The following is a 72,089-nucleotide window of genomic DNA, read 5'->3' as shown; positions in this document are numbered from 1 at the left end:
CACACGAGTCGTCATGGTGCCCTGTTGCCCCCGGTTATCTCTCTGGATGTTGGAGTTGGAGGGCCTCCTCACTCGAGGTCGGTGTGCCCACGGAGCGAACCCTGCAACTTCAGGGCATGGTTGGTGATTAGGATCACCACGTGGGGTCCTTTTCCCTTAGGAGGGAGGTGGCCTTTTGGGCTGCTGATTTCCAGGTTTTTAGATACCGCCAGTATCTTGGCCAGATGTGGCAGTGGGCCAAGCCCCTTGGTGACTGTAGTTTATCCTACCTGGATGGCATTCTTGCGTTGTTCCATTTCAAGTGGTCCCAGTTTTTGCACTAATTCTCCAATGGCGATTCACCTTTCACCGGGAATGGAAAGGTCAAAGGGTTTAGCTCAATTAGGCAGTTCCAGGGCAAGGGTCTGAATTGACTGCTCTTTCCATTCTTGAAAGGCCACTTCTGGATTCTGTTCAAAAGGATCATCATCTTTTCCTTTCAGTGTTTCATATAGAGGCCCAGCTAGTAGACTGTAGTTAGGGATCCAGAAGCAGCAAACCCTGGCCTCCCCAGGAACCCCTAAGCTGTCTTCTAGTTTTAGAAAGGGGTAAGGCTGCAAATGGTTTCTTCCCTTTCCTGGGATGGGCTTCTCTGACCTTGTGTGAGAATGAAGCCCAGGCAGGTCACCGCAGTCTGTGATATTTGAGCTTTTTCTTGGACAACTTCTATCCTTTATTGGCTTGGTAGTTCAGAGGCCTCCTTAGTAGGGCTGGCGATCAGAATGTCATCTGCATATTGAAGGAGGGTTTCCTTTTCCAGAGGTAGAACTTTTCGGTCTTTAGCTAAGCTTTCCCCAAAGATGGTGTGGGAATTTTTGAACCCTTGGGGCAAGACGGCCCGGAAGTATTGTTTTAGTTGTATGTTGAGTCCTGCCACTCACAAGCCAAAATTTCTTGTGACTCTGGGACTAATGGAATACAAAAGAAGGCATCATTGAAGACTAATACAGAATACCATGTCCTGGTGGTTGGTAGAATGACCAGCAGGGTGTAGGAATCAGGAGCAACTGCAGGTATGTCCTCGGTGGCTTCACTGACTGTCCTGACATCCTTTACCAGGTCCCCAGCAGCCCATGGGGCTCTCGTGGTCAGGCCAATCCCAGGATATGGAGCTCTCCTGGGCAGGTACCCCACCCCCAACCCAGCCCTCAGGGCTCTCATGGTCAGGCCCCTCCCAAGATACAGAGCTACCCTTGCAGGTACCATGGCAGGGCTGGGCACACAGGAACCATGTACATAGCCCTCATTGAAGAGCACCCCCAGCTCACCTGTTGCTCAGAGCTGACACAGAGCACCTCAGAGCAGGACTTGAACTAACAAACAGCAGCTCTGACAGGTCTGTGACCCTGGGCATCACTCTGTGTGGCCTCCCTCCACCTGGTCTTCCAGAGACTTCCACTGCACCCAGGGCACCAGGCCTCTGTCTCCAACCACCACCCACCCCTCCTCTCCCTGACTCCTGGGTTCCTCTCATTAGGAGAGGGTTTTCTTGAAGTTGTCTCCCACTCATGGGCCAGATAAAATGATTAGAAAACAAGCCAAAGCTGCAGCCCCTTGTCTATCCTGACTCTCAGGAGCCCACACCTGTTCCTTGGACCTGGCCAGTTCAGCAAGTTCCATTTTCTGCAACTGTGAGCCCCTGAGGGGTGATGATTGGCTGACCTGGGCAGCCTTACCGTGCCGGCCAGCCCTCCCCAGGTGTGCCTGGGTTGAGATCAATATAAATACCACTCCAGGCAGCAAAAGCCCCTGCAGCTGTGCCTGACGCCATTTTCTCTGCCCTGTCAGCAGTCTCGGGGCTGGGCTGGTGGGAGGGAGTGAGAGGCCACGGCTTTGTGGGTGGCCCAGTGTGAGTGGGGCTCTGCTGGACTTTCTGCAGCAGTTGCCAGGCTGCCACCTGCTAAAGAAGAGGATGTGTCACCCATACCTGCTGCTGGAATTTCTCCCTGGGCAGAGGTGAGGAAGGAAAAAAGCAGTGGGGGCAGGGACAGGACGGGTATCTCAGGCAGGGAAATGGAAATCTTCCAGAAGAGCACCCAGGGCCAGGACCATCCTGGCTGGCCTGCAGGCACCAAGTCAGCTGGCATGCTGTCACTCGTGTGGCTCCATGGCCCTTCCTCTAGGCTTTCAAGTCCTTGTATATATTCAGGTGTTTTACCTGGGAAGGGTGGGAACAGTTCAGCAGCAACTGGCCTGGGGCTCAGCTCACGTTTACTCACAGATGCCTCGGCACGGTGCCCCAGCTTTGCAATGAGGACGCTTGTTGTGTGGGGGCTGCTGGCTGAATGGGAGACGATTCCCCACCACTGACCAACTTCAGAATTGTTTACAACTGGAGCAAGTGCCCTGATACGGTTTTCCTCTGAGTAACTGGTGGGTTCTGTTTTTTTTTTTCTCTTTTTCGTTTTTGGTTCAAGGTAGATTTTATTCCTCTTTTTTGTATTTACAGATACAAGCATGGAAATAATTTATTCATATAAATACATGTATGTGAAGGGAATAATTGTTTTTTCTGTTTTATTTTTTAAATTTTATTTCTTTTTAATTTTGAATTTTATTTTATATTTTTATACAGCAGGTTCTTATTGGTTATCTATTTTATACATATAAATGTTTACATGCCAATCCCAATCTCTCAACTCCTCCCACCACCACCCCTCCAAGAGCTTTGCCCCCTTGTTGTCCATACGATTGTTGTCTACATCTGTTGCTCTATTTATGCCTTGCAAAATGGTTAATCTGTACAGTTTTTCTAGGTTCCACATATATGCATGAATATACAAGATTTGTTTTTCTCTTTCTGACTTACTTCACTCTGTATGACAGTCTCTAGATCCATCGACGTCTCTACAAATGACCCAATTTCATTCCTTTCATGGCTTAGTAATATTCCATTTTATATATGTACCACATCTTTATGCATTCGTCTGTCTGTGGGCATTTAGGTTGCTTCCATTACCTCGATATTGAAAATAGTGATGCAATGAACATTGCGGTGAATGTCTCTTTTTGATTTATGGTTTTGTCTGGGTATATGTCCAGTACTGGGATTGCTGTATCATTTGGTAATTCTATTATTAGTTTCTTAAGAAACTCCATATTGTTCTCCATAGTGACTGTATCAATTTATATTCCCAAAAATAGTGGAAGAGGCTTCCTTTTCTCCACACCCTTTCCAGCATTTGTTGTTTGTAGATTTTCAGATGATGCCCATTCTAACAGGTGTGAGGTGATACCTCATTGTTGAGTCCATTTCGTTGAGCAAGGGGTAGGTCTTGTCTATTACATATTTGGCTTATGGAACGGTATCTGTGCTAATTTCAAACTCTGGTTTTATGCAGCACCCCAACTCACCTTTCCCCTTAAGCAAGCATAAGTTGGTTTTCTAAACTTGAGACCCTGTTCTGTTTTGTAATTCAGTTCATGTGTAGCCAAGTTTACATTCCGTGCATTAGTGATACCTTATGATGTTTCTTTTTCTGTGTGACTTATTTCACTTAGAATCGTCGTGCCTCAATCCACTCATTATGCTGGTACAGGCCTGGTGACACAGATTTCATTGCTGAGTGGTATTCTGTTGTACGTAAGTACCGCAACTACTTTATCAATTATTTGTTCTCTGGGATATTTAACTTGTACTGTAGAAGAGGTTCCTGTAAACAGAGCCGTCCCAAATTTTGGGGTGGCTGTGTCTTTTTGATTTTAATTTCCCTAAGCTATAGGACCATAAGTGGAAATGCCCTAGACTCTGTTGCTTTGTTTTTCAGATGTATCAGGAAACACCATACACTTCTCCAGAGTGGCTGTTGGCAATTTACATCCCGCCCATCAGCAAAACAAGGCTCCTTTTTCCCCATGGCCTGTCTTGCCTTTCTGGATTTTACACTTTTCTCAGATGGCCCTTTAGACCGGGGGGAAGTGACACTTCATAGTAGTTCGGATTTCCATTGCAAGCTTGCTTGGTTTGCCAAAAAGGGCGTATGTGTTTGTTCCTGAATATATACAGGAACAAACTCATACGCGCTTTTTGGCCAAGTGCATCATTGTCGATGTTCTGCCTCTTTTCCTATGCTTTAAATGCGAATCCAGTCTACCTCCTGAAATCGGTTTCCTGAAATTCTGCCCCGCTTTCAAGTCCTCTTCGCAGCCTTACTTCAATATATTTTTGGACGTTATCTGTCATTTATAACTCTGCAGGTTTGTGAATTACAGGGCCCCTGAGCTCCTTTCTTCAACTCGCTTTCTTGTGAGCTGGCCGCAAACCCGCAAGACTGCTTCAGGCCCTAATCTGCTTCTGGCAGGGCACGCTGAGCCTTTGGTTAATTCCTCTTCCTGGTGGGAAATGAGTGTTAAATATGCCCGTCCAGACACCTACCTCACTCTTAACCCCTTGGTGATGTGGGTCCTCTGGTTTGTGGCCACCTTTGCTGGGTTCCTCACCTTTCGATGATGTGGACCCACTAGTGTGAGGACACTCCTGCCTGGTTCTCATCCACGTGGTTATGTGGACCCCCTGGTGAGAGTCTGTTCCTGGCTGTGTTCCTCACCCTTCTGTGAGGGAGACCCTCTTCTGATAGGTCACTGCTGCATGGCTGGCACACATTGCCTTGGTGAAGTCAGCCGTGTGGTGGCAGTTGGAGCGTGCTGGGAATCTCCTCCCCCCGGTGATGAGGGCCCTCTTGCGTCAGGCCCTAACCGCTGGGCTCACCAACTTTTCTTAGTGAGCCCAGTGATGCTTTGGCACTCCTCTTAGGATCCCATCTCCATGGGGATGTGGGCCTTCTGCTCTGAGGTCCCAACGGCTGGGTTGTTCACATTTTCATGATGTGGGCTCTCTGGTGTTAGTTCACAGAGGCCTGGATCCCATAGCCTCTGTGCTCTTGGCCGCCTGCTGGGAGGTTCCAACTGCTGGATTCCTCACTTTTTTAATTTTTGGGGCCCTCTGTTGTGAGGATACTCCTGCCTGCCTCACTCCCAGCCCCTTCGTGATGTGTGTCGTCTGGTTTGAGGTCACATGTGCTGGGTTCCTCACCTTTCGATGATGTGGTACCAATGGTCTTGGGAGACTCCTGCCTGGTTCACATCCCCTTGGTGATGTGGGCCCTCTGTTGAGAGTCTGATCCTGGCTGGGTTCCTCACCCATCTGTGAGGTGGGCCGTCTGCTGTGAGGTCACTCCTGCCTGGCTTGCTCACCTCACCTTGTGGACATGAGCCCTCTGGTGGCACTTGGAGCCTGCTGGGAGCCTCCTCCCCTCAGTGATGAGGGCCCTCTGGCGTCAGGCCCTAACTGCTGGGCTCCCCACATTTTGTGATGTGCGCCCAGTCGTGCGAGGACACTCCAGCCAGGTTCATATCCCCATTGGGATGTGGGCCTTCTGCTCTGAGGTCAAAACGGCTGGCTTGCTCACAGTTTCATGATGTGGGCTCTCTGCTGTTAGTTCACTCCTGCCTGCCTCCCATAGCTTCTGTGCTCTCGGCCGCCTGCTGGGAGGTTCCAACTGCTGGATTCCTCACGTTTCTTATTCTTTGGGCCCTCTGTTTTTAGGCTACTCCTGCCTGCCTCACTCCCATTCCCTTTGTGATATGTGTCCTCTGATTTGAGGCCACATGTGCTGGGTTCCGTACCTTTCGATGATGTGGCCCCACTGGAGGGAAGACAGTCCTGACTGGTTCCCATCCCCTTGCTGATGTGGAGCCTCAGGTGAGCGTCTGATCCTGGCTGGGTTCCTCACCCTTCTGTGAGGTGGGCCCTCTGCTGTGAGGTCAATCATGCCTGTCTGGCACACGTCACCTTGGCGACGTGGGCCCTCTGGTGGCAGTTGGAGTGTGCTGGGATCCTCCTCCCCTCGGTGATGAGGGCCCTCTTGCCTTAGGCCATAACTGCTGGGCTCCCCACATTTTCTGATGTGCGCCAAGTGAGTGAGGACACTCTTACCAGGTTCCCATCCCCATGGGGATATGGGCCTTCTGCTCTGAGGTCAAAACGGCTGGCTTTCTCACAGTACCATGATGTGGGCCCTCTGCTGTGAGTTCACTCCGGCAAGGATCCCTTATCATCGGTGCTCTGAGTCGCCTGCTGGGAGGTTCCAACTGCTGGATTCCTCAACTTTTTTATTCTATGTGCCCTCTGTTGTGAGGCTCCTCCTGCCTGCCTCACTGCCAGCCCCTTGGTGATTACTGTCCTATGGCTTGAGGCCACATGTGCTGCGTTCCTCACATTTCGATGATGTGGCCCCACTCGTGTGAGGACACTCCTGCCTGGTTCCCATCCCCTTGGTGAGGTGGGCCCTCTGGCGAGAGTCTAATCCTGGCTGGGTTCCTCAATGTTCTGTGAGGTAGGCCCTCTGCTGTGAGGTCACTCCTGCCTGGCTGGCACACGTCACCTTGGAGACGTGAGTCCTCTGGTGGCAGTTGGAGCATGCAGAGTGCCTCCTCCTCTAGGTGATGACGGCCCTCTGGCGTCAGGCCCTAAATGGTGGGCTCCCCACATTTTCTGATGTGTGCCCAGTGGTGCAAGGACACTCCAGCCAGGTTCGCATTCCCATGGGGATGTGGGCCTTCTGTGCTGAGGTCCCAACGCCAGGGTTGCTCACAGTTTTATGATGTGGGCCCTCTGCTGTGAGTTCACTGTGGCCTGGATCCCATAGCCTCGGTGTTCTGGGCCGCCTGCTAGAAGGTCTAAATGCTGGAATCCTCACGATTTTTATATTATGTGCCCTGTGTTGTGAGGCTACTCCTGCCTGCCTCACTCCAAGGCCCTTGGTGATGTGGGTCCTCTGGTTTGAGGACATATGTGCTGGGTTCCTCACCTTAAGATGATGAGGCCCCACTGCTGTGAGGATAATCCTGACTGGTTCCCATCCCCTTTGTGATGTGGGCCCTCTGGTGAGAGTCTGATCCTGGCTGGGTTCCTCACCCATCTGTGAGGTGGGCCCTCTACTATCAGGTAACTCTTGCCTGGCTTGCTCACCTCGCCTTGTTGACATGAGCCCTCTGGTGGCACTTGGACCCTGCTGGGAGCCTCCTCACCTCTGTGGTGAGGGCCCTCTGACGTCAGACCCTAACTGCTGGGCTCCCCAACTTTTCTTAGTGAGCCCAGTGATGCTCGGGCACTCCTCTTAGGTTCCCATCTCCATGAGGATGTGGGCCTTCTGCTCTGAGGTTCCAACGGCTGGGTTGATCACAATTTCATGATGTGGGCTCTCTGGTGTTAGTTCACTGTGGCCTGGATCCCATAGCCTCTGTGCTCTTGGCCGCCTGCTGGGAGGTTCCGACTGCTCGATTCCTCAACTTTTGTATTCTATGGGTCCTGTGTTGTGATGCTCCTCCTGCCTGCCTCACTCGCAACCCCTTCGTGATGTGGGTCTTCTGGTTTGAGGCCACATGTGCTGGGTTCCGCAACTTACAATGATGTGGCCCCACTGGTGTGAGGACACTCCTGCCTGGTTCCCATCCCCTTGGTGATGTGGGCCTTCTGGTGACAGTCTTATCCTGGCTGGGTTCCTCACTCTTCTGTGAGGTAGGCCCTCTGCTGTGAGGTCAATACTGCCTGACTTGCACACATCACCTTGGCGACGTGGGCCCACTGTTGGCACATGGAACCTGCTGGGAGCCTCCTGCCCTCGGTGATGACGGCCCTGTAGCATCAGGCCCTAACTGCTGGGCTCCCCACGTTTTCTGATGTGAGCCCAGTGATGCCAGGACACTCCTGTCAGGTTCCCATCCCCATGGGGATGTGGGCTTTCTGCTCTGAGGTCCCAACGCCTGGGTTGCTCACAGTTTCATGATGTGGGCTCTCTGGTGTTAGTTCACTCCTGCCTGCATCCCATAGCTTCTGTGCTCTCGGCTGCCTGCTGGGAGGTTCCAAATGCTGGATTCCTCACCTTTTTTATTCTTTGGGACCACTGATTTTAGGCTACTCCTACCTGCCTCACTCCCATCCCCTTTGTGATGTATGTCCTCTGATATGAGGCCACATGTGCTGGGTTCCTCACCTTTCAATGATGTGGCCCCACTGGTGGGAGGACAGTCCTGACTGGTTCCCATCCCCTTGGTGTTGTGGGCCCTCTGGCGAGAGTCTCATCCTGCCTCGGTTCCTCACCCTTCTGTGACATAGGCCTTCTGCTGTGAGGTCACTACTGCCTGGCTGGCGCATGCCACCTTGTAGACGTGGGCCCTCTGTTGGCAGTTGGAACCTGCTGGGAGTCTCCTCCCCTCAGTTATGAGGGCCCCCTGGCGTCAGGCCCTAACTGCTGGGCTCCTAACATTTTCTGATATGTGCTAAGTGGTGTGAAGCCACTCCTGCCAGGTTCCCATCCCAATGGGGATGTGGGCCTTCTGTTCTGAGGTCCCAATGGCTGGGCTGCTCACAGGTTCATGATGTGGGCCCTCTGCTGTGAGTTCACTGCAGCCTGGATCCCATAGCCTCGGTGCTCTGGGCCACTTGCTGGGAGGTTCCAACTGCTGGATTCCTCAACTTTTATATTCTATGGACCCTGTGTTGTGAGGCCGGTCCTGCCAGCCTCATTCCGAACCCCTTGGTGATGTGGTTCCTGTGGTTTGAGGCTACATGTGCTGGGATCCTCACCTTTCGATGATGTTGTCCCACTGGTGTGGGGACACTCCTGCCTGGTTCCCATCCCCTTGGTGATGTGGGCCCTCTGGTGAGAGTCTGATCCTGGCTGTGTTCCTCACCCTTCTGTGAGGTGGGCCCTCTGCTGTGAGGTCACTCCTGCCGGGCTGGCACACATTGCCTTGGTGAAGTTGGCCCTCTGGTGGCAGCTGGAACCTGCTGGGAGCCTCCTCCTCTCGGTGATGAGTGCCCTCTAGCGTCAGGCCCTAACTTCTGAGCACCCCACGTTTTCTGATGTGAGCCCAGTTATGCCAGGACACTCCTGTCATGTTCCCATCACCATGGGGATGTGGGACTTCTGCTCTGAGGTCCCAATGTCTGGGTTACTCACAGTTTCATGATGTGGGCTGTCTGGTGTTATTTCACTCTGGCCTGGATCCCCTAGCCTCTGTGCTCTGGGCCGCCTGCTGGGAGGTTCCAACTGCTGGATTCCTCACCTTTCTTATTTTGGGGCCCTCTGTTATGAGGCTCCTCCTGCCTGCCTCACTCCCAGCACCTTGGTGATGGGTGTCCTATGGTTTGAAGCCACATGTTCTGGGTTCCTCACCTTTAGATGATGTGACCCTACTCATGTGAGGACACTCCTGCCTGGTTCCAATCCATTTGGAGATGTGGGCCCTCTGGTGCGAGTCTGATCCTGACTGGGTTCGTCACACTTCTCTGAGGTGGGCCCTCTGCTGTGAGGTCATTCGTGCCTGGTTGGCACACATCGCCTTGGCGATATCAGCCCTCTGGTGGCAGTTGGAGCCTGCTGGGAGCCTCCTTCCCTTGGTGATGAGGGTCCTCTGGCGTCAGGCCCTAACTGCTGGTCTCCCAAAATTTTCTGATACGTTCTCAGTGGTGCGAGGACACTCCTACCAGATTTCCATCCCCATGGGGATGTGGGCCTCCTGCTCTGAGGTCCCAATGGCTGGGTTGCTCAGTTTCATGACATGGGCCCTCTTCTGTGAGTTCACTGTGGCCTGGATCCCATAGCCTCGGTGCTCTGGGCCACCTGCTGGGAGGTTCCAACTGCTGGATTCCTCACTTTTTTATTCTATAGGCCCAGTGTTGTGAGGCTACTCCTGCCTGCCTCACCCCGAGGCCCTTGGTGATGTGGGTCCTCTGGTTTGAAGACACATGTGCTGAGAACCTCACCTTTCGATGATGAGACCCCACTGGTGTGAGGACACTCCTGCCTGGTTCCCATCCCCTTGGTTATTTGGGCCGTCTGGTGAGAGTCTGATGTTGGCTGGGTTTCTCACCCTTCTGTGAGGTGGGACCTCTTCTGTGAGGTAAATGCTGCCTGGCATGCTCACGTTGCCTTGGCAATGTGAGCCCTCAGGTGGCAGTTGGAGCCTGCTGGGAATCTCCTCCCCTCAGTTATGAGAGCTCTGGATAAAACACATATGCCGTTTTTTGTCAAGTGCATTATTTTCCAAGTTCTGTCTCTTTTCCTATGCTTTAAGAGCGACTCCCGTGTACCTTCTGAAATCGGTTTCCAGCAATTCTGCCCCGCATTCAAGTACTCTTCGCAGCCTTACTTCAGTATAATTTTGGACGATAGCTTTCATTTATAACTCTGCAGGTTTGTGAATGACAGTGCCCCTGAGCTCCTTTCTTCAACTCGCTTTCTTGTGAGCTGGCCGCAAAACCGCAGGATCTCTTCAGGCCCTAATCTAGTTCCGGAAGGGCACGCGGAGCCTTTGGTTCATTCGTCTTCCTGGTGGGAAATGAGAGTTAAATTTGCCCGTCCAGAAACCTCCAGCTAGTCTCTCATTGGTTCTCCCTATTCCTGTTCATCTTCCGAAGAAATTGCAAACTGGGACAAACAGGAGGTTTAAGGCACTGACTCTCCAAGTGGGCAGAGTGTTAGTAAAGCGTCTGGAATGTTGCACCCGAGTACCAGGGGACGAAAACTGAGACACATTTGAACACGTTTCCCGATCACACGGAGAATCATACTCTGGGTTCCACATGTATGTTTTAGCTGAAGGAGGAATCTCTTAAACCTTGAGAGTTGAGAACCATGGAATGGGTACCATGAAATATGACTTCAAAGGGTCTGCATTTGCTCACCGAACCTCACCAATCCTATGACTGCTGCATTTATGCCACTGTACACACGCTTCATTCTCTTTTGAGAAATATAAATCCATAGGTTTTAAGATTCTTACTAGTCAGGTATATTCTTAGGCGTTTAATATGAGGTGTAGAGTCCATTTCGTTGAGCAAGGAGTAGCTCTTGTCTATTACATATTTGGCTTATGGAATGGTATCTGTGCTAATTTCAATCTCCGGTTTTATGCAGCACCCCAACTCACCTTTCCCCTTAAGCAAGCATAAGTCGGTTTTCTACATTTGAGACCCTGTTCTGTTTTGTAATTCTGTTTCTGTGTAGCCAAGTTTACATTCCGTGTAGTAGTGATATCTTACGATGTTTCTTTTTCTGTGTGACTTATTTCACTTAGAATCATCGTACCTGAATCAACTCATTATGCTGCTATGGGCCTGATGACATAGATTTCATTGCTGAGTGATATTGCATTGTACATAAGTACCACAACTTCTTTATCCATTTTTCGCTTTCTGGATATTGAACTTGTATGGTAAACGAGGATCTTGTAAACAGAGCCGTCCCAAACATTCGGGTGGCTGTGTCTTTTTGATTTTAATTTCCCTAAGCTACAGGACCATGAGTAGATGTGCCCTAGGCTCTGTTGCTTTGTTTTTTAGATGTTTCAGGAAACACCATACACTTCTCCAGAATGGCTGTTGGCAATTTACATCCCGCCCATCAGCATAACAAGGCTCCCAGTTCTCCATGGCCTGTCCTGCCTTTCTGGATTTTACACTTTTTTCAGATGGCCCTTTGATTGGGGAGAAGTGAGAGTTCATTGTAGTGCAGATTTCCTTTGCAAACTTGCTTGGTTGGCCAAAAACTGCCTTTGCGTGTTTTCCTGAATATATTCAGGAAAAAACGCATACGCTCTTTTTCGCCAAGTGCATCATTGTGGACGTTCTGCCTCTTTTCCTATGCTTTACATGCAATTCCAGTCTACCTCCTGAAATCGCTTTCCTGCAATTCTGCCCCGCTTTCGAGTCTTCTTGGCAGCCTTACTTCAATATATTTTTAGACGATAGCTGTCATTTATAACTCTGCAGGTTTGTGAATTACAGTGCCCCTGAGCTCCTTTCTTCAACTCGCTTTCTTGTGAGCTGGCCGCAACAGTGCAGGATTGCTTCACGCCCTAGAGTGGTTCCGGCATGGCATGCTGAGCCTTGGTTAATTCCTCTTCTTGGTGGGAAATGAGAGTTAAATTTCCCCATCCAGACACCTCCAGCTAGTCTCTCATTGGTTCTCCCTATTCCTGTTCATCTTCCGCAGAAATTGTAAACTAGGCCAAACAGGAGGTTTAAGGCACTGACTCTCCAAGTGGGCAGAGTGTTAGTAAAGCGTCTGGAATGTTGCACCCGAGTACCAGGGGACGAAAACTGAGACACATTTGAACACGTTTCCCGATCACATGGTGGATCATACTCTGGGTTCCACATGCATGTTTTAGCTGAAGGAAGAATCCCTTAAACCTGGAGAGTTGAGACCCATGGAATGGGTACCATGCAATATGATTTCAGAGGGTCTGCATTTGCTCACAGAACCTCACCAATCCTATCACTGCTGCGCTTATGCCGCTGTACACACGCTTGATTCTCTTTTGGAGACATATAAATCCATAGGTTTTAAGATTCTTACTAGTCAGGTATATTCTTAGGCATTTAATATGGGGTGTTGGGTCTATTTCGTTGAGCAAGGAATAGCTCTTGTCTCTTACATATTTGGCATATGGAACGGTATCTGTTCTAATTTCAATCTCTGGTTTTATGCAGCACCCCAACTCACCTTTCCCCTTAAGCAAGCATAAGTCAGTTTTCTACATTTGAGACCCTGTTCTGTTTTGTAATTCTGTTCCTGTGTAGCCAAGTTTACATTCCGTGTAGTAGTGACATCTTATGATGTTTCTTTTTCTGTGTGACTTATTTCACGTAGAATCATCGTACCTGAATCCACTCATTATGCTGCTACGGGCCTGATGACATAGATTTCCTTGCTGAGTGATATTGCATTGTACGTAAGTACCACAACTTCTTTATCCATTTTTCGCTTTCTGGATATTGAACTTGTATGGTAAACGAGGATCTTGTAAACAGAGCCATCCCAAACATTGGGATGGCTGTGTCTTTTTGATTTTAATTTCCCTAAGCTATAGGACCATAGGTGGAAGTGCCCTGGCTCTGTTGCTTTGTTTTTTGGATGTTTCAGGAAACACCATACACTTCTACAGAGTGGCTGTTGGCAATTTACATCCCGCCCATCAGCATAAGAAGGCTCCCAGTTCTCCATGGCCTGTCCTGCCTTTCTGGATTTTACACTTTTTTCAGATGGCCCTTTTGACCGGGGGGCAGTGAGACTTCATTGTAGTGCAGATTTCCTTTGCAAGCTTCCTTGGTTGGCCAAAAAGGGCGTATGCGGTTTTTCCCGAATATATTCAGGAAAAAACGCATATGCCCTTTTTGGCCAAGTGCATCATTGTGGACGTTCTGCCTCTTTTCCTATGCTTTACATGCAATTCCAGTCTACCTCCTATAATCGGTTTCCTGCAATTCTGCCCCGCTTTCAAGTCCTCTTGGCAGCCTTACTTCAATATATTTTTGGACGATAGCTGTCATTTATAACTCTGCAGGTTTGTGAATGACAGTGCCCCTGAGCTCCTTTCTTCAACTCGCTTTCTTGTGAGCTGGCGGCAACACCGAAGGATTGCTCTAGGCCCTAGTGTGGTTCCGGCATGGCACGCTGAGCCTTTAATTAATTCCTCTTCCTGGTGGGATATGAGAGTTAAATTTGCCCGTCCAGACACCTCCAGCTACTCTCTCATTGGTTCTCCCTATTCCTGTTCATCTTACCCAGAAATTGCAAACTGGGCCAAACAGGAGCTTAAAGACACTGACTCTCCAAGTGGGGAGAGTGTTAGTAAAGCGTCTGGAATGTTGCACCCGAGTACCAGGGGACGAAAACTGAGACACATTTGAACACGTTTCCCGATCACATGGTGGATCATACTCTGGGTTCCACATGCATGTTTTAGCTGAAGGAAGAATCCCTTAAACCTGGAGAGTTGAGACCCATGGAATGGGTACCATGCAATATGACTTCAAAGAGTCTGCATTTGCTCACCGAACCTCACCCATCCTATCACTGCTGCGTTTATGCCGCTGTACACACTCTTGATTCTCTTTCGGAGACATATAAATCTATAGGTTTTAAGATTCTTACTAGTCAGGTATATTCTTAGGCATTTAATATGGGGTGTTGAGTCCACTTCGTCAAGCAAGGAGTAGTTCTTGTCTATTACATATTTGGCTTATGGAACAGTATCTGTGCTACTTTCAATCTCTGGTTTTATGGAGCACCCCAACTCATCTTTCCCCTTAAGCAAGCATAAGTTGGTTTTCTACATTTGAGACCCTGTTCTGTTTTGTAATTCAGTTCCTGTGTAGCCAAGTTTACATTCCGTGTATTAGTGATATCTTATGATGTTTCTTTTTCTGTGTGACTTTTTTCACTTAGAACCATCGTACCTGAATCCAATCATTATGCTGCTACAGGCCTGATGACATAGATTTCATTTCTGAGTGATGTTTCATTGTTCGTAAGTACCACAACATCTTTATCCATTTTTCGCTTTCTGTGATATTGAACTTGTACCGTAAACGAGGTTCTTGTTAACAGAGCCGTCCCAAACTTTGGGGTGGCTGTGTCTTTTTGATTTTAATTTCCCTAAGCTATAGGACCATAGGTGGAAGTGCCCTGGCTCTGTTGCTTTGTTTTTTAGATGTTTCAGGAAACACCATACACTTCTCCAGAGTGGCTGTTGGCAATTTTCATCCCGCCCATCAGCATAACAAGGCTCCCAGTTCTCCATGGCCTGTCCTGCCTTTCTGGATTTTACACTTTTTTCAGATGGCCCTTTTGATCGGGGAGCAGTGAGACTTCATTATAGTGCAGATTTCCTTTGCAAGCTTGCTTGGTTGGCCAAAAAGGGCGTATGCGTTTTTTCCTGAATATATTCAGGAAAAAACGCATACGCCCTTTTTGGCCAAGTGCATCATTGTGGACGTTCTGCCTCTTTTCCTATGCTTTACAAGCAATTCCAGTCTACCTCCTGAAATCGGTTTCCTGCAATTCTGCCCCGCTTTCAAGTCCTCTTGGCAGACTTACTTCAATATATTTTTGGACGATAGCTTTCATTCATAACTCTGCAGGTTTGTGAATTACAGTGCCCCTGAGCTCCTTTCTTCAACTCGCTTTCTTGTGAGCTGGCCGCAACACCACAGGATTGCTTCAGGCCCTAGTGTGCTTCCGACATGGCACGCTGAGCCTTTGGTTAATTCCTCTTCCTGGTGGGAAATGAGAGTTAAATTTGCCAGTCCAGACACCTCCAGCTAGTCTCTCATTGGTTCTCTCTATTCTTGTTCATTTTCCGCAGAAATTGCTAACTGGGCTAAACAGGAGGTTAAAGGCACTGACTCTCCAAGTGGGGAGAGTGTTAGTAAAGCGTCTGGAATGTTGCACCTGAGTACCAGGGGACAAAACCTGAGACACATTTGAACACGTTTCCCGATCACACGGTGGATCATACTCTGGGTTCCACATGCAGGTTTTAGCTGAAGGATGAATCCCTTAAACCTGGAGAGTTGAGACCCATGGAATGCGTAATATGCAATATGACTTCAAAGGGTCTTCATTTGCGCACCGAACCTCACCAATCCTATCACTGCTGCGTTTATGCCACTGTACACACGCTTGATTCTCTTTCGGAGACATATAAATCCATAGGTTTTAAGATTCTTACTAGTCAGGTATATTCTTAGGCGTTTAATATGTGGTGTTGAGTCCACTTCGTTGAGCAAGGAGTAGCTCTCGTCTATTACATATATGACTTATGGAACGGTATCTGTGCTAATTTCAATCTCTGGTTTTATGCAGCACCCCAACTCACCTTTCCCCTTAAGGAAGCATAAGTTGGTGTTCTACATTTGAGACCCTGTTCTGTTTTGTAATTCTGTTTCTGTGTAGCCAATTTTACATTCCGTGTAGTAGTGATATCTTATGATGTTTCTTTTTCTGTGTGACTTATTTCACTTAGAATCATCGTACTTAAATCCACTCATTATGCTGCTACGGGCCTGGTGACATAGATTAAATTGCTGAGTGATATTGCATTGTACGTAAGTACCACAACTTCTTTATCCATTTCTCGCTTTCTGCGATATTGAACTTGTACCGTAAACGAGGTTCTTGTAAACAGAGCCATCCCAAACTTTGGGGTGGATGTGTCTTTTTGATTTTAATTTCCCTAACCTATAGTACCATAAGTGGAAGTGCCCTAGGCTGTGTTGCTTTGTTTTTTAGATGTTTCAGGAAACACCATACACTTCTCCAGAGTGGCTGTTGGCAATTTACATCCCTCCCATCAGCATAACAAGGCTCCCAGTTCTCCATTGCCTGTCCTGCGTTTCTGGATTTTACAATTTTTTCAGATGGCCCTTTTGACCGGGGGGCAGTGAGACTTCATTGTAGTGCAGATTTCCTTTGCAAGCTTGCTTGGTTGGCCAAAAAGCGCGTATGCGTTTTTTCCTAAATATATTCAGGAAAAAACTCATACGCACTTTTTCGCCAAGTGCATCATTGTGGACGTTCTGCCTCTTTTCCTATGCTTTACATGCAATTCCAGTCTACCTCCTGAAATCGGTTTCCTGCAATTCTGCCCTGCTTTCAAGTCCTCTTGGCAGCCTTACTTCAATATATTTTTGGACGATAGCTGTCATTTATAACTCTGCAGGTTTGTTAATAATAGTGCCCCTGAGCTCCTTTCTTCAACTCGCTTTCTTGTGAGCTGGCCGCAACACCGCAGGATTTTTTCAGGCCCTAGTGTGGTTCCGGCATGGCACGCAGAGCCTTTGGTTAATTCCTCTTCCTGGTGGGAAATGAGAGTTAAATTTGCCCGTCCACACACCTCCAGCTAATCTCTCATTGGTTCTTCGTATTCCTGTTCATTTTCCGCAGAAATTGAAAACTGGGCCAAACAGGAGGTTAAAGGCACTGACTCTCCAAGTGGGGAGAGTGTTAGTAAAGCGTCTGGAATGTTGCACCCGAGTACCAGGGGACAAAAACTGACACACATTTGAACACGTTTCCCGATCACACGGTGGATTATACTCTGGGTTCCACATGTATGTTTTAGCTGAAGGAAGAATTGCTTAAACCTGGAGAGTTGAGACCCATGGAATGGGTACCATGCAATATGACTTCAAAGGGTCTGCATTTGCTCACCGAACCTCAACTCACCTTTCCCCTTAAGCAAGCATAAGTTGGTTTCTACATTTGAGACCCTGATCTGTTTTGTAATTCAGTTCCTGTGTAGCCAAGTTTACATTCCGTGTAGTAGTGATATCTTATGATGTTTCTTTTTCTGTGTGACTTATTTCACATAGAATCATCGTACCTGAATCCACTCATTATGCTGCTTCGGGCCTGATGACATAGATTTCATTGCTGAGTGATATTGCATTGTACGTAAGTACCATAACTTCTTTATCCATTTTTCACTTTCTGTGATATTGAACTTGTACCGTAAATGAGGTTCTTGTAAACAGAGCCGTCCCAAACATTTGGGTGGCTGTGTCTTTTTTATTTTAATTTCCCTAAGCTATAGGACCATAAGAGGAAGTGCCCTAGGCTCTGTTGCTTTGTTTTGTAGATGTTTCAGGAAACACCATAAACTTCTCAAGAGTGGCTGTTGGCAATTTTCATCCCACCCTTCAGCATGACAAGTCTCCCAGTTCTCCATGGCCTGTCCTGCCTTTCTGGATTTTACACTTTTTTCAGATGGCATTTTTGACCTGGGGGCAGTGAGACTTCATTGTAATGCAGATTTCCTTTGCAACCTTGCTTGGTTGGTCAAAAAGGGCGTATGCGTTTTTTCCTGAATATATTCAGGAAAAAACGCATACGCCCTTTTTGGCCAAGTGCATCATTGTGGACGTTCTGCCTCTTTTCCTATGCTTTACATGCAATTCCAGTCTACCTTCTGAAATCGGTTTCCTGCAATTCTGCCCCGCATTCAAGTCCTCTTGGCAGCCTTACTTCAATATATTTTTGGACGATAGCTGTCATTTATAACTCTGCAGGTTTTTGAATTACAGTGCCCCTGAGCTCCTTTCTTCAACTCGCTTTCTTGTGAGCTGGCCGCAACACCGCAGGATTGCTTCTGGCCCTAGTGTGGTTCCGGCATGGCATGCTGAGCGTTTGGTTAATTCCTCTTCCTGGTGGGAAATGAGAGTTAAATTTGCCCGTCCAGACACCTCCAGCTAGTCTCTCATTTGTTCTCCCTATTCCTGTTGATTTTCCGAAGAAATTGCAAACTGGGCAAAACAGGAGGTTAAAGGCACTGACTCTCCAAGTGGGGAGAGTGTTAGTAAAACGTCTGGAATGTTGCACCCGAGTACCAGGGGACGAAAACTTATACACATTTGAACACGTTTCCCGAACACACGGTGGATCATACTCTGGGTTTCACATGCATGTTTTAGCTGAAGGACGAATCCCTTAAACCTGGAGAGTTGAGACCCATGGAATGGTACCATGCAATATGACTTCAAAGGGTCTGCATTTGCTCACCGAACCTCACCCATCCTATCACTGCTGCGTTTATGCCGCTGTACACACGCTTGTTTCTCTTTCGGAGACATATAAATCCATAGGTTTTAAGATTGTTACTAGTCAGGTATATTCTTAGGCGTTTAATATGTGGTGTTGAGTCCACTTCGTTGAGCAAGGAGTAGCTCTTGTCTATTACATATTTGGCTTATGGAACGGTATCTGTGCTAATTTCAATCTCTGGTTTTATGCAGCACCCCAACTCTCCTTTCCCCTTAAGCAAGCATAAGTTGGTTTTCTACATTTGAGACCCTGTTCTGTTTTGTAATTCAGTTCCTGTGTAGCCAAGTTTTCATTCAGTGTAGTAGTGATATCTTATGATGTTTCTTTTTCTGTGTGACTTATTTCACTTAGAATCATCGAACCTGAATCCACTCATTATGCTGCTACGGGCCTGATGACATAGATTTCATTGCTGAGTGATATTGCATTGTACGTAAGTACCACAATTTCTTTATCCACTTTTCGCTTTCTGTGATATTGAACTTGTACTGTAAACTAGGTTCTTGTAAACAGAGTCGTCCCAAACTTTGGGGTGGCTGTGTCTTTTTGATTTTAATTTCCCTAAGCTATAGGACCATAAGTGGAAGTGCCCTAGGCTCTGTTGCTTTGTTTTTTGGATGTTTCAGGAAACACCATACACTTTTCCAGAGTGGCTGTTGGCAATTTACATCCCACCCATCAGCATAACAAGGCTCCCAGGTCTCCATGGCCTGTCCTGACATTCTGGATTTTACACTTTTTTCAGATGGCCCTTTTGACCGGGGGGCAGTGAGACTTCATTGTAGTGCAGATTTCCTTTGCAAGCTTGCTTGGTTGGCCAAAAAGGGCTTATGCGGTTTTTCCTGAATATATTCAGGAAAAAACACATACGCCCTTTTTGGCCAAGTGCATCATTGTGGACGTTCTGCCTCTTTTCCTATGCTTTACATGCAATTCCAGTCTACCTCCTGAAATCAGTTTCCTGCAATTCTTCCCTGCTTTCAAGTCATCTTGACAGCCTTACTTCAATATATTTTTGGATGATAGCTGTCATTTATTACTCTGCAGATTTGTGAATGACAGTGCCCCTGAGCTCCTTTCTTCAACTCGCTTTCTTGTGAGCTGGCCGCAACACCGCAGGATTGCTTCAGGCCCTAGTGTGGTTCCGGCACGGCACGCTGAGACTTTGGTTAATTCCTCTTCCTGGTGGGAAATGAGAGTTAAATTTTCCCGTCCAGACACCTCCAGCTAGTCTCTCATTCGTTCTCCCTATTCCTGTTCATTTTCCGCAGAAATTGCAAACTGGGCCAAACAGGAGGTTAAAGGCCCTGACTCTCCAAGTGGGGAGAGTGTTAGTAAAGCGTCTGGAATGTTGCACCCGAGTACCAGGGGACGAAAAGTGAGACATATTTGAATACGTTTCCCGATCACACGGTGGATCATACTCTGGGTTCCCCATGCATGTTTTAGCTGAAGGAAGAATCCCTTAAACCTGGAGAGTTGAGACACTTGGAATGGGTACCGTGCAATATGATTTCAAAGGGTCTGCATTTGCTCACCGAACCTCACCAATCCTATCACTGCTGCGTTTACGCCACTGTACACATGCTTGATTCTCTTTCGGAGACATAGAAATCCATAGGTTTTTAGATTCTTACTAGTCAGGTATATTCTTAGGCGTTTAATATGGGGTGTTGAGTCCCCTTCGTTGAGCAAGGAGTAGCTCTTGTCTATTACATATTTGGCTTATGGAACGGTATCTGTGCTAATTTCAATGTCTGGTTTTATGCAGCACCCCAGCTCACCTTTCCCCTTAAGCAAGAATAAGTTGGTGTTCTACATTTGAGACCCTGTTCTGTTTTGTAATTCAGTTCCTGTGTAGCCAAGTTTACATTCTGTGTATTAGTGATATCTTATGATGTTTCTTTTTCTGTGTGACTTATTTCACTTAGAATCATTGTACCTGAATCCACTCATTATGCTGCTACGGACCTATTGACATAGATTTCATTGCTGAGTGATATTGCATTGTACGTAAGTACCACAACTTCTTTATCCATTTTTCGCTTTCTGTGATATTGAACTTGTACCGTAAACGAGGTTCTTGTAAACAGAGCCGTCCCAAACTTTGGGGTGGCTGTGTCTTTTTTATTTTAATTTCCCTAAGCTATAGGACCATAAGTGGAAGTGCCCTACGCTCTGTTGATTTGTTTTTTGGATGTTTCATGAAACACCATACACTTCTCCAGAGTGGCTGTTGGCAATTTACATCCCGCCCATCAGCATAACAAGGCTCCCAGTTCTCCATGGCCTGTCCTGCCTTTCTGGGTTTTACACTTTTTTCAGATGGCCCTTTTGACCGGGGGGAAGTGAGACTTCATTGTAGTGCAGATTTCCTTTGCAAGCTTGCTTGGTTGGCCAAAAAGGGCGTATGCGTTTTTTCCTGAATATATTCAGGGAAAAACGCATACGCCCTTTTTGGCCAAGTGCATCATTGTGGACGTTCTGCCTCTTTTCCTATGCTTTACATGCAATTCCAGTCTACATCCTGAAATCGGTTTCCTGCAATTCTGCCCCGCTTTCAAGTCCTCTTGGCAGCCTTACTTCAATATATTTTTGGACGATAGCTGTCATTTATAACTCTGCAGGTTTGTGAATGACAGTGCCCCTGAGCTCCTTTCTTCAACTCGCTTTCTTGTGAGCTGGCCGCAACACCGCAGGATTGCTTCAGGCCCTAGTGTGGTTCCAGCATAGCACACTGAGCCTTTGTTTAATTCCTCTTCCTGGTGGGAAATGAGAGTTAAATTTGCCCGTCCAGACACCTCCAGCTGGTCTCTCATGGGTTCTCCCTATTCCTGTTCATTTTCCGCAGAAATTGCAAACTGGGCCAAACAGGAGGTTAAAGGCACTGACTATCCAAGTGGGGAGAGTGTTAGTAAAGCGTCTGGAATGTTGCACCCGAGTACCAGGGGACAAAAACTGAGACACATTTCAACACGTTTCCCGATGACACGGTGGATCATAATCTGGGTTCCACATGCATGTTTTAGCTGAAGGAAGAATCCCTGAAACCTGGAGAGTGGAGACCCATGGAATGGGTACCATGCAATATGACTTCAAAGGGTCTGCATTTGCTCACCAAACCTCACCAATCCTATCACTGCTGCGTTTATGCCGCTGTACACACGCGTGATTCTCTTTCGGAGACATATAAATCCATAGGTTTTAAGATTCTTACTAGTCACGTAGATTCTTAGGCGTTTAATATGCGTTGTTGAGTCCACTTCGAGGAGCAAGGAGTAGCTCTTGTCTATTAACTATTTGGCTTATGGAACGGTATCTGTGCTAATTTCAATCTCTGGTTTTATGCAGCACCCCAACTCACCTTTCCCCTTAAGCAAGCATAAGTTGGTTTTCTACATTTGAGACCCTGTTCTGTTTTGTAATTCAGTTCCTGTGTAGCCAAACTTACATTCCGTGTAGTAGTGATATCTTATGATGTTTCTTTTTCTGTGTGACTTATTTCGCTTAGAATCATCATACCTGAATCCACTCATTATGCTGCTACGGGCCTGATGACATAGATTTCATCGCTGAGTGATATTGCATTGTACGTAAGTACCACAACTTCTTTATCCATTTTTCGCTTTCTGTGATATTGAACTTGTACCGTAAACGAGGTTCTTGTAAACAGAGCCGTCCCAAACTTTGGGGTGGCTGTGTCTTTTTGATTTTAATTTCCCTTAGCTATAGGACCATAAGTGGAAGTGCCCTAGGCTCTGTTGCTTTGTTTTTTAGATGTTTCAGGAAACACCATACACTTCTCCAGAGTGGCTGTTGGCAATTTACATCCCGCCCATCAGCATAACAAGGCTCCCAGTTCTCCATGGCCTGTCCTGTCTTTCTGGATTTTACACTTTTTTCAGATGGCCCTTTTGACCGGGGAGCAGTGAGACTTCATTGTACTGCAGAAATCCTTTGCAAGCTTGCTTGGTTGGCCAAAAAGGGCGTATGCGTTTTTTCCTGAATATATTCAGGAAAAAACGCATACGCCCTTTTTGGCCAAGTGCATCATTGTGGACGTTCTGCCTCTTTTCCTATGCTTTACATGCAATTCCAGTCTACCTCCTGAAATCGGTTTCCTGCAATTCTGCTCCACCTTCAAGTCCTCTTGGCAGCCTTACTTCAATATATTTTTTGACGATAGCTGTCATTTATAACTCTGCAGGTTTGTGAATTACAGTGCCACTGAGTTCCTTTCTTCAACTCGCTTTCTTGTGAGCTGGCCGCAACACCGCAGGATTGCTTCAGGCCCTAGTGTGGTTCCGGCATGGCATGCTGAGCCTTTGGTTAATTCCTCTTCCTGGTGGGAAATGAGAGTTAAATTTGCCCGTCCAGACACCTCCAGCTAGTCCCTCATGGGTTCTCCCTATTCCTGTTCATTTTCCGCAGAAATTGCAAACTGGGCCAAACAGGAGATTAAAGGCACTGACTCTCCAAGTGGGGAGAGTGTTAGTAAAGCGTCTGGAATGTTGCACCCGAGTACCAGGGGACAAAAACTGAGAAACATTTGAACACGTTTCCCGATCACATGGTGGATCATACTCTGGGTTCCACATGCATGTTTTAGCTGAAGGAAGAATCGCTTAAACAAGGAGAGTTGAGACCCATGGAATGGGTAATATGCAATGTGAGTTCAAAGGGTCTGCATTTGCTCACCGAACCTCACCAATCCTATCACTGCTGCGTTTATGCCGTTGTACACACGCTTGATTTTCTTTCGGAGACATATAAATCCATAGGTTTTAAGATTCTTACTAGTCATGTGTATTCTTAGGCCTTTAATATGGGGTGTTCAGTCCACTTCGTTCAGCAAGGAGTAGCTCTTTTCTATTACATATTTGGCTTATGGAATAGTATCTGTGCTAATTTCAATCTCTGGTTTTATGCAGCACCCCAACTCACCTTTCCCCTTTAGCAAGCATAAGTTGGTTTTCTACATTTGAGACCCTGTTCTGTTTTGTAATTCAGTTCCTGTGTAGCCAAGTTTACATTCCGTGTATTAGTGATATCTTTTGATGTTTCTTTTTCTGTGTGACTTATTTCGCTTAGAATCAACGTACCTGAATCCACTCATTACGCTGCCACGTGGCTGATGACATAGATTTCATTGCTGAGTGATATTGCATTGTTCGTAAGTACCACAACTTCTTTATCCATTTTTCGCTTTCTGTGATATTGAACTTGTTCCGTAAACGAGGTTCTTGTAAACAGAGCCGTCCCAAACTTTGGGGTGGCTGTTTCTTTTTGATTTTAATTTCCCTAAGTTATAGGACCATAAGTGGAAGTGCCCTAGGCTCTGTTGCTTTGTTTTTTAGATGTTTCAGGAAACACCATACACTTCTCCAGAGTGGCTGATGGCAATTTACATTCCGCCCATCAGCATAACAAGGCTCCCAGTTCTCCATGGCCTGTCCTGCCTTTCTGGATTTTACACGTTTTTCAGATGGCCCTTTTGACATGGGCGCAGAGAGACTTCATTGTAGTGCAGATTTCTTTGCAAGCTTGCTTGGTTGGCCAAAGAGTGCGTATGCGATTTTTAATGAATATATTCAGGAAAAAACGCATACGCCCTCTTTGGCCAAGTGCATCATTGTGGACTTTCTGCCTCTTTTCCTATGCTTTACATGCAATTCCAGTCTACCTCCTGAAATCGGTTTCCTGTAATTCTGCCCCGCTTTCAAGTCCTCTTGGCAGCCTTACTTCAATATATTTTTGGACGATAGCTGTCATTTATAACTCTGCAGGTTTGTGAATTACAGTGCTCCTTAGCTCCTTTCTTCACCTCGCTTTCTTGTGAGCTGGCCGCAACACTGCAGGATTGCTTAAGGCACTAGTGTGGTTCTGGCACGGCACGCTGAGCCTTTGGTTAATTCCTCTTCCTGGTGGGAAATGAGAGTTAAATTGGCCGTCCAGACACCTCCAGCTAGTCTCTCATGGGTTCTCCCTTTTCCTGTTCATATTCCTCAGAAATTGCAAACTGGGTCAAACAGGAGGTTAAAGGCACTGACTCTCCAAGTGGGGAGAGTGTTAGTAAAGCGTCTGGAATGTTGCACCCGAGTACCAGGGGACGAAAACTGAGACACATTTGAACACATTTCCCGATCACACGGTGGATCATACTCTGGGGTCCACATGCATGTTTTAGCTGAAGGAAGAATCCCTTAAACCTGGAGAGTTGAGACCCATGGAATGGGTACCATGCAATATGACTTCAAAGGGTCTGCATTTGCTCACCGAACCTCACCAATCCTATACCTGCTGCGTTTGTGCCGCTGTACACATGCTTGATTCTCTTTCAGAGACATATCAATCCATAGGTTTTAAGATTGTTACTAGTCAGGTATATTCTTAGGCGTTTAATATGGGGTGTTCAGTCCACTTCGTTGAGCAAGGAGTAGCTCTTTTCTATTACATATTTGGCTTATGATACGGTATCTGTGTTAATTTCAATCTCTGGTTTTATGCAGCACCCCAACTCACCTTTCCCCTGAAGCAAGCATAAGTTGGTTTTCTACATTTGAGACCCTGTTCTGTTTTGTAATTCAGTTCCTGCGTAGCCACGTTTACATTTGTGTATTAGTGATATCTTATGATGTTTCTTTTTCTGTGTGACTTATTTCACTTAGAATCATCGTACCTGAATCCACCCATTATGCTGCTACGGGCCTGATGACATAGATTTCATTGCTGAGTGATATTGCATTGTACGTAAGTTCCACAACTTCTTTATACATTTTTCGCTTTCTGCGATATTGAACTTGTACCGTAAACGAGGTTCCTGTAAACAGAGCCGTCCCAAACTTTGTGGTGGCTGTTTCTTTTTGATTTTAATTTCCGTAAGCTATAGGACCATAAGTGGAAGTGCCCTAGACTCTGTTGCTTTGTTTTTTAGATGTTTCAGGAAACACCATACACTTCTCCAGAGTGGCTGTTGGCAATTTACATCCCACCCATCAGCATAACAAGGCTCCCAGTTCTCCATGGCCTGTCTTGCCTTTCTGGATTTTACACTTTTTTCAGATGGCCCTTTTGACTGGGGGGAAGTGAGACTTCATTGTAGTGCAGATTTCCTTTGCAAGCTTGCTTGGTTGGCAGGAAAGTGCGTATGCATTTCTTCGTGAATATATTCAGGAAAAAACGCGTACGCCGTTTTTGACCAAGTGCGTGATTGTCGATGTTCTGAGTCTTTTCATATGTTTTCAATGCAATTTCAGTCTACCTCCTGAAATCGGTTTCCTGCAATTCTGCCTTGCTGTCAGTGCCTCTTCATAGCCTTACCTCAATATACTTTTGGAAAATAGTTGGCCTTTATAACTCTGCAGGTTTTTGAATTGCAGTTGCCCTTAGTTCCATTTTTCAGCTCTTATTTTTGTGATCTTGCCTCATATCCACAGGATTTCTTCAGGCCCTATTCTTCTTCTGGGGCTCCTTGCTGTGCCTTTGGTTAATTCTTCTTCCTATGTGAAATTAGAGTGACATGTGGCCATTGAAACCGCTACAGCTATTTTCTCACTGGTTCCCCCTATTCCCATTCATCCTCTGCACTAACTGCAGACTGTGCGATACCGGAACTTAAAGGCATTGACTCTCCATGTGGGGATGTTGTTAGTAAAGTGGCTGGAATGTTGATCCGGAGCCCAAGGAGAGGAAAATGAGGTGCGTTTTAGAAACGTTTCCCGATCATATGGTATACCATCCGCTGGATTTCCCATGCATGGTTTAGCTGTAGGAAGATTCCCTTCAACCTGGAGTGTTGGGACCCTTGGAATGAGTAGCATGAAGTATTGCATTAAACTGTCGGCAGTTGCTCACCAAAGCTCACCAATCCTCTCAGCCTCAAGTGTACAGCCTTATGTCTTATCCAGCTGTGGGTTTATATGTGGTCATTCCAGGTTGCATCACAGCCCCTGAGCGAATTTTGTAAGAATTTTTCTCTCTTTCATTGTTTCTGCGTTTTGGTTTTAAAATTTATTTCTATAATGGGGTTTAGCTCATTTTCACTGCTGTGTTTGTGCCGCTCTGCACACACTTGATTCCCTTATGGAGATATATCAATACATGGGTTTTAAGATTCTTATTACTCAGATATATTTCTCTGCGGTGTATAGGGTGTGTTGAGGCCAGTTCATTGAGCAAGGTGTACATCTTGTCTAATAGCTATTTGGTTTATTGAACGGTATCTGTGCTAATTTCAAACTCTGGTTTTATGCATCACCCCACCTCTCCTTTCCCCTTAAGCTGACATAAGTGTGTTTTCTAAATGTGAGACACTGTTCTGTTTTGTAATTCATTTTTTGTGCAGCCATATTTATCCTCCCTCTATAAGTGATATCTTATGATATGTTTCTTTTTCTGTTTGACTTATTTCAAGTAGTATTATCGGACCTAAATCCACTCTTTATCCTTCTACTAGCCTTATTACATTGATTTCATGGTGAAGAGATATTCCATTGTACATAAGTACCACATTTTCTTTATCCATTGTTCTCTTTCCTGGGATATTTAAGGTGTACTGAAGTTGAGGTTCTTGTAAACAGAGTAGCCCTAAACTGTGGTGTGCTTGTGTCTTGTTGATTTTTAGACTTCCCTAGATATACTCCCGTGATTGGAAGTGCCCTATGCTCTGTAGCTCTGTTTTTTAGATGATTTAGGAACCACCATACACTTCTCCGGAGTGGCACTCGGCAGTTCACACACTGTCCATCAGCGTATAAAGGCTCCCTGTTCTCCATGGCCTGTCCTGCATTTCTGGTTTTTACAATTTTTTCGGATGGCCCTTTTGACCGGTGGGAAATGAGACTTCTTTGTTGTGCACATTTGCATTGCTTGCTTGCTTGGTTGCCCATAAAGTGCGTATGCGTTTTTTCCTGGATATATTCAGGAAAAAACGCATACTCCCTTTTGGGCCAACTGCATCATTGTCGAAATTCTGCCGCTTTTCATGTGCTTTAAAGACGAGTCCAATCTATCTCTTGAAATCTGTTTCTTGCAATTCTGTCTTGCATTCAGATCCTCTTCTTTGCCTTACCTCAACATATTTTTGGACGTTAGTTTTCATTTATAACTCTGCAGGTTTGTGAATTGCAGTGACCCTGAGCTCCATTTTTTAAGTTGCTCTTTTGTGAGCTGGCCTCAAAGCCACAGGATTGCTTCAGGCCCTATTTTGGCTCCGGCGAGGCGGGCTGAGCCTTTTTTTAATTCTTATTCTTAATGGGAAATTAGAGTGACATGTGCCCGTCCAAACCCCTACAACTATTCTCTCATTGGTTCCCCCTCTTCCCGTTCATCCTCCTCACAATTTGCAAAATGTGTGAAACAGAAGTTTAAATGTGTTGATTCTCTAAGTGGGGAGATTCTAAGTAACGTGGCTGGAATGATGAACAGGAGCACCAGGAGAGGATAAATGAGGTGCATTTTAGACACATCTCCCGATCACATGGTGTACAGTCCTCTGGGTTTTCCATGCATGTTTTAGCTGTAGGAAGATTCCTTGAACCTGCAGATTTGGGACCCATTGAATGGGTACCAGGTAGTATTACTTTAAAGGGTGTGCATTTCCTCACCCAACCTCACATTTCTCTTAGCGCGAACAGTTTCCAGCCTTATGTCTCATCCTGCTGTGGGTCTAGATGTGTTCAATCCATGTTGCATCACCGTCCCTGAGGAAAAGTTGTAAGAGGTTTTCTCTGTCTCTCTGTCGTTTATTTTTTCCAATTTATTACTATATTGGTTACAGCTGATTTTCAAAGCTCTGTTTCTTGCTGCTGTACATCCACTTGATTCACGTACAGAGAGACATCAATAAATTCTTTTTCAGATTCTTACCAGTCATAGATATTCTTTTCCGGTGACTTGAGTGTGCTGAGTGCAGTTCTTTTAGCTACCGTGTAGGCCTTGTTGATTATCAGTTTGGTATTTGGAATGGTATCTTTGCTAATTTCAACCTCCTGGATGATGCCTCACCCCTCCCCACCTTTCCCGTTTAGCAGCCTTACGCGTGTTTTCTACATATTTGACTATGTTTTTGTTTTGTAATTTATTTCATGTGTAGCCATTTTGGATTCCACCTTTAAGTGATATCTTATGATATGTGTCTTTTTCTTTTTGAATTATGTCACTTAGAATGATCATACGTAACTCCTCCGGAGTTGTTACAACTGGCCATATTTCATTGATTTCCAGGCTGAGTAATATTCCACTCTACATAAGTACCACATCTCTATCCATTTTTTCCCTCCAGAGACATTTAAGTTATATCCTAGTCGAGGATCTTTTAAACAGAGAGGCAGTAAACATTGGGGTGCCTGTGTCCTCTCGATTTTTGTTTTTCCCAAGATATACGCCCATGAGTGCAAGTGCCCTATGCTCTGTAGCTCATTTTTTAGATGCTTTAGTAAACACAATACACTTCTCCAGAATGGCCGTTGGCAATATACATTTCCACTATAAGCCTCACAGGGCTCCCTCTTCTCCTTGCCCTGTCCTGCATTTCTGGTGTTTACACTTTATGAGGATGGTTCTTCTGACTGATGCAAAGTGATATCTTTTGTAGTATTGATTTCCAGTGCCCACCTGTTTGGTTGGCTAAAAAAGTGTATGCCCTTTTCTTGAATATATACAGAAAAAAGCGCATACAGACTTTTCGGCCAACTGCAATGTTGGCAATGTTCAGCCCCTTTTCTTGTGCTTAATGGCGAGTCCTTTCTACCTCCTCAAATCCCTTTCCTGCCATTCTCCCTTGCTTACCAATCCTTTTCTCTGACTTTCCTCAAGACATTTTTCAGTGATAGATATTTTCAACTCTGCAGTTTTGTGAATTTTACTGCCCCTGAGTTCCATTGTTCAACTTGTGTTTATGGGAACTGGCCACAAAGCAGTGGGATTTCCTCAAGCCCTATACTGTTTCCATGGGCAACCCTAGCCTTTGGTCAATTCATCTTCCTGATTGGAAATTAGAGTGACATGTGCCTGTCTGAACACCTAGGACTTGTCTCTCATTGTTCCTCATCCTTCCGCTTCATCCTCTGGACAAATTCCAAACTGTACGCAACAGGATGTTGACAGTGCTGACATCTCCAAGTGGGGAGACTGTTAGTAAAGACGCTGGACGGGTGAACCCGAGCACCAGGAGATGAGGAGATGAGATGCCTTTTCCAAACTCTTCCCGATCAGACGGTATACCATCCTCTGGGTGTGACAGACATGTTTTAGCAGTAGGAAGAGTCCCATTCATGTAAGGAGAACACCAGGACTTTTTCAAAATCAGTGTCTCCCCGAAACCCAAACTGGGGAGTTTTTTAAGCTACGGCTACACATATGTTCATTAAGGGCCTTGGGAAGTAGGCAGAGTCCAAACTTTAGATGATTGAAGTCTTCAGGGTCAGAAGCACTCACCACCGGCTTCCCTTAGGTTACACTTTAACTGTCATTGATAGATGATGTCAATAAAAATATCTATTCTTTTTCCGATTATTTCCCCTTATAGGTTATTGCAAAATATTGAGTGTAGTTCCCTGTGCTATACAGTAGTTCCTTGTTGATGATCTATTTTATACATAGCAGTGTGTATGTGTTAATTCCAAACTGTTAATTTATCCCTCCTCCCACCTTTCCCCTTTGGTAATAATAAATTATAAGATTTTATACTTCTCAGAAATGGGGGAGCTGAAAGAGAGGTATCATTTTCAATGGAAAAGCATTTAAAACAAGATTGAAGCTTTAACCAAGATTATTAGATGTACATCCTTGGAAAGAAATCACTTCATTTCTCTAATATTGACCTGACAAATAAGACAAACCTTTTCACTGAACTTGCTTATAATAAAGTGATGGAAATATCAAATGGAAGTGTTAGAAACATCTTATTTTACCCGAGACTTATAAACTGTTCTATGTTAACTACAGTTTGGCTCACACATCTGTTCATTGAAGTTACAATAGTCTCAATTTCTGTAACTGATCCTCCAGAGTGGACCCCAACAAGTGTCCCCCTGCCCAGTGTCATTGGGGCCAACATATCGAGACTGAGTTTGGTTCACAAGCAAAGGAAACTTTATATTTTGATCAGAGAATGGAGAGGTGAGAGCATGCACTACCCCGTGGGCTGTGGGCTGGGCTGCTGTGTAGAGATCCTGTGAGAGTCAGTGGGAGGGAGGGGGCGGAGCTCTCGAGGGCCGGGTTGGCTGCAGCTCAGGCTCTATATCTCGGAGTCTGCACTGGGCCCCAGGAGCTGAGGTGTCGACCCAGCCATTCTGCACTAGGAAATCTGGTCTGAAGTGCCGGGTGTGGAACCTCTGCATGCGGGACCCTAGGAGCACGTGAAATTAGACAAAGCACAAAGGATAAAAAAGGTCAGACTTGACTTTATTGCCCAGATTCTATTTTTATCTCCCAGGGATTTTTAATGGGCTTTGCTGGGGACAAACCCCTCCTCTGCCTTTTGTCCCGTTCCTCATTCTTGGAGTGCTGAGGGTGCAGACCCTTCTTCTGTAACTGCTGAGTGCTGAGTTGGGAGCCCTCATACCAGGGGACGAGGGTCAGAACTTCTCCCCAGCAGCCTCCAGGTGACGTTGATTGGCCCCAGGACCGCTGCCTCCCTGCTCGTCCGCCTGAGCACCAGCATTTGAAGTGTTATAGATTCTAATGACCTTTAAGGGTCCAGGAAAGAGATGTGCAGCGACGCTGTGGGGGCCAGTTTCACCCTGCCCCACATTTGTTCGGCCACCTTTGGCTGACTGTTTCTGCCAGCCTAGATGCTCTGACCAGTAGTCTGCTCTTTCTTCAATTAGGCCCCTGAATTAACGTAAAAACAGCACCAGGTGTCAGAGCCCTGCCCGCTCAACTCCCAGACAGTCCAGGGTCAGTGGTGATCAAGGACCATGATGGCCACTGAGTCAACAGCCTTTTGAAGTAAACAGGAGTCCAGCCGGTCTTATTGGCCACCATCATCACGGTGTCTGTAGGCTTTTCTATGGTGACAGTGTGATATACGGTTCCCCCGCCAAGATTATTATCTCCCCTCTGGGTGCAGTAAGTCCTGCAAGCAGTAGTCTACTCCTTCGGGACACACTATTGTTGTTTTATGAGAGAAACTCCAGGTCAAGTGATGTTCACACGAGTCGTCATGGTGCCCTGTTGCCCCCGGTTATCTCTCTGGATGTTGGAGTTGGAGGGCCTCCTCACTCGAGGTCGGTGTGCCCACGGAGCGAACCCTGCAACTTCAGGGCATGGTTGGTGATTAGGATCACCACGTGGGGTCCTTTTCCCTTAGGAGGGAGGTGGCCTTTTGGGCTGCTGATTTCCAGGTTTTTAGATACCGCCAGTATCTTGGCCAGATGTGGCAGTGGGCCAAGCCCCTTGGTGACTGTAGTTTATCCTACCTGGATGGCATTCTTGCATTGTTCCATTTCAAGTGGTCCCAGTTTTTGCACTAATTCTCCAATGGCAATTCACCTTTCACTGGGAATGTAAAGGTCAAAGGGTTTAGCTCAATTAGGGAGTTCCAGGGCAAGGGTCTGAATTGACTGCTCTTTCCATTCTTGAAAGGCCACTTCTGGATTCTGTTCAAAAGGATCATCATCTTTTCCTTTCAGTGTTTCATATAGAGGCCCAGCTAATAGACTGTAGTTAGGGATCCAGAAGCAGCAAACCCTGGCCTCCCCAGGAACCCCTAAGCTGTCTTCTAGTTTTAGAAAGGGGTAAGGCTGCAAATGGTTTCTTCCCTTTCCTGGGATGGGCTTCTCTGACCTTGTGTGAGAATGAAGCCCAGGCAGGTCACCGCAGTCTGTGATATTTGAGCTTTTTCTTGGACAACTTCTATCCTTTATTGGCTTGGTAGTTCAGAGGCCTCCTTAGTAGGGCTGGCGATCAGAATGTCATCTGCATATTGAAGGAGGGTTTCCTTTTCCAGAGGTAGAACTTTTCGGTCTTTAGCTAAGCTTTCCCCAAAGATGGTGTGGGAATTTTTGAACCCTTGGGGCAAGACGGCCCGGGGGTATTGTTTTAGTTGTATGTTGAGTCCTGCCACTCACAAGCCAAAATTTCTTGTGACTCTGGGACTAATGGAATACAAAAGAAGGCATCATTGAAGACTAATACAGAATACCATGTCCTGGTGGTTGGTAGAATGACCAGCAGGGTGTAGGAATCAGGAGCAACTGGAGGTATATCCTCAGTGGCTTCACTGACTGTCCTGACATCCTTTACCAGGTCCCCAGCAGCCCATGGGGCTCTCGTGGTCAGGCCAATCCCAGGATATGGAGCTCTCCTGGGCAGGTACCCCACCCCCAACCCAGCCCACAGGGCTCTCATGGTCAGGCCCCTCCCAGGATACAGAGCTACCCTTGCAGGTACCGTGGCAGGGCTGGGCACACAGGAACCGTGCACATAGCCCTCATTGCAGAGCACCCCCAGCTCACCTGTTGCTCAGAGCTGACACAGAGCACCTCAGAGCAGGACTTGAACTAACAAACAGCAGCTCCGACAGGTCTGTGACCCTGGGCATCACTCTGTGTGGCCTCCCTCCACCTGGTCTTCCAGAGACTTCCACTGCACCCAGGGCACCAGGCCTCTGTCTCCAACCACCACCCACCCCCTCCTCTCCCTGACTCCTGGGTTCCTCTCATTAGGAGAGGGTTTTCTTGAAGTTATCTCCCACTCATGGGCCAGATAAAATGATTAGAAAACAAGCCAAAGCTGCAGCCCCTTGTCTATCCTGACTCTCAGGAGCCCACACCTGTTCCTTGGACCTGGCCGGTTCAGCAAGTTCCATTTTCTGCAACTGTGAGCCCCTGAGGGGTGATGATTGGCTGACCTGGGCAGCCTTACCATGCGGCCAGCCCTCCCCAGGTGTGCCTGGGTTGAGATCAATATAAATACCACTCCAGGCAGCAAGAGCCCCTGCAGCTGTGCCTGACGCCATTTTCTCTGCCCTGTCAGCAGTCTCGGGGCTGGGCTGGTGGGAGGGAGTGAGAGGCCACGGCTTTGTGGGTGGCCCAGTGTGAGTGGGGCTCTGCTGGACTTTCTGCAGCAGTTGCCAGGCTGCCACCTGCTAAAGAAGAGGATGTGTCACCCATACCTGCTGCTGGAATTTCTCCCTGGGCAGAGGTGAGGAAGGAAAAAAGCAGTGGGGGCAGGGACAGGACGGGTATCTCAGGCAGGGAAATGGAAATCTTCCAGAAGAGCACCCAGGGCCAGGACCATCCTGGCTGGCCTGCAGGCACCAAGTCAGCTGGCATGCTGTCACTCGTGTGGCTCCATGGCCCTTCCTCTAGGCTTTCAAGTCCTTGTATATATTCAGGTGTTTTACCTGGGAAGGGTGGGAACAGTTCAGCAGCAACTGGCCTGGGGCTCAGCTCACGTTTACTCACAGATGCCTCGGCACGGTGCCCCAGCTTTGCAATGAGGACGCTTGTTGTGTGGGGGCTGCTGGCTGAATGGGAGACGATTCCCCACCACTGACCAACTTCAGAATTGTTTACAACTGGAGCAAGTGCCCTGATACGGTTTTCCTCTGAGTAACTGGTGGGTTCTGTTTTTTTTTTTCTCTTTTTCGTTTTTGGTTCAAGGTAGATTTTATTCCTCTTTTTTGTATTTACAGATATAATCATGGAAATAATTTATTCATATAGATACATGTATGTGAAGGGAATAATTGCTTTTTCTGTTTTATATTTTAAATTTTATTTCTTTTTAATTTTGAATTTTATTTTATATTTTTATACAGCAGGTTCTTATTGGTTATCTATTTTATGCATATAAATGTTTACATGCCAATCCCAATCTCTCAACTCCTCCCACCACCACCCCCCCAAGAGCTTTCTGCCGTTGTTGTCCATACGATTGTTGTCTACATCTGTTGCTCTATTTATGCCTTGCAAAACGGTTAATCTGTACAGTTTTTCTAGGTTCCACATATATGCATGAATATACAAGATTTGTTTTTCTCTTTCTGACTTACTTCACTCTGTATGACAGTCTCTAGATCCATCGACGTCTCTACAAATGACCCAATTTCATTCCTTTCATGGCTTAGTAATATTCCATTTTATATATGTACCACATCTTTATGCATTCGTCTGTCTGTGGGCATTTAGGTTGCTTCCATTACCTCGATATTGTAAATAGTGATGTAATGAACATTGCGGTGAATGTCTCTTTTTGATTTATGGTTTTGTCTGGGTATATGTCCAGTACTGGGATTGCTGTATCATATGGTAATTCTATTATTAGTTTCTTAAGAAACTCCATATTGTTCTCCATAGTGACTGTATCAATTTATATTCCCAAAAATAGTGGAAGAGGCTTCCTTTTCTCCACACCCTTTCCAGCATTTGTTGTTTGTAGATTTTCAGATGATGCCCATTCTAACAGGTGTGAGGTGATACCTCATTGTTGAGTCCATTTCGTTGAGCAAGGGGTAGGTCTTGTCTATTACATATTTGGCTTATGGAACGGTATCTGTGCTAATTTCAAACTCTGGTTTTATGCAGCACCCCAACTCACCTTTCCCCTTAAGCAAGCATAAGTTGGTTTTCTAAACTTGAGACCCTGTTCTGTTTTGTAATTCAGTTCATGTGTAGCCAAGTTTACATTCCATGCATTAGTGATACCTTATGATGTTTCTTTTTCTGTGTGACTTATTTCACTTAGAATCATCGTGCCTCAATCCACTCATTATGCTGGTACAGGCCTGGTGACACAGATTTCATTGCTGAGTGGTATTCTGTTGTACGTAAGTACCGCAACTTCTTTATCAATTATTTGTTCTCTGGGATATTTAACTTGTACTGTAGAAGAGGTTCCTGTAAACAGAGCCGTCCCAAATTTTGGGGTGGCTGTGTCTTTTTGATTTTAATTTCCCTAAGCTATAGGACCATAAGTGGAAATGCCCTAGACTCTGTTGCTTTGTTTTTCAGATGTATCAGGAAACACCATACAGTTCTCCAGAGTGTCTGTTGGCAATTTACATCCCGCCCATCAGCATAACAAGGCTCCTTTTTCCCCATGGCCTGTCTTGCCTTTCTGGATTTTACACTTTTCTCAGATGGCCCTTTACACCGGGGGGAAGTGACACTTCATAGTAGTTCGGATTTCCATTGCAAGCTTGCTTGGTTTGCCAAAAAGGGCGTATGTGTTTTTTCCTGAATATATTCAGGAACAAACTCATACGCCCTTTTTTGCCAAGTGCATCATTGTCGATGTTCTGCCTCTTTTCCTATGCTTTAAATGCAAATCCAGTCTACCTCCTGAAATCGGTTTCCTGCAATTCTGCCCTGCTTTCAAGTCCTCTTCGCAGCCTTACTTCAATATATTTTTGGACAATAGCTGTCATTTATAACTCTGCAGGTTTGTGAATTACAGGGCCCCTGAGCTCCTTTCTTCACCTCGCTTTCTTGTGAGCTGGCCGCAAACGCGCAAGACTGCTTCAGGCCCTAATCTGCTTGTGGCAGGGCATGCTGAGCCTTTGGTTAATTCCTCTTTCTGGTGGGAAATGAGTGTTAAATATGCCCGTCCAGACACCTACCTCACTCTCAACCCCTTGGTGATGTGGGTCCTCTGATTTGTGGCCACTTTTGCTGGGTTCCTCACCTTTCGATGATGTGGCCCCACTAGTGTGAGGACACTCCTGCCTGGTTCTCATCCACGTGGTTATGTGGACCCCCTGGTGAGAGTCTGTTCCTGGCTGTGTTCCTCACCCACCTGTGAGGGAGACCCTCTGCTGATAGGTCACTCCTGCATGGCTGGCACACATTGCCTTGGTGAAGTCAGCCGTGTGGTGGCAGTTGGAGCGTGCTGGGAATCTCCTCCCCCTGGTGATGAGGGCCCTCTTGCGTCAGGCCCTAACTGCTGGGCTCACCAACTTTTCTTAGTGAGCCCAGTGATGCTTTGGCACTCCTCTTAGGATCCCATCTCCATGGGGATGTGGGCCTTCTGCTCTGAGGTCCCAACGGCTGGGTTGTTCACATTTTCATGATGTGGGCTCTCTGGTGTTAGTTCACAGAGGCCTGGATCCCATAGCCTCTGTGCTCTTGGCCGCCTGCTGGGAGGTTCCAACTGCTGGATTCCTCACTTTTTTAATTTTTTGGGCCCTCTGTTGTGAGGATCCTCCTGCCTGACTCACTCCCAGCCCCTTCGTGATGTGTGTCATCTGGTTTGAGGCCACATGTGCTGGGTTCCTCACCTTTCGATGATGTGGGACCAATGGTCTTAGGAGACTCCTGCCTGGTTCACATCCCCTTGGTGATGTGGGCCCTCTGTTGAGAGTCTGATCCTGGCTGGGTTCCTCACCCATCTGTGAGGTGGGCCGTCTGCTCTGAGGTCACTCCTGCCTGGCTTGCTCACCTCGCCTTGTGGACATGAGCCCTCTGGTGGCACTTGGAGCCTGCTGGGAACCTCCTCCCCTCGGTGATGAGGGCCCTCTGGCGTCAGGCCCTAACTGCTGGGCTCCCCACGTTTTGTGATGTGCGCCCAGTGATGCGAGGACACTCCAGCCAGGTTCACATCCCCATTGGGATGTGGGCCTTCTGCTCTGAGGTCCCAATGCCTGGGTTGCTCACAGTTTCATGATGTGGGCTCTCTGCTGTTAGTTCACTCCTGCCTGCATCCCATAGCTTCTGTGCTCTCGGCCGCCTGCTGGGAGGTTCCAACTGCTGGATTCCTCACCTTTCTTATTCTTTGGGCCCTCTATTTTAAGGCTACTCCTGCCTGCCTCACTCCCATTCCCTTTGTGATATGTGTCCTCTGATTTGAGGCCACATGTGTTGGGTTCCGCACCTTTCGATGATGTGGCCCCACTGGAGGGAAGACAGTCCTGACTGGTTCCCATCCCCTTGCTGATGTGGGCCCTCAGGTGAGCGTCTGATCCTGGCTGCGTTCCTCACCCTTCTATGAGGTGGGCCCTCTGCTGTGAGGTCAATCATGCCTGTCTGGCACATGTCACCTTGGCGACGTGGGCCCTCTGGTGGCAGTTGGAGTGTGCTGGGATCCTCCTCCCCTCGGTTATGAGGGCCCTCTTGCCTTAGGCCATAACTGCTGGGCTCCCCACATTTTCTGATGTGCGCCAAGTGAGTGAGGACACTCTTGCCAGGTTCCCATCCCCATGCGGATATGGGCCTTCTGCTCTGAGGTCAAAACGGCTGGCTTGCTCACAGTACCATGATGTGGGCCCTCTGCTGTGAGTTCACTCCGGCAAGGATCCCTTATCATCGGTGCTCTGAGCCACCTGCTGGGAGGTTCCAACTGCTGGATTCCTCAACTTTTTTATTCTATGTGCCCTCTGTTGTGAGGCTCCTCCTGCCTGCCTCACTGCCAGCCCCTTGGTGATGACTGTCCTATGGCTTGAGGCCACATGTGCTGCGTTCCTCACCTTTCGATGATGTGGCCCCACTCGTGTGAGGACACTCCTGCCTGGTTCCCATCCCCTTGGTGAGGTGGGCCCTCTGGCGAGAGTCTAATCCTGGCTGGGTTCCTCAACGTTCTGTGAGGTAGGCCCTCTGCTGTGAGGTCAGTCCTGCCTGGCTGGCACACGTCACTTTGGAGACGTGAGCCCTCTGGTGGCAGTTGGAGTATGCAGGGTGCCTCCTCCTCTCGGTGATGATGGCCCTCTGGCGTCAGGCCCTAAATGGTGGGCTCCCCACATTTTCTGATGTGTGCCCAGTGGTGCGAGGACACTCCAGCCAGGTTCCCATTCCCATGGGGATGTGGGCCTTCTGCGCTGAGGTCCCAACGCCTGGGTTGCTCACAGTTTTATGATGTGGGCCCTCTGCTGTGAGTTCACTGTGGCCTGGATCCCATAGCCTCGGTGTTCTGGGCCGCCTGCTGGAAGGTCTAAATGCTGGAATCCTCACGTTTTTTATATTATGTGCCCTGTGTTGTGAGGCTACTCCTGCCTGCTTCACTCCAAGGCCCTTGGTGATGTGGGTCCTCTGGTTTGAGGACACATGTGCTGGGTTCCTCACCTTAAGATGATGAGGCCCCACTGGTGTGAGGATAATCCTGACTGGTTCCCATCCCCTTTGTGATGTGGGCCCTCTGGTGAGAGTCTGATCCTGGCTGGGTTCCTCACCCTTCTGTGAGGTGGGCCCTCTACTATCAGGTAACTCTTGCCTGGCTTGCTCACCTCGCCTTGTTGACATGAGCCCTCTGGTGGCACTTGGACCCTGCTGGGAGCCTCCTCACCTCTGTGGTGAGGGCCCTCTGACGTCAGGCCCTAACTGCTGGGCTCCCCAACTTTTCTTAGTGAGCCCAGTGATGCTCGGGCACTCCTCTTAGGTTCCCATCTCCATGGGGATGTGGGCCTTCTTCTCTGAGGTTCCAACGGCTGGGTTGATCACAATTTCATGATGTCGGCTCTCTGGTGTTAGTTCACTGTGGCCTGGATCCCATAGCCTCTGTGCTCTTGGCCGCCTGCTGGGAGGTTCCAACTGCTCAATTCCTCAACTTTTGTATTCTATGGGTCCTGTGTTGTGATGCTCCTCCTGCCTGCCTCACTCGCAACCCCTTTGTGATGTGGGTCTTCTGGTTTGAGGCCACATGTGCTGGGTTCCGCAACTTACAATGACGTGACCCCACTGGTGTGAGGACACTCCTGCCTGGTTCCCATCCCCTTGGTGATGTGGGCCTTCTGGTGACAGTCTTATCCTGGCTGGGTTCCTCACTCTTCTGTGAGGTAGGCCCTCTGCTGTGAGGTCAATCCTGCCTGACTTGCACACATCACCTTGGCGATGTGGGCCCTCTGTTGGCACATGGAACCTGCTGGGAGCCTCCTGCCCTCGGTGATGACGGCCCTCTAGCATCAGGCCCTAACTGCTGGGCTCCTAACATTTTCTGATATGTGCTAAGTGGTGCGAAGCCACTCCTGCCAGGTTCCCATCCCAATGGGGATGTGGGCCTTCTGTTCTGAGGTCCCAACGGCTGGGCTGCTCACAGGTTCATGATGTGGGCCCTCTGCTGTGAGTTCACTGCGGCCTGGATCCCATAGCCTCGGTGCTCTGGGCCACTTGCTGGCAGGTTCCAACTGCTGGATTCCTCAACTTTTATATTCTATGGACCCTGTGTTGTGAGGCCGGTCCTGCCAGCCTCATTCTGAACCCCTTGGTGATGTGGTTCCTGTGGTTTGAGGCTACATGTGCTGGGATCCTCACCTTTCGATGATGTTGTCCCACTGGTGTGGGGACACTCCTGCCTGGTTCCCATCCCCTTGGTGATGTGGGCCCTCTGGTGAGAGTCTGATCCTGGCTGTGTTCCTCACCCTTCTGTGAGGTGGGCCCTCTGCTGTGAGGTCACTCCTGCCGGGCTGGCACACATCGCCTTGGCGACGTTGGCCCTCTGGTGGCAGCTGGAGCCTGCTGGGAGCCTCCTCCTCTCGGTGATGAGTGCCCTCTAGCGTCAGGCCCTAACTTCTGAGCACCCCACGTTTTCTGATGTGAGCCCAGTGATGCCAGGACACTCCTGTCATGTTCCCATCACCATGGGGATGTGGGCCTTCTGCTCTGAGGTCCCAATGTCTGGGTTGCTCACAGTTTCATGATGTGTGCTGTCTGGTGTTAGTTCACTCCGGCCTGGATCCCCTAGCCTCTGTGCTCTGGGCCGCCTGCTGGGAGGTTCCAACTGCTGGATTCCTCACCTTTCTTATTTTGGGGCCCTCTGTTATGAGGCTCCTCCTGCCTGCCTCACTCCCAGCCCCTTGGTGATGGGTGTCCTATGGTTTGAAGCCACATGTTCTGGGTTCCTCACCTTTAGATGATGTGGCCCTACTCATGTGAGGACACTCCTGCCTGGTTCCAATCCATTTGGTGATGTGGGCCCTCTGGTGCGAGTCTGATCCTGACTGGGTTCGTCACACTTCTCTGAGGTGGGCCCTCTGCTGTGAGGTCATTCGTGCCTGGTTGGCACACATCGCCTTGGCGACGTCAGCCCTCTGGTGGCAGTTGGAGCCTGCTGGGAGCCTCCTTCCCTTGGTGATGAGGGTCCTCTGGCGTCAGGCCCTAACTGCTGGTCGCCCAAAATTTTCTGATACTTTCTCAGTGGTGCGAGGACACTCCTACCAGATTTCCATCCCCATGGGGATGTGGGCCTCCTGCTCTGAGGTCCCAATGGCTGGGTTGCTCAGTTTCATGACATGGGCCCTCTTCTGTGAGTTCACTGTGGCCTGGATCCCATAGCCTCGGTGCTCTGGGCCGCCTGCTGGGAGGTTCCAACTGCTGGATTCCTCACTTTTTTATTCTATGGGCCCAGTGTTGTGAGGCTACTCCTGCCTGCCTCACTCCGAGGCCCTTGGTGATGTGGGTCCTCTGGTTTGAGAACACATGTGCTGAGTACCTCACCTTTCGATGATGTGGCCCCACTGGTGTGAAGACACTCCTGCCTGGTTCCCATCCCCTTGGTGATGTGGGCCCTCTGGTGAGAGTCTGATGTTGGCTGGGTTTCTCACCCTTCTGTGAGGTGGGACCTCTGCTGTGAGGTAACTCCTTCCTGGCTTGCTCACGTTGCCTTGGCAATGTGAGCCCTCAGGTGGCAGTTGGAGCCTGCTGGGAATCTCCTCCCCTCAGTTATGAGAGCTCTGGATAAAACACATATGCCCTTTTTTGCCAAGTGCATTATTTTCCAAGTTCTGTCTCTTTTCCTATGCTTTAAGAGCGACTCCCGTGTACCTTCTGAAATCGGTTTCCAGCAATTCTGCCCCGCATTCAAGTCGTCTTCGCAGCCTTACTTCAGTATAATTTTAGATGATAGCTGTCATTTATAACTCCGCAGGTTTGTGAACTACAGTGCACCTCAGCTCCTTTCTTCAACTCGCTTTCTTGTGAGCTGGCCACAAAACCGCAGGATTGCTTCAGGCCCTAGTGTGGTTTCGGCATGGCATGCTGAGCCTTGGTTAATTCCTCTTCCTGGTGGGAAATGAAAGTTAAATTTGCCGTCCAGACACCTCCAGCTAGTCTCTCATTGGTTCTCCCTATTCCTGTTCATTTTCTGCAGAAATTGCAAACTGGACCAAACAGGAGGTTAAAGGCACTGATTCTCCAAGTGGGGAGAGTGTTAGTAAAGCGTCTGGAATGTTGCGCCCGAGTACCAGGGGACGAAAACTGAGACACATTTGAACACGTTTCCCGATCACATGGTGGATCATACTCTGCGTACCTCATGCATGTTTTAACTGAAGGAAGAATCCCTTAAACCTGGAGAGTTGAGACCCATGGAATGGGTCCCATGCAATATGACCTCAAAGGGTCTGCATTTGCTCACCGAACCTCACCAATCCTATCACTGCTGCGTTTATGCCGCTGTACACAAGCTTTGTTCTCTTTCGGAGACATATAAATCCATAGGTTTTAAGATTCTTACTAGTCAGGTATATTCTTATGTGTTTAATATGGGGTGTTGAGTCCACTTCGTTGAGCAAGGAGTAGCTCTTCTCTGTTACATATTTGGCTTATGGAACAGTATCTGTGCTAATTTCAATCTCTGGTTTTATGCAGCACCCCAACTCACCTTTCCCCTTAAGGAAGCATAAGTTGGTTCACTACATTTGAGACCCTGTTCTGTTTTGTAATTCAGTTCCTGTGTAGCCAAGTTTACATTCCGTGTAGTAGTGATATCTTATGATGTTTCTTTCTCTGTGTGATTTATTTCACTTATAATCATCGTACCTGAATCCACTCATTATGCTGCTACGGGCCTGATGACATAGATTTCATTGCTGAGTGATATTGCATTGTACGTAAGTACCACAACGTCTGTATCCATTTTTTGCTTTCTGTGATATTGAACTAGTACAGTAAACGTGGTTCTTGTAAACAGAGCCGTCCCAAATTTTGTGGTGGCTGTGTCTTTTTGATTTTAATTTCCCTAAGCTATAGGACCATAAGTGGAAGTGCCCTAGGCTCTGTTGCTTTGTTTTGTAGATGTTTCAGGAAACACCATACACTTCTCCAGAGTGGCTTTTGGCAATTTACATCCCGCCCATCAGCATAACAAGGCTCCCAGTTCTCCATGGCCTGTCCTGCCTTTCTGGATTTTACACTTTTTTCAGATGGCCCTTTTGACCGGCGGGCAGTGAGACTTCATCGAAGTGCAGATTTCCTTTGCAAGCTTGCTTGGTTGGCAGGAAAGTGCGTATGCATTTCTTCGTGAATATATTCAGGAAAAAACACATACGCCCTTTTTGGCCAAGTGCATCATTGTGGACGTTCTGCCTCTTTTCCTATGCTTTACATGCAATTCCAGTCTACCTCCTGAAATCAGTTTCCTGCAATTCTTCCCTGCTTTCAAGTCATCTTGACAGCCTTACTTCAATATATTTTTGGATGATAGCTGTCATTTATTACTCTGCAGATTTGTGAATGACAGTGCCCCTGAGCTCCTTTCTTCAACTCGCTTTCTTGTGAGCTGGCCGCAACACCGCAGGATTGCTTCAGGCCCTAGTGTGGTTCCGGCACGGCACGCTGAGACTTTGGTTAATTCCTCTTCCTGGTGGGAAATGAGAGTTAAATTTGCCCGTCCAGACACCTCCAGCTAGTCTCTCATTCGTTCTCCCTATTCCTGTTCATTTTCCGCAGAAATTGCAAACTGGGACAAACAGGAGGTTAAAGGCACTGACTCTCCAAGTGGGGAGAGTGTTAGTAAAGCGTCTGGAATGCTGCACCCGAGTGCCAGGGGACGAAAACTGAGACATATTTGAATACGTTTCCCGATCACACGGTGGATCATACTCTGGGTTCCCCATGCATGTTTTAGCTGAAGGAAGAATCCCTTAAACCTGGAGAGTTGAGACACTTGGAATGGGTACCGTGCAATATGATTTCAAAGGGTCTGCATTTGCTCACCGAACCTCACCAATCCTATCACTGCTGCGTTTATGCCGTTGTACACACGCTTGATTTTCTTTCGGAGACATATAAATCCATAGGTTTTAAGATTCTTACTAGTCATGTGTATTCTTAGGCCTTTAATATGGGGTGTTCAGTCCACTTCGTTCAGCAAGGAGTAGCTCTTTTCTATTACATATTTGGCTTATGGAATAGTATCTGTGCTAATTTCAATCTCTGGTTTTATGCAGCACCCCAACTCACCTTTCCCCTTTAGCAAGCATAAGTTGGTTTTCTACATTTGAGACCCTGTTCTGTTTTGTAATTCAGTTCCTGTGTAGCCAAGTTTACATTCCGTGTATTAGTGATATCTTTTGATGTTTCTTTTTCTGTGTGACTTATTTCGCTTAGAATCAACGTACCTGAATCCACTCATTACGCTGCCACGTGGCTGATGACATAGATTTCATTGCTGAGTGATATTGCATTGTTCGTAAGTACCACAACTTCTTTATCCATTTTTCGCTTTCTGTGATATTGAACTTGTTCCGTAAACGAGGTTCTTGTAAACAGAGCCGTCCCAAACTTTGGGGTGGCTGTTTCTTTTTGATTTTAATTTCCCTAAGTTATAGGACCATAAGTGGAAGTGCCCTAGGCTCTGTTGCTTTGTTTTTTAGATGTTTCAGGAAACACCATACACTTCTCCAGAGTGGCTGATGGCAATTTACATTCCGCCCATCAGCATAACAAGGCTCCCAGTTCTCCATGGCCTGTCCTGCCTTTCTGGATTTTACACGTTTTTCAGATGGCCCTTTTGACATGGGCGCAGAGAGACTTCATTGTAGTGCAGATTTCTTTGCAAGCTTGCTTGGTTGGCCAAAGAGTGCGTATGCGATTTTTAATGAATATATTCAGGAAAAAACGCATACGCCCTCTTTGGCCAAGTGCATCATTGTGGACTTTCTGCCTCTTTTCCTATGCTTTACATGCAATTCCAGTCTACCTCCTGAAATCGGTTTCCTGTAATTCTGCCCCGCTTTCAAGTCCTCTTGGCAGCCTTACTTCAATATATTTTTGGACGATAGCTGTCATTTATAACTCTGCAGGTTTGTGAATTACAGTGCTCCTTAGCTCCTTTCTTCACCTCGCTTTCTTGTGAGCTGGCCGCAACACTGCAGGATTGCTTAAGGCACTAGTGTGGTTCTGGCACGGCACGCTGAGCCTTTGGTTAATTCCTCTTCCTGGTGGGAAATGAGAGTTAAATTGGCCGTCCAGACACCTCCAGCTAGTCTCTCATGGGTTCTCCCTTTTCCTGTTCATATTCCTCAGAAATTGCAAACTGGGTCAAACAGGAGGTTAAAGGCACTGACTCTCCAAGTGGGGAGAGTGTTAGTAAAGCGTCTGGAATGTTGCACCCGAGTACCAGGGGACGAAAACTGAGACACATTTGAACACATTTCCCGATCACACGGTGGATCATACTCTGGGGTCCACATGCATGTTTTAGCTGAAGGAAGAATCCCTTAAACCTGGAGAGTTGAGACCCATGGAATGGGTACCATGCAATATGACTTCAAAGGGTCTGCATTTGCTCACCGAACCTCACCAATCCTATACCTGCTGCGTTTGTGCCGCTGTACACATGCTTGATTCTCTTTCAGAGACATATCAATCCATAGGTTTTAAGATTGTTACTAGTCAGGTATATTCTTAGGCGTTTAATATGGGGTGTTCAGTCCACTTCGTTGAGCAAGGAGTAGCTCTTTTCTATTACATATTTGGCTTATGATACGGTATCTGTGTTAATTTCAATCTCTGGTTTTATGCAGCACCCCAACTCACCTTTCCCCTGAAGCAAGCATAAGTTGGTTTTCTACATTTGAGACCCTGTTCTGTTTTGTAATTCAGTTCCTGCGTAGCCACGTTTACATTTGTGTATTAGTGATATCTTATGATGTTTCTTTTTCTGTGTGACTTATTTCACTTAGAATCATCGTACCTGAATCCACCCATTATGCTGCTACGGGCCTGATGACATAGATTTCATTGCTGAGTGATATTGCATTGTACGTAAGTTCCACAACTTCTTTATACATTTTTCGCTTTCTGCGATATTGAACTTGTACCGTAAACGAGGTTCCTGTAAACAGAGCCGTCCCAAACTTTGTGGTGGCTGTTTCTTTTTGATTTTAATTTCCGTAAGCTATAGGACCATAAGTGGAAGTGCCCTAGACTCTGTTGCTTTGTTTTTTAGATGTTTCAGGAAACACCATACACTTCTCCAGAGTGGCTGTTGGCAATTTACATCCCACCCATCAGCATAACAAGGCTCCCAGTTCTCCATGGCCTGTCTTGCCTTTCTGGATTTTACACTTTTTTCAGATGGCCCTTTTGACTGGGGGGAAGTGAGACTTCATTGTAGTGCAGATTTCCTTTGCAAGCTTGCTTGGTTGGCAGGAAAGTGCGTATGCATTTCTTCGTGAATATATTCAGGAAAAAACGCGTACGCCGTTTTTGACCAAGTGCGTGATTGTCGATGTTCTGAGTCTTTTCATATGTTTTCAATGCAATTTCAGTCTACCTCCTGAAATCGGTTTCCTGCAATTCTGCCTTGCTGTCAGTGCCTCTTCATAGCCTTACCTCAATATACTTTTGGAAAATAGTTGGCCTTTATAACTCTGCAGGTTTTTGAATTGCAGTTGCCCTTAGTTCCATTTTTCAGCTCTTATTTTTGTGATCTTGCCTCATATCCACAGGATTTCTTCAGGCCCTATTCTTCTTCTGGGGCTCCTTGCTGTGCCTTTGGTTAATTCTTCTTCCTATGTGAAATTAGAGTGACATGTGGCCATTGAAACCGCTACAGCTATTTTCTCACTGGTTCCCCCTATTCCCATTCATCCTCTGCACTAACTGCAGACTGTGCGATACCGGAACTTAAAGGCATTGACTCTCCATGTGGGGATGTTGTTAGTAAAGTGGCTGGAATGTTGATCCGGAGCCCAAGGAGAGGAAAATGAGGTGCGTTTTAGAAACGTTTCCCGATCATATGGTATACCATCCGCTGGATTTCCCATGCATGGTTTAGCTGTAGGAAGATTCCCTTCAACCTGGAGTGTTGGGACCCTTGGAATGAGTAGCATGAAGTATTGCATTAAACTGTCGGCAGTTGCTCACCAAAGCTCACCAATCCTCTCAGCCTCAAGTGTACAGCCTTATGTCTTATCCAGCTGTGGGTTTATATGTGGTCATTTCAGGTTGCATCACAGCCCCTGAGCGAATTTTGTAAGAATTTTTCTCTCTTTCATTGTTTCTGCGTTTTGGTTTTAAAATTTATTTCTATAATGGGGTTTAGCTCATTTTCACTGCTGTGTTTGTGCCGCTCTGCACACACTTGATTCCCTTATGGAGATATATCAATACATGGGTTTTAAGATTCTTATTACTCAGATATATTTCTCTGCGGTGTATAGGGTGTGTTGAGGCCAGTTCATTGAGCAAGGTGTACATCTTGTCTAATAGCTATTTGGTTTATTGAACGGTATCTGTGCTAATTTCAAACTCTGGTTTTATGCATCACCCCACCTCTCCTTTCCCCTTAAGCTGACATAAGTGTGTTTTCTAAATGTGAGACACTGTTCTGTTTTGTAATTCATTTTTTGTGCAGCCATATTTATCCTCCCTCTATAAGTGATATCTTATGATATGTTTCTTTTTCTGTTTGACTTATTTCAAGTAGTATTATCGGACCTAAATCCACTCTTTATCCTTCTACTAGCCTTATTACATTGATTTCATGGTGAAGAGATATTCCATTGTACATAAGTACCACATTTTCTTTATCCATTGTTCTCTTTCCTGGGATATTTAAGGTGTACTGAAGTTGAGGTTCTTGTAAACAGAGTAGCCCTAAACTGTGGTGTGCTTGTGTCTTGTTGATTTTTAGACTTCCCTAGATATACTCCCGTGATTGGAAGTGCCCTATGCTCTGTAGCTCTGTTTTTTAGATGATTTAGGAACCACCATACACTTCTCCGGAGTGGCACTCGGCAGTTCACACACTGTCCATCAGCGTATAAAGGCTCCCTGTTCTCCATGGCCTGTCCTGCATTTCTGGTTTTTACAATTTTTTCGGATGGCCCTTTTGACCGGTGGGAAATGAGACTTCTTTGTTGTGCACATTTGCATTGCTTGCTTGCTTGGTTGCCCATAAAGTGCGTATGCGTTTTTTCCTGGATATATTCAGGAAAAAACGCATACTCCCTTTTGGGCCAACTGCATCATTGTCGAAATTCTGCCGCTTTTCATGTGCTTTAAAGACGAGTCCAATCTATCTCTTGAAATCTGTTTCTTGCAATTCTGTCTTGCATTCAGATCCTCTTCTTTGCCTTACCTCAACATATTTTTGGACGTTAGTTTTCATTTATAACTCTGCAGGTTTGTGAATTGCAGTGACCCTGAGCTCCATTTTTTAAGTTGCTCTTTTGTGAGCTGGCCTCAAAGCCACAGGATTGCTTCAGGCCCTATTTTGGCTCCGGCGAGGCGGGCTGAGCCTTTTTTTAATTCTTATTCTTAATGGGAAATTAGAGTGACATGTGCCCGTCCAAACCCCTACAACTATTCTCTCATTGGTTCCCCCTCTTCCCGTTCATCCTCCTCACAATTTGCAAAATGTGTGAAACAGAAGTTTAAATGTGTTGATTCTCTAAGTGGGGAGATTCTAAGTAACGTGGCTGGAATGATGAACAGGAGCACCAGGAGAGGATAAATGAGGTGCATTTTAGACACATCTCCCGATCACATGGTGTACAGTCCTCTGGGTTTTCCATGCATGTTTTAGCTGTAGGAAGATTCCTTGAACCTGCAGATTTGGGACCCATTGAATGGGTACCAGGTAGTATTACTTTAAAGGGTGTGCATTTCCTCACCCAACCTCACATTTCTCTTAGCGCGAACAGTTTCCAGCCTTATGTCTCATCCTGCTGTGGGTCTAGATGTGTTCAATCCATGTTGCATCACCGTCCCTGAGGAAAAGTTGTAAGAGGTTTTCTCTGTCTCTCTGTCGTTTATTTTTTCCAATTTATTACTATATTGGTTACAGCTGATTTTCAAAGCTCTGTTTCTTGCTGCTGTACATCCACTTGATTCACGTACAGAGAGACATCAATAAATTCTTTTTCAGATTCTTACCAGTCATAGATATTCTTTTCCGGTGACTTGAGTGTGCTGAGTGCAGTTCTTTTAGCTACCGTGTAGGCCTTGTTGATTATCAGTTTGGTATTTGGAATGGTATCTTTGCTAATTTCAACCTCCTGGATGATGCCTCACCCCTCCCCACCTTTCCCGTTTAGCAGCCTTACGCGTGTTTTCTACATATTTGACTATGTTTTTGTTTTGTAATTTATTTCATGTGTAGCCATTTTGGATTCCACCTTTAAGTGATATCTTATGATATGTGTCTTTTTCTTTTTGAATTATGTCACTTAGAATGATCATACGTAACTCCTCCGGAGTTGTTACAACTGGCCATATTTCATTGATTTCCAGGCTGAGTAATATTCCACTCTACATAAGTACCACATCTCTATCCATTTTTTCCATCCAGAGACATTAAAGTTATATCCTAGTCGAGGATCTTTTAAACAGAGAGGCAGTAAACATTGGGGTGCCTGTGTCCTCTCGATTTTTGTTTTTCCCAAGATATACGCCCATGAGTGCAAGTGCCCTATGCTCTGTAGCTCATTTTTTAGATGCTTTAGTAAACACAATACACTTCTCCAGAATGGCCGTTGGCAATATACATTTCCACTATAAGCCTCACAGGTCTCCCTCTTCTCCTTGCCCTGTCCTGCATTTCTGGTGTTTACACTTTATGAGGATGGCTCTTCTGACTGATGCGAAGTGATATCTTTTGTAGTATTGATTTCCAGTGCCCACCTGTTTGGTTGGCTAAAAAAGTGTATGCCCTTTTCTTGAATATATACAGAAAAAAGCGCATACAGACTTTTCGGCCAACTGCAATGTTGGCAATGTTCAGCCCCTTTTCTTGTGCTTAATGGCGAGTCCTTTCTACCTCCTCAAATCCCTTTCCTGCCATTCTCCCTTGCTTACCAATCCTTTTCTCTGACTTTCCTCAAGACATTTTTCAGTGATAGATATTTTCAACTCTGCAGTTTCATGAATTTTACTGCCCCTGAGTTCCATTGTTCAACTTGTGTTTATGGGAACTGGCCACAAAGCAGTGGGATTTCCTCAAGCCCTATACTGTTTCCATGGGCAACCCTAGCCTTTGGTCAATTCATCTTCCTGATTGGAAATTAGAGTGACATGTGCCTGTCTGAACACCTAGGACTTGTCTCTCATTGTTCCTCATCCTTCCGCTTCATCCTCTGGACAAATTCCAAACTGTACGCAACAGGATGTTGACAGTGCTGACATCTCCAAGTGGGGAGACTGTTAGTAAAGACGCTGGACGGGTGAACCCGAGCACCAGGAGATGAGGAGATGAGATGCCTTTTCCAAACTCTTCCCGATCAGACGGTATACCATCCTCTGGGTGTGACAGACATGTTTTAGCAGTAGGAAGAGTCCCATTCATGTAAGGAGAACACCAGGACTTTTTCAAAATCAATGTCTCCCCGAAACCCAAACTGGGGAGTTTTTTAAGCTACGGCTACACATATGTTCATTAAGGGCCTTGGGAAGTAGGCAGAGTCCAAACTTTAGATGATTGAAGTCTTCAGGGTCAGAAGCACTCACCACCGGCTTCCCTTAGGTTACACTTTAACTGTCATTGATAGATGATGTCAATAAAAATATCTATTCTTTTTCCGATTATTTCCCCTTATAGGTTATTGCAAAATATTGAGTGTAGTTCCCTGTGCTATACAGTAGTTCCTTGTTGATGATCTATTTTATACATAGCAGTGTGTATGTGTTAATTCCAAACTGTTAATTTATCCCTCCTCCCACCTTTCCCCTTTGGTAATAATAAATTATAAGATTTTATACTTCTCAGAAATGGGGGAGCTGAAAGAGAGGTATCATTTTCAATGGAAAAGCATTTAAAACAAGATTGAAGCTTTAACCAAGATTATTAGATGTACATCCTTGGAAAGAAATCACTTCATTTCTCTAATATTGACCTGACAAATAAGACAAACCTTTTCACTGAACTTGCTTATAATAAAGTGATGGAAATATCAAATGGAAGTGTTAGAAACATCTTATTTTACCCGAGACTTATAAACTGTTCTATGTTAACTACAGTTTGGCTCACACATCTGTTCATTGAAGTTACAATAGTCTCAATTTCTGTAACTGATCCTCCAGAGTGGACCCCAACAAGTGTCCCCCTGCCCAGTGTCATTGGGGCCAACATATCGAGACTGAGTTTGGTTCACAAGCAAAGGAAACTTTATATTTTGATCAGAGAATGGAGAGGTGAGAGCATGCACTACCCCGTGGGCTGTGGGCTGGGCTGCTGTGTAGAGATCCTGTGAGAGTCAGTGGGAGGGAGGGGGCGGAGCTCTCGAGGGCCAGGTTGGCTGCAGCTCAGGCTCTATATCTCGGAGTCTGCACTGGGCCCCAGGAGCTGAGGTGTCGACCCAGCCATTCTGCACTAGGAAATCTGGTCTGAAGTGCCGGGTGTGGAACCTCTGCATGCGGGACCCTAGGAGCATGTGAAATTAGACAAAGCACAAAGGATAAAAAAGGTCAGACTTGACTTTATTGCCCAGATTCTATTTTTATCTCCCAGGGATTTTTAATGGGCTTTGCTGGGGACAAACCCCTCCTCTGCCTTTTGTCCCGTTCCTCATTCTTGGAGTGCTGAGGGTGCAGACCCTTCTTCTGTAACTGCTGAGTGCTGAGTTGGGAGCCCTCATACCAGGGGACGAGGGTCAGAACTTCTCCCCAGCAGCCTCCAGGTGACGTTGATTGGCCCCAGGACCACTGCCTCCCAGCTCGTCCGCCTGAGCACCAGCATTGGAAGTGTTATAGATTCTAATGACCTTTAAGGGTCCAGGAAAGAGATGTGCAGAGACGCTGTGGGGGCCAGTTTCACCCTGCCCCACATTTGTTCGGCCACCTTTGGCTGACCGTTTCTGCCAGCCTAGATGCTCTGACCAGTAGTCTGCTCTTTCTTCAATTAGGCCCCTGAATTAACGTAAAAACAGCACCAGGTGTCAGAGCCCTGCCCGCTCAACTCCCAGACAGTCCAGGGTCAGTGGTGATCAAGGACCATGATGGCCACTGAGTCAACAGCCTTTTGAAGTAAACAGGAGTCCAGCCGGTCTTATTGGCCACCATCATCACGGTGTCTGTAGGCTTTTCTATGGTGACAGTGTGATATACGGTTCCCCCGCCAAGATTATTAGATCCCCTCCGGGTGCAGTAAGTCCTGCAAGCAGTAGTCTACTCCTTCGGGACACACTATTGTTGTTTTATGAGAGAAACTCCAGGTCAAGTGATGTTCACACGAGTCGTCATGGTGCCCTGTTGCCCCCGGTTATCTCTCTGGATGTTGGAGTTGGAGGGCCTCCTCACTCGAGGTCGGTGTGCCCACGGAGCGAACCCTGCAACTTCAGGGCATGGTTGGTGATTAGGATCACCACGTGGGGTCCTTTTCCCTTAGGAGGGAGGTGGCCTTTTGGGCTGCTGATTTCCAGGTTTTTAGATACCGCCAGTATCTTGGCCAGATGTGGCAGTGGGCCAAGCCCCTTGGTGACTGTAGTTTATCCTACCTGGATGGCATTCTTGCATTGTTCCATTTCAAGTGGTCCCAGTTTTTGCACTAATTCTCCAATGGCAATTCACCTTTCACTGGGAATGTAAAGGTCAAAGGGTTTAGCTCAATTAGGGAGTTCCAGGGCAAGGGTCTGAATTGACTGCTCTTTCCATTCTTGAAAGGCCACTTCTGGATTCTGTTCAAAAGGATCATCATCTTTTCCTTTCAGTGTTTCATATAGAGGCCCAGCTAATAGACTGTAGTTAGGGATCCAGAAGCAGCAAACCCTGGCCTCCCCAGGAACCCCTAAGCTGTCTTCTAGTTTTAGAAAGGGGTAAGGCTGTAAATGGTTCTTCCCTTTCCTGGGATAGGCTTCTCTGACCTTGTGTGAGAATGAAGCCCAGGCAGGTCACCGCAGTCTGTGATATTTGAGCTTTTTCTTGGACAACTTCTATCCTTTATTGGCTTGGTAGTTCAGAGGCCTCCTTAGTAGGGCTGGCGATCAGAATGTCATCTGCATATTGAAGGAGGGTTTCCTTTTCCAGAGGTAGAACTTTTCGGTCTTTAGCTAAGCTTTCCCCAAAGATGGTGTGGGAATTTTTGAACCCTTGGGGCAAGACGGCCCGGAGGTATTGTTTTAGTTGTATGTTGAGTCCTGCCACTCACAAGCCAAAATTTCTTGTGACTCTGGGACTAATGGAATACAAAAGAAGGCATCATTGAAGACTAATACAGAATACCATGTCCTGGTGGTTGGTAGAATGACCAGCAGGGTGTAGGAATCAGGAGCAACTGGAGGTATATCCTCAGTGGCTTCACTGACTGTCCTGACATCCTTTACCAGGTCCCCAGCAGCCCATGGGGCTCTCGTGGTCAGGCCAATCCCAGGATATGGAGCTCTCCTGGGCAGGTACCCCACCCCCAACCCAGCCCTCAGGGCTCTCATGGTCAGGCCCCTCCCAAGATACAGAGCTACCCTTGCAGGTACCGTGGCAGGGCTGGGCACACAGGAACCGTGCACATAGCCCTCATTGAAGAGCACCCCCAGCTCACCTGTTGCTCAGAGCTGACACAGAGCACCTCAGAGCAGGACTTGAACTAACAAACAGCAGCTCCGACAGGTCTGTGACCCTGGGCATCACTGTGTGTGGCCTCCCTCCACCTGGTCTTCCAGAGACTTCCACTGCACCCAGGGCACCAGGCCTCTGTCTCCAACCACCACCCACCCCTCCTCTCCCTGACTCCTGGGTTCCTCTCATTAGGAGAGGGTTTTCTTGAAGTTGTCTCCCACTCATGGGCCAGATAAAATGATTAGAAAACAAGCCAAAGCTGCAGCCCCTTGTCTATCCTGACTCTCAGGAGCCCACACCTGTTCCTTGGACCTGGCCGGTTCAGCAAGTTCCATTTTCTGCAACTGTGAGCCCCTGAGGGGTGATGATTGGCTGACCTGGGCAGCCTTACCATGCGGCCAGCCCTCCCCAGGTGTGCCTGGGTTGAGATCAATATAAATACCACTCCAGGCAGCAAGAGCCCCTGCAGCTGTGCCTGACGCCATTTTCTCTGCCCTGTCAGCAGTCTCGGGGCTGGGCTGGTGGGAGGGAGTGAGAGGCCACGGCTTTGTGGGTGGCCCAGTGTGAGTGGGGCTCTGCTGGACTTTCTGCAGCAGTTGCCAGGCTGCCACCTGCTAAAGAAGAGGATGTGTCACCCATACCTGCTGCTGGAATTTCTCCCTGGGCAGAGGTGAGGAAGGAAAAAAGCAGTGGGGGCAGGGACAGGACGGGTATCTCAGGCAGGGAAATGGAAATCTTCCAGAAGAGCACCCAGGGCCAGGACCATCCTGGCTGGCCTGCAGGCACCAAGTCAGCTGGCATGCTGTCACTCGTGTGGCTCCATGGCCCTTCCTCTAGGCTTTCAAGTCCTTGTATATATTCAGGTGTTTTACCTGGGAAGGGTGGGAACAGTTCAGCAGCAACTGGCCTGGGGCTCAGCTCACGTTTACTCACAGATGCCTCGGCACGGTGCCCCAGCTTTGCAATGAGGACGCTTGTTGTGTGGGGGCTGCTGGCTGAATGGGAGACGATTCCCCACCACTGACCAACTTCAGAATTGTTTACAACTGGAGCAAGTGCCCTGATACGGTTTTCCTCTGAGTAACTGGTGGGTTCTGTTTTTTTTTTTCTCTTTTTCGTTTTTGGTTCAAGGTAGATTTTATTCCTCTTTTTTGTATTTACAGATATAATCATGGAAATAATTTATTCATATAGATACATGTATGTGAAGGGAATAATTGCTTTTTCTGTTTTATATTTTAAATTTTATTTCTTTTTAATTTTGAATTTTATTTTATATTTTTATACAGCAGGTTCTTATTGGTTATCTATTTTATGCATATAAATGTTTACATGCCAATCCCAATCTCTCAACTCCTCCCACCACCACCCCCCCAAGAGCTTTCTGCCGTTGTTGTCCATACGATTGTTGTCTACATCTGTTGCTCTATTTATGCCTTGCAAAACGGTTAATCTGTACAGTTTTTCTAGGTTCCACATATATGCATGAATATACAAGATTTGTTTTTCTCTTTCTGACTTACTTCACTCTGTATGACAGTCTCTAGATCCATCGACGTCTCTACAAATGACCCAATTTCATTCCTTTCATGGCTTAGTAATATTCCATTTTATATATGTACCACATCTTTATGCATTCGTCTGTCTGTGGGCATTTAGGTTGCTTCCATTACCTCGATATTGTAAATAGTGATGTAATGAACATTGCGGTGAATGTCTCTTTTTGATTTATGGTTTTGTCTGGGTATATGTCCAGTACTGGGATTGCTGTATCATATGGTAATTCTATTATTAGTTTCTTAAGAAACTCCATATTGTTCTCCATAGTGACTGTATCAATTTATATTCCCAAAAATAGTGGAAGAGGCTTCCTTTTCTCCACACCCTTTCCAGCATTTGTTGTTTGTAGATTTTCAGATGATGCCCATTCTAACAGGTGTGAGGTGATACCTCATTGTTGAGTCCATTTCGTTGAGCAAGGGGTAGGTCTTGTCTATTACATATTTGGCTTATGGAACGGTATCTGTGCTAATTTCAAACTCTGGTTTTATGCAGCACCCCAACTCACCTTTCCCCTTAAGCAAGCATAAGTTGGTTTTCTAAACTTGAGACCCTGTTCTGTTTTGTAATTCAGTTCATGTGTAGCCAAGTTTACATTCCATGCATTAGTGATACCTTATGATGTTTCTTTTTCTGTGTGACTTATTTCACTTAGAATCATCGTGCCTCAATCCACTCATTATGCTGGTACAGGCCTGGTGACACAGATTTCATTGCTGAGTGGTATTCTGTTGTCCGTAAGTACCGCAACTTCTTTATCAATTATTTGTTCTCTGGGATATTTAACTTGTACTGTAGAAGAGGTTCCTGTAAACAGAGCCGTCCCAAATTTTGGGGTGGCTGTGTCTTTTTGATTTTAATTTCCCTAAGCTATAGGACCATAAGTGGAAATGCCCTAGACTCTGTTGCTTTGTTTTTCAGATGTATCAGGAAACACCATACAGTTCTCCAGAGTGTCTGTTGGCAATTTACATCCCGCCCATCAGCATAACAAGGCTCCTTTTTCCCCATGGCCTGTCTTGCCTTTCTGGATTTTACACTTTTCTCAGATGGCCCTTTAGACCGGGGGGAAGTGACACTTCATAGTAGTTCGGATTTCCATTGCAAGCTTGCTTGGTTTGCCAAAAAGGGCGTATGTGTTTTTTCCTGAATATATTCAGGAACAAACTCATACGCCCTTTTTTGCCAAGTGCATCATTGTCGATGTTCTGCCTCTTTTCCTATGCTTTAAATGCAAATCCAGTCTACCTCCTGAAATCGGTTTCCTGCAATTCTGCCCCGCTTTCAAGTCCTCTTCGCAGCCTTACTTCAATATATTTTTGGACAATAGCTGTCATTTATAACTCTGCAGGTTTGTGAATTACAGGGCCCCTGAGCTCCTTTCTTCACCTCGCTTTCTTGTGAGCTGGCCGCAAACGCGCAAGACTGCTTCAGGCCCTAATCTGCTTGTGGCAGGGCATGCTGAGCCTTTGGTTAATTCCTCTTCCTGGTGGGAAATGAGTGTTAAATATGCCTGTCCAGACACCTACCTCACTCTCAACCCCTTGGTGATGTGGGTCCTCTGATTTGTGGCCACTTTTGCTGGGTTCCTCACCTTTCGATGATGTGGCCCCACTAGTGTGAGGACACTCCTGCCTGGTTCTCATCCACGTGGTTATGTGGACCCCCTGGTGAGAGTCTGTTCCTGGCTGTGTTCCTCACCCACCTGTGAGGGAGACCCTCTGCTGATAGGTCACTCCTGCATGGCTGGCACACATTGCCTTGGTGAAGTCAGCCGTGTGGTGGCAGTTGGAGCGTGCTGGGAATCTCCTCCCCCTGGTGATGAGGGCCCTCTTGCGTCAGGCCCTAACTGCTGGGCTCACCAACTTTTCTTAGTGAGCCCAGTGATGCTTTGGCACTCCTCTTAGGATCCCATCTCCATGGGGATGTGGGCCTTCTGCTCTGAGGTCCCAACGGCTGGGTTGTTCACATTTTCATGATGTGGGCTCTCTGGTGTTAGTTCACAGAGGCCTGGATCCCATAGCCTCTGTGCTCTTGGCCGCCTGCTGGGAGGTTCCAACTGCTGGATTCCTCACTTTTTTAATTTTTTGGGCCCTCTGTTGTGAGGATCCTCCTGCCTGACTCACTCCCAGCCCCTTCGTGATGTGTGTCATCTGGTTTGAGGCCACATGTGCTGGGTTCCTCACCTTTCGATGATGTGGGACCAATGGTCTTAGGAGACTCCTGCCTGGTTCACATCCCCTTGGTGATGTGGGCCCTCTATTGAGAGTCTGATCCTGGCTGGGTTCCTCACCCATCTGTGAGGTGGGCCGTCTGCTCTGAGGTCACTCCTGCCTGGCTTGCTCACCTCGCCTTGTGGACATGAGCCCTCTGGTGGCACTTGGAGCCTGCTGGGAACCTCCTCCCCTCGGTGATGAGGGCCCTCTGGCGTCAGGCCCTAACTGCTGGGCTCCCCACGTTTTGTGATGTGTGCCCAGTGATGCGAGGACACTCCAGCCAGGTTCACATCCCCATTGGGATGTGGGCCTTCTGCTCTGAGGTCCCAATGCCTGGGTTGCTCACAGTTTCATGATGTGGGCTCTCTGCTGTTAGTTCACTCCTGCCTGCATCCCATAGCTTCTGTGCTCTCGGCCGCCTGCTGGGAGGTTCCAACTGCTGGATTCCTCACCTTTCTTATTCTTTGGGCCCTCTATTTTAAGGCTACTCCTGCCTGCCTCACTCCCATTCCCTTTGTGATATGTGTCCTCTGATTTGAGGCCACATGTGTTGGGTTCCGCACCTTTCGATGATGTGGCCCCACTGGAGGGAAGACAGTCCTGACTGGTTCCCATCCCCTTGCTGATGTGGGCCCTCAGGTGAGCGTCTGATCCTGGCTGCGTTCCTCACCCTTCTATGAGGTGGGCTCTCTGCTGTGAGGTCAATCATGCCTGTCTGGCACATGTCACCTTGGCGACGTGGGCCCTCTGGTGGCAGTTGGAGTGTGCTGGGATCCTCCTCCCCTCGGTTATGAGGGCCCTCTTGCCTTAGGCCATAACTGCTGGGCTCCCCACATTTTCTGATGTGCGCCAAGTGAGTGAGGACACTCTTGCCAGGTTCCCATCCCCATGCGGTTATGGGCCTTCTGCTCTGAGGTCAAAACGGCTGGCTTGCTCACAGTACCATGATGTGGGCCCTCTGCTGTGAGTTCACTCCGGCAAGGATCCCTTATCATCGGTGCTCTGAGCCACCTGCTGGGAGGTTCCAACTGCTGGATTCCTCAACTTTTTTATTCTATGTGCCCTCTGTTGTGAGGCTCCTCCTGCCTGCCTCACTGCCAGCCCCTTGGTGATGACTGTCCTATGGCTTGAGGCCACATGTGCTGCGTTCCTCACCTTTCGATGATGTGGCCCCACTCGTGTGAGGACACTCCTGCCTGGTTCCCATCCCCTTGGTGAGGTGGGCCCTCTGGCGAGAGTCTAATCCTGGCTGGGTTCCTCAACGTTCTGTGAGGTAGGCCCTCTGCTGTGAGGTCAGTCCTGCCTGGCTGGCACACGTCACTTTGGAGACGTGAGCCCTCTGGTGGCAGTTGGAGCATGCAGGGTGCCTCCTCCTCTCGGTGATGATGGCCCTCTGGCGTCAGGCCCTAAATGGTGGGCTCCCCACATTTTCTGATGTGCGCCCAGTGGTGCGAGGACACTCCAGCCAGGTTCCCATTCCCATGGGGATGTGGGCCTTCTGCGCTGAGGTCCCAACGCCTGGGTTGCTCACAGTTTTATGATGTGGGCCCTCTGCTGTGAGTTCACTGTGGCCTGGATCCCATAGCCTCGGTGTTCTGGGCCGCCTGCTGGAAGGTCTAAATGCTGGAATCCTCACGTTTTTTATATTATGTGCCCTGTGTTGTGAGGCTACTCCTGCCTGCTTCACTCCAAGGCCCTTGGTGATGTGGGTCCTCTGGTTTGAGGACACATGTGCTGGGTTCCTCACCTTAAGATGATGAGGCCCCACTGGTGTGAGGATAATCCTGACTGGTTCCCATCCCCTTTGTGATGTGGGCCCTCTGGTGAGAGTCTGATCCTGGCTGGGTTCCTCACCCTTCTGTGAGGTGGGCCCTCTACTATCAGGTAACTCTTGCCTGGCTTGCTCACCTCGCCTTGTTGACATGAGCCCTCTGGTGGCACTTGGACCCTGCTGGGAGCCTCCTCACCTCTGTGGTGAGGGCCCTCTGACGTCAGGCCCTAACTGCTGGGCTCCCCAACTTTTCTTAGTGAGCCCAGTGATGCTCGGGCACTCCTCTTAGGTTCCCATCTCCATGGGGATGTGGGCCTTCTTCTCTGAGGTTCCAACGGCTGGGTTGATCACAATTTCATGATGTCGGCTCTCTGGTGTTAGTTCACTGTGGCCTGGATCCCATAGCCTCTGTGCTCTTGGCCGCCTGCTGGGAGGTTCCAACTGCTCAATTCCTCAACTTTTGTATTCTATGGGTCCTGTGTTGTGATGCTCCTCCTGCCTGCCTCACTCGCAACCCCTTTGTGATGTGGGTCTTCTGGTTTGAGGCCACATGTGCTGGGTTCCGCAACTTACAATGACGTGACCCCACTGGTGTGAGGACACTCCTGCCTGGTTCCCATCCCCTTGGTGATGTGGGCCTTCTGGTGACAGTCTTATCCTGGCTGGGTTCCTCACTCTTCTGTGAGGTAGGCCCTCTGCTGTGAGGTCAATCCTGCCTGACTTGCACACATCACCTTGGCGATGTGGGCCCTCTGTTGGCACATGGAACCTGCTGGGAGCCTCCTGCCCTCGGTGATGACGGCCCTCTAGCATCAGGCCCTAACTGCTGGGCTCCTAACATTTTCTGATATGTGCTAAGTGGTGCGAAGCCACTCCTGCCAGGTTCCCATCCCAATGGGGATGTGGGCCTTCTGTTCTGAGGTCCCAACGGCTGGGCTGCTCACAGGTTCATGATGTGGGCCCTCTGCTGTGAGTTCACTGCGGCCTGGATCCCATAGCCTCGGTGCTCTGGGCCACTTGCTGGCAGGTTCCAACTGCTGGATTCCTCAACTTTTATATTCTATGGACCCTGTGTTGTGAGGCCGGTCCTGCCAGCCTCATTCTGAACCCCTTGGTGATGTGGTTCCTGTGGTTTGAGGCTACATGTGCTGGGATCCTCACCTTTCGATGATGTTGTCCCACTGGTGTGGGGACACTCCTGCCTGGTTCCCATCCCCTTGGTGATGTGGGCCCTCTGGTGAGAGTCTGATCCTGGCTGTGTTCCTCACCCTTCTGTGAGGTGGGCCCTCTGCTGTGAGGTCACTCCTGCCGGGCTGGCACACATCGCCTTGGCGACGTTGGCCCTCTGGTGGCAGCTGGAGCCTGCTGGGAGCCTCCTCCTCTCGGTGATGAGTGCCCTCTAGCGTCAGGCCCTAACTTCTGAGCACCCCACGTTTTCTGATGTGAGCCCAGTGATGCCAGGACACTCCTGTCATGTTCCCATCACCATGGGGATGTGGGCCTTCTGCTCTGAGGTCCCAATGTCTGGGTTGCTCACAGTTTCATGATGTGTGCTGTCTGGTGTTAGTTCACTCCGGCCTGGATCCCCTAGCCTCTGTGCTCTGGGCCGCCTGCTGGGAGGTTCCAACTGCTGGATTCCTCACCTTTCTTATTTTTGGGCCCTCTGTTATGAGGCTCCTCCTGCCTGCCTCACTCCCAGCCCCTTGGTGATGGGTGTCCTATGGTTTGAAGCCACATGTTCTGGGTTCCTCACCTTTAGATGATGTGGCCCTACTCATGTGAGGACACTCCTGCCTGGTTCCAATCCATTTGGTGATGTGGGCCCTCTGGTGCGAGTCTGATCCTGACTGGGTTCGTCACACTTCTCTGAGGTGGGCCCTCTGCTGTGAGGTCATTCGTGCCTGGTTGGCACACATCGCCTTGGCGACGTCAGCCCTCTGGTGGCAGTTGGAGCCTGCTGGGAGCCTCCTTCCCTTGGTGATGAGGGTCCTCTGGCGTCAGGCCCTAACTGCTGGTCGCCCAAAATTTTCTGATACTTTCTCAGTGGTGCGAGGACACTCCTACCAGATTTCCATCCCCATGGGGATGTGGGCCTCCTGCTCTGAGGTCCCAATGGCTGGGTTGCTCAGTTTCATGACATGGGCCCTCTTCTGTGAGTTCACTGTGGCCTGGATCCCATAGCCTCAGTGCTCTGGGCCGCCTGCTGGGAGGTTCCAACTGCTGGATTCCTCACTTTTTTATTCTATGGGCCCAGTGTTGTGAGGCTACTCCTGCCTGCCTCACTCCGAGGCCCTTGGTGATGTGGGTCCTCTGGTTTGAGAACACATGTGCTGAGTACCTCACCTTTCGATGATGTGGCCCCACTGGTGTGAAGACACTCCTGCCTGGTTCCCATCCCCTTGGTGATGTGGGCCCTCTGGTGAGAGTCTGATGTTGGCTGGGTTTCTCACCCTTCTGTGAGGTGGGACCTCTGCTGTGAGGTAACTCCTTCCTGGCTTGCTCACGTTGCCTTGGCAATGTGAGCCCTCAGGTGGCAGTTGGAGCCTGCTGGGAATCTCCTCCCCTCAGTTATGAGAGCTCTGGATAAAACACATATGCCCTTTTTTGCCAAGTGCATTATTTTCCAAGTTCTGTCTCTTTTCCTATGCTTTAAGAGCGACTCCCGTGTACCTTCTGAAATCGGTTTCCAGCAATTCTGCCCCGCATTCAAGTCGTCTTCGCAGCCTTACTTCAGTATAATTTTAGATGATAGCTGTCATTTATAACTCCGCAGGTTTGTGAACTACAGTGCACCTCAGCTCCTTTCTTCAACTCGCTTTCTTGTGAGCTGGCCACAAAACCGCAGGATTGCTTCAGGCCCTAGTGTGGTTTCGGCATGGCATGCTGAGCCTTGGTTAATTCCTCTTCCTGGTGGGAAATGAAAGTTAAATTTGCCGTCCAGACACCTCCAGCTAGTCTCTCATTGGTTCTCCCTATTCCTGTTCATTTTCTGCAGAAATTGCAAACTGGACCAAACAGGAGGTTAAAGGCACTGATTCTCCAAGTGGGGAGAGTGTTAGTAAAGCGTCTGGAATGTTGCGCCCGAGTACCAGGGGACGAAAACTGAGACACATTTGAACACGTTTCCCGATCACATGGTGGATCATACTCTGCGTACCTCATGCATGTTTTAACTGAAGGAAGAATCCCTTAAACCTGGAGAGTTGAGACCCATGGAATGGGTCCCATGCAATATGACCTCAAAGGGTCTGCATTTGCTCACCGAACCTCACCAATCCTATCACTGCTGCGTTTATGCCGCTGTACACAAGCTTTGTTCTCTTTCGGAGACATATAAATCCATAGGTTTTAAGATTCTTACTAGTCAGGTATATTCTTATGTGTTTAATATGGGGTGTTGAGTCCACTTCGTTGAGCAAGGAGTAGCTCTTCTCTGTTACATATTTGGCTTATGGAACAGTATCTGTGCTAATTTCAATCTCTGGTTTTATGCAGCACCCCAACTCACCTTTCCCCTTAAGGAAGCATAAGTTGGTTCACTACATTTGAGACCCTGTTCTGTTTTGTAATTCAGTTCCTGTGTAGCCAAGTTTACATTCCGTGTAGTAGTGATATCTTATGATGTTTCTTTCTCTGTGTGATTTATTTCACTTATAATCATCGTACCTGAATCCACTCATTATGCTGCTACGGGCCTGATGACATAGATTTCATTGCTGAGTGATATTGCATTGTACGTAAGTACCACAACGTCTGTATCCATTTTTTGCTTTCTGTGATATTGAACTAGTACCGTAAACGTGGTTCTTGTAAACAGAGCCGTCCCAAATTTTGGGGTGGCTGTGTCTTTTTGATTTTAATTTCCCTAAGCTATAGGACCATAAGTGGAAGTGCCCTAGGCTCTGTTGCTTTGTTTTCTAGATGTTTCAGGAAACACCATACACTTCTCCAGAGTGGCTGTTGGCAATTTACATCCCGCCCATCAGCATAACAAGGCTCCCAGTTCTCCATGGCCTGTCCTGCCTTTCTGGATTTTACACTTTTTTCAGATGGCCCTTTTGACCGGCGGGCAGTGAGACTTCATCGAAGTGCAGATTTCCTTTGCAAGCTTGCTTGGTTGGCCAAAAAGTGCGTATGCGATTTTTCCTGAATTTATTCAGGAAAAAACGCATACGCCCTTTTTCGCCAAGTGCATCATTGTGGACGTTCTGCCTCTTTTCCTATGCTTTACATGCAATTCCAGTCTACCTCCTGAAATCGGTTTCCTGCAATTCTGCCCCGCTTTCAAGTCCTCTTGACAGCCTTACTTCAATATATTTTTGGACGATATCTGTCATTTATAACTCTGCAGGTTTGTGAATTACAGTGCCCCTGAGCTCCTTTCTTCAACTCGCTTTCTTGTGAGCAGGCCGCAACACCGCAGGATTGCTTCAGGCCCTAGTGTGGTTCCGGCATGGCATGCTGAGCCTTTGGTTAATTCCTCTTCCTGGTGGGAAATGAGAGTTAAATTTGCCCGTCCAGACACCTCCAGCTAGTCTCTCATTGGTTCTCCCTATTCCTGTTCATCTTACGCAGAAATTGCAAACTGGGCCAAACAGGAGGTTAAAGGCACTGACTCTCCAAGTGGGGAGAGTGTTAGTAAAGCGTCTGGAATGTTGCACCCGAGTACCAGGGGACGAAAACTGAGACACATTTGAACACGTTTCCCGAACACACAGTGGATCATACTCTGGGTTCCACACGCATGTTTTAGCTGAAAGTAGAATCCCTTAAACCTGGAGAGTTGAGACCCATGGAATGGGTACCATGCAATATGACTTCAAAGGGTCTGCATTTGCTCACCGAACCTCACCAATCCTATCACTGCTGCGTTCATGCCGCTGTACACACGCTTGATTTTCTTTCGGAGACATATAAATCCATAGGTTTTAAGATTCTTATTAGTCAGGTGTATTCTTAGGCCTTTAATATGGGGTGGTCAGTCCACTTCGTTCAGCAAGGAGTAGCTCTTTTCTATTACATATTTGGCTTATGGAATAGTATCTGTGCTAATTTCAATCTCTGGTTTTATGCAGCACCCCAACTCACCTTTCCCCTTCAGCAAGCATAAGTTGGTTTTCTATATTTGAGACCCTGTTCTGTTTTGTAATTCAGTTCCTGTGTAGCCAAGTTTACATTCCGTGTATTAGTGATATCTTATGATGTTTCTTTTTCTGTGTGACTTATTTCGCTTAGAATCAACGTACCTGAATCCACTCATTACGCTGCCACGTGGCTGATGACATAGATTTCATTGCTGAGTGATATTGTATTGTACGTAAGTACCACAACTTCTTTATCCATTTTTCGCTTTCTGTGATATTGAACTTGTACCGTAAACGAGGTTCTTGTAAACAGAGCCGTCCCAAACTTTGGGGTGGCTGTGTCTTTTTGATTTTAATTTCCCTAAGCTATAGGACCATAAGTGGAAGTGCCCTAGGCTCTGTTGCTTTGTTTTTTAGATGTTTCAGGAAACACCATACACTTCTCCAGAGTGGCTGATGGCAATTTACATTCCGCCCATCAGCATAACAAGGCTCCCAGTTCTCCATGGCCTGTCCTGCCTTTCTGGATTTTACACGTTTTTCAGATGGCCCTTTTGACCTGGGCGCAGTGAGACTTCATCGTAGTGCAGATTTCTTTGCAAGCTTGTTTGGTTGGCCAAAGAGTGCGTATGCGATTTTTAATAAATATATTCAGGAAAAAACGCATACGCCCTCTTTGGCCAAGTGCATCATTGTGGACTTTCTGCCTCTTTTCCTATGCTTTACATGCAATTCCAGTCTACCTCCTGAAATCGGTTTCCTGTAATTCTCCCCTGCTTTCAAGTCCTATTGGCAGCCTTACTTCAATATATTTTTGGACGATAGCTGTCATTTATAACTCTGCAGGTTTGTGAATTACAGTGCTCCTTAGCTCCTTTCTTCACCTCGCTTTCTTGTGAGCTGGCAGCAACACTGCAGGATTGCTTAAGGCACTAGTGTGGTTCTGGCACGGCACGCTGAGCCTTTGGTTAATTCCTCTTCCTGGTGGGAAATGAGAGTTAAATTGGCCGTCCAGACACCTCCAGCTAGTCTCTCATGGGTTCTCCCTTTTCCTGTTCATATTCCTCAGAAATTGCAAACTGGGTCAAACAGGAGGTTAAAGGCACTGACTCTCCAAGTGGGGAGAGTGTTAGTAAAGCGTCTGGAATGTTGCACCCGAGTACCAGGGGACGAAAACTGAGACACATTTGAACACGTTTCCCGATCACACGGTGGATCATACTCTGGGGTCCACATGCATGTTTTAGCTGAAGGAAGAATCCCTTAAACCTGGAGAGTTGAGACCCATGGAATGGGTACCATGCAATATAACTTCAAAGGGTCTACATTTGCTCACCGAACCTCACCAATCCTATACCTGCTGCGTTTGTGCCGCTGTACACATGCTTGATTCTCTTTCAGAGACATATCAATCCATAGGTTTTAAGATTGTTACTAGTCAGGTATATTCTTAGGCGTTTAATATGGGGTGTTCAGTCCACTTCGTTGAGCAAGGAGTAGCTCTTTTCTATTACATATTTGGCTTATGATACGGTATCTGTGCTAATTTCAATCTCTGGTTTTATGCAGCACCCCAACTCACCTTTCCCCTGAAGCAAGCATAAGTTGGTTTTCTACATTTGAGACCCTGTTCTGTTTTGTAATTCAGTTCCTGCGTAGCCACGTTTACATTTGTGTATTAGTGATATCTTATGATGTTTCTTTTTCTGTTTGACTTATTTCACTTAGAATCATCGTACCTGAATCCACCCATTATGCTGCTATGGGCCTGATAACATAGATTTCATTGCTGAGTGATATTGCATTGTACGTAAGTTCCACAACTTCTTTATCCATTTTTCGCTTTCTGTGATATTGAACTTGTACCGTAAACGAGGTTCCTGTAAACAGAGCCGTCCCAAACTTTGTGGTGGCTGTTTCTTTTTGATTTTAATTATCCGTAAGCTATAGGACCATAAGTGGAAGTGCCCTAGACTCTGTTGCTTTGTTTTTTAGATGTTTCAGGAAACACCATACACTTCTCCAGAGTGGCTGTTGGCAATTTACATCCCACCCATCAGCATAACAAGGCTCCCAGTTCTCCATGGCCTGTCTTGCCTTTCTGGATTTTACACTTTTTTTAGATGGCCCTTTTGACTGGGGGGAAGTGAGACTTCATTGTAGTGCAGATTTCCTTTGCAAGCTTGCTTGGTTGGCAGGAAAGTGCGTATGCATTTCTTCGTGAATATATTCAGGAAAAAACGCATACGCCGTTTTTGACCAAGTGCGTGATTGTCGATGTTCTGAGTCTTTTCATATGTTTTCAATGCAATTCCAGTCTACCTCCTGAAATTGGTTTCCTGCAATTCTGCCTTGCTGTCAGTGCCTCTTCATAGCCTTACCTCAATATACTTTTGGAAAATAGTTGGCCTTTATAACTCTGCAGGTTTTTGAATTGCAGTTGCCCTTAGTTCCATTTTTCAGCTCTTATTTTTGTGATCTTGCCTCATATCCACAGGATTTCTTCAGGCCCTATTCTTCTTCTGGGGCTCCTTGCTGTGCCTTTGGTTAATTCTTCTTCCTATGTGAAATTAGAGTGACATGTGGCCATTGAAACCGCTACAGCTATTTTCTCACTGGTTCCCCCTATTCCCATTCATCCTCTGCACTAACTGCAGACTGTGCGATACCGGAACTTAAAGGCGTTGACTCTCCATGTGGGGATGTTGTTAGTAAAGTGGCTGGAATGTTGATCCGGAGCCCAAGGAGAGGAAAATGAGGTGCGTTTTAGAAACCTTTCCCGATCATATGGTATACCATCTGCTGGATTTCCCATGCATGGTTTAGCTGTAGGAAGATTCCCTTCAACCTGGAGTGATGGGACCCTTGGAATGAGTAGCATGAAGTATTGCATTAAACTGTCGGCAGTTGCTCACCAAAGCTCACCAATCCTCTCAGCCCCAAGTGTCCAGCCTTATGTCTTATCCAGCTGTGGGTTTATATGTGGTCATTCCAGGTTGCATCACAGCCCCTGAGCGAATTTTGTAAGAATTTTTCTCTCTTTCATTGTTTCTGCGTTTTGGTTTTAAAATTTATTTCTATAATGGGGTTTAGCTCATTTTCACTGCTGTGTTTGTGCCGCTCTGCACACACTTGATTCCCTTATGGAGATATATCAATACATGGGTTTTAAGATTCTTATTACTCAGATATATTTCTCTGCGGTGTATAGGGTGTGTTGAGGCCAGTTCATTGAGCAAGGTGTAGATGTTGTCTAATACCTATTTGGTTTATTGAACGGTATCTGTGCTAATTTCAAACTCTGGTTTTATGCATCACCCCACCTCTCCTTTCCCCTTAAGCTGACATAAGTGTGTTTTCTAAATGTGAGACACTGTTCTGTTTTGTAATTCATTTTTTGTGCAGCCATATTTATCCTCCCTCTATAAGTGATATCTTATGATATGTTTCTTTTTCTGTTTGACTTATTTCAAGTAGTATTATCGGACCTAAATCCACTCTTTATCCTTCTACTAGCCTTATTACATTGATTTCATGGTGAAGAGATATTCCATTGTACATAAGTACCACATTTTCTTTATCCATTGTTCTCTTTCCTGGGATATTTAAGGTGTACTGAAGTTGAGGTTCTTGTAAACAGAGTAGCCCTAAACTGTGGTGTGCTTGTGTCTTGTTGATTTTTAGACTTCCCTAGATATACTCCCGTGATTGGAAGTGCCCTATGCTCTGTAGCTCTGTTTTTTAGATGATTTAGGAACCACCATACACTTCTCCGGAGTGGCACTCGGCAGTTCACACACTGTCCATCAGCGTGTAAAGGCTCCCTGTTCTCCATGGCCTGTCCTGCATTTCTGGTTTTTACAATTTTTTCGGATGGCCCTTTTGACCGGTGGGAAATGAGACTTCTTTGTTGTGCACATTTGCATTGCTTGCTTGCTTGGTTGCCCATAAAGTGCGTATGCGTTTTTTCCTGGATATATTCAGGAAAAAACGCATACTCCCTTTTGGGCCAACTGCATCATTGTCGAAATTCTGCCGCTTTTCATGTGCTTTAAAGACGAGTCCAATCTATCTCTTGAAATCTGTTTCTTGCAATTCTGTCTTGCATTCAGATCCTCTTCTTTGCCTTACCTCAACATATTTTTGGACGTTAGTTTTCATTTATAACTCTGCAGGTTTGTGAATTGCAGTGACCCTGAGCTCCATTTTTTAAGTTGCTCTTTTGTGAGCTGGCCTCAAAGCCACAGGATTGCTTCAGGCCCTATTTTGGCTCCGGCGAGGCGGGCTGAGCCTTTTTTTAATTCTTATTCTTAATGGGAAATTAGAGTGACATGTGCCCGTCCAAACCCCTACAACTATTCTCTCATTGGTTCCCCCTCTTCCCGTTCATCCTCCTCACAATTTGCAAAATGTGTGAAACAGAAGTTTAAATGTGTTGATTCTCTAAGTGGGGAGATTCTAAGTAACGTGGCTGGAATGATGAACAGGAGCACCAGGAGAGGATAAATGAGGTGCATTTTAGACACATCTCCCGATCACATGGTGTACAGTCCTCTGGGTTTTCCATGCATGTTTTAGCTGTAGGAAGATTCCTTGAACCTGCAGATTTGGGACCCATTGAATGGGTACCAGGTAGTATTACTTTAAAGGGTGTGCATTTCCTCACCCAACCTCACATTTCTCTTAGCGCGAACAGTTTCCAGCCTTATGTCTCATCCTGCTGTGGGTCTAGATGTGTTCAATCCATGTTGCATCACCGTCCCTGAGGAAAAGTTGTAAGAGGTTTTCTCTGTCTCTCTGTCGTTTATTTTTTCCAATTTATTACTATATTGGTTACAGCTGATTTTCAAAGCTCTGTTTCTTGCTGCTGTACATCCACTTGATTCACGTACAGAGAGACATCAATAAATTCTTTTTCAGATTCTTACCAGTCATAGATATTCTTTTCCGGTGACTTGAGTGTGCTGAGTGCAGTTCTTTTAGCTACCGTGTAGGCCTTGTTGATTATCAGTTTGGTATTTGGAATGGTATCTTTGCTAATTTCAACCTCCTGGATGATGCCTCACCCCTCCCCACCTTTCCCGTTTAGCAGCCTTACGCGTGTTTTCTACATATTTGACTATGTTTTTGTTTTGTAATTTATTTCATGTGTAGCCATTTTGGATTCCACCTTTAAGTGATATCTTATGATATGTGTCTTTTTCTTTTTGAATTATGTCACTTAGAATGATCATACGTAACTCCTCCGGAGTTGTTACAACTGGCCATATTTCATTGATTTCCAGGCTGAGTAATATTCCACTCTACATAAGTACCACATCTCTATCCATTTTTTCCCTCCAGAGACATTTAAGTTATATCCTAGTCGAGGATCTTTTAAACAGAGAGGCAGTAAACATTGGGGTGCCTGTGTCCTCTCGATTTTTGTTTTTCCCAAGATATACGCCCATGAGTGCAAGTGCCCTATGCTCTGTAGCTCATTTTTTAGATGCTTTAGTAAACACAATACACTTCTCCAGAATGGCCGTTGGCAATATACATTTCCACTATAAGCCTCACAGGGCTCCCTCTTCTCCTTGCCCTGTCCTGCATTTCTGGTGTTTACACTTTATGAGGATGGCTCTTCTGACTGATGCGAAGTGATATCTTTTGTAGTATTGATTTCCAGTGCCCACCTGTTTGGTTGGCTAAAAAAGTGTATGCCCTTTTCTTGAATATATACAGAAAAAAACGCATACAGCCTTTTTGGCCAACTGCAATGTTGGCAATGTTCAGCCCCTTTTCTTGTGCTTAATGGCGAGTCCTTTCTACCTCCTCAAATCCCTTTCCTGCCATTCTCCCTTGCTTACCAATCCTTTTCTCTGACTTTCCTCAAGACATTTTTCAGTGATAGATATTTTCAACTCTGCAGTTTCATGAATTTTACTGCCCCTGAGTTCCATTGTTCAACTTGTGTTTATGGGAACTGGCCACAAAGCAGTGGGATTTCCTCAAGCCCTATACTGTTTCCATGGGCAACCCTAGCCTTTGGTCAATTCATCTTCCTGATTGGAAATTAGAGTGACATGTGCCTGTCTGAACACCTAGGACTTGTCTCTCATTGTTCCTCATCCTTCCGCTTCATCCTCTGGACAAATTCCAAACTGTACGCAACAGGATGTTGACAGTGCTGACATCTCCAAGTGGGGAGACTGTTAGTAAAGACGCTGGACGGGTGAACCCGAGCACCAGGAGATGAGGAGATGAGATGCCTTTTCCAAACTCTTCCCGATCAGACGGTATACCATCCTCTGGGTGTGACAGACATGTTTTAGCAGTAGGAAGAGTCCCATTCATGTAAGGAGAACACCAGGACTTTTTCAAAATCAGTGTCTCCCCGAAACCCAAACTGGGGAGTTTTTTAAGCTACGGCTACACATATGTTCATTAAGGGCCTTGGGAAGTAGGCAGAGTCCAAACTTTAGATGATTGAAGTCTTCAGGGTCAGAAGCACTCACCACCGGCTTCCCTTAGGTTACACTTTAACTGTCATTGATAGATGATGTCAATAAAAATATCTATTCTTTTTCCGATTATTTCCCCTTATAGGTTATTGCAAAATATTGAGTGTAGTTCCCTGTGCTATACAGTAGTTCCTTGTTGATGATCTATTTTATACATAGCAGTGTGTATGTGTTAATTCCAAACTGTTAATTTATCCCTCCTCCCACCTTTCCCCTTTGGTAATAATAAATTATAAGATTTTATACTTCTCAGAAATGGGGGAGCTGAAAGAGAGGTATCATTTTCAATGGAAAAGCATTTAAAACAAGATTGAAGCTTTAACCAAGATTATTAGATGTACATCCTTGGAAAGAAATCACTTCATTTCTCTAATATTGACCTGACAAATAAGACAAACCTTTTCACTGAACTTGCTTATAATAAAGTGATGGAAATATCAAATGGAAGTGTTAGAAACATCTTACTTTACCTGAGACTTATAAACTGTTCTATGTTAACTACAGTTTGGCTCACACATCTGTTCATTGAAGTTACAATAGTCTCAATTTCTGTAACTGATCCTCCAGAGTGGACCCCAACAAGTGTCCCCCTGCCCAGTGTCATTGGGGCCAACATATCGAGACTGAGTTTGGTTCACAAGCAAAGGAAACTTTATATTTTGATCAGAGAATGGAGAGGTGAGAGCATGCACTACCCCGTGGGCTGTGGGCTGGGCTGCTGTGTAGAGATCCTGTGAGAGTCAGTGGGAGGGAGGGGGCGGAGCTCTCGAGGGCCGGGTTGGCTGCAGCTCAGGCTCTATATCTCGGAGTCTGCACTGGGCCCCAGGAGCTGAGGTGTCGACCCAGCCATTCTGCACTAGGAAATCTGGTCTGAAGTGCCGGGTGTGGAACCTCTGCATGCGGGACCCTAGGAGCACGTGAAATTAGACAAAGCACAAAGGATAAAAAAGGTCAGACTTGACTTTATTGCCCAGATTCTATTTTTATCTCCCAGGGATTTTTAATGGGCTTTGCTGGGGACAAACCCCTCCTCTGCCTTTTGTCCCGTTCCTCATTCTTGGAGTGCTGAGGGTGCAGACCCTTCTTCTGTAACTGCTGAGTGCTGAGTTGGGAGCCCTCATACCAGGGGACGAGGGTCAGAACTTCTCCCCAGCAGCCTCCAGGTGACGTTGATTGGCCCCAGGACTGCTGCCTCCCTGCTCGTCCGCCTGAGCACCAGCATTGGAAGTGTTATAGATTCTAATGACCTTTAAGGGTCCAGGAAAGAGATGTGCAGAGACGCTGTGAGGGCCAGTTTTACACTGCCCCACATGTGTTCGGCCACCTTAGGCTGACCGTTTCTGCCAGCCTAGATGCTCTGACCAGTAGTCTGCTCTTTCTTCAATTAGGCCCCTGAATTAATGTAAAAACAGCACCAGGTGTCAGAGCCCTGCCCGCTCAACTCCCAGACAGTCCAGGGTCAGTGGTGATCAAGGACCATGATGGCCACTGAGTCAACAGCCTTTTGAAGTAAACAGGAGTCCAGCCGGTCTTATTGGCCACCATCATCACGGTGACTGTAGGCTTTTCTATGGTGACAGTGTGATATACGGTTCCCCCGCCAAGATTATCATCTCCCCTCTGGGTGCAGTAAGTCCTGCAAGCAGTAGTCTACTCCTTCGGGACACACTATTGTTGTTTTATGAGAGAAACTCCAGGTCAAGTGATGTTCACACGAGTCGTCATGGTGCCCTGTTGCCCCCGGTTATCTCTCTGGATGTTGGAGTTGGAGGGCCTCCTCACTCGAGGTCGGTGTGCCCACGGAGCGAACCCTGCAACTTCAGGGCATGGTTGGTGATTAGGATCACCACGTGGGGTCCTTTTCCCTTAGGAGGGAGGTGG

The sequence above is a fragment of the Orcinus orca genome, chromosome 4 (assembly GCF_937001465.1).
Source record: "Orcinus orca chromosome 4, mOrcOrc1.1, whole genome shotgun sequence".
Taxonomy (NCBI): domain Eukaryota; kingdom Metazoa; phylum Chordata; class Mammalia; order Artiodactyla; family Delphinidae; genus Orcinus; species Orcinus orca.
The sequence above is the reverse complement of the archived record's forward strand: the minus strand, read 5'-3'. Positions refer to the sequence as shown.